General features: G+C 42.4%; 1 protein-coding gene and 1 long non-coding RNA gene across 3 annotated transcripts; one reads left to right on the forward strand and one right to left on the reverse strand.

Annotated features, from left to right (window-relative positions):
• Positions 1–1344: 1344 nt before the first annotated feature.
• LOC131834459 (uncharacterized) lies at positions 1345–5330 on the reverse strand. The gene is made up of 3 exons (XR_009354887.1): positions 5097–5330; positions 4551–4743; positions 1345–2214 (listed from the first exon to the last, which is right to left on the reverse strand). It is a non-coding gene; the product is annotated as an uncharacterized LOC131834459 (long non-coding RNA).
• A 107-nt stretch (positions 5331–5437) lies between these two features.
• On the forward strand, positions 5438–23612 carry NQO2 (N-ribosyldihydronicotinamide:quinone dehydrogenase 2). 2 transcript variants are annotated; one of them, XM_059179128.1, is made up of 7 exons: positions 5438–5633; positions 10175–10320; positions 12339–12503; positions 18088–18218; positions 20626–20739; positions 21623–21724; positions 23360–23612. In XM_059179128.1, the coding sequence occupies exons 2-7, from the start codon at positions 10314–10316 to the stop codon at positions 23534–23536; spliced, it is 696 nt and encodes a 231-aa protein (XP_059035111.1). In that variant the 5' UTR covers positions 5438–5633; positions 10175–10313; the 3' UTR covers positions 23537–23612. The 2 variants fall into 2 exon arrangements, with proteins under 2 accessions (XP_059035111.1, XP_059035112.1); XM_059179129.1 differs by lacking the exon at positions 5438–5633 and adding an exon at positions 5707–5825.
• Positions 23613–71941: the final 48329 nt, after the last annotated feature.

Consider the following 71941-nt stretch of genomic DNA (forward strand, 5'->3'; position numbering starts at 1 on the left):
CTCCATTGTTTTGTTTAGATGCTATCCACTTAATACTGATTAATGCAAAAATTTAATTCATACCATGTTGCCTTTGAATTCTACCCACAACTTTTGGGATATCAAGACCGATTATTCTTGACAACAGCAGACCTTTCCAAAGTACCACAGGGTGAGAAACTTCTCAGAAACCAGGGTTCTATAAGGAGACAGACATAATAGCTCATTTCCCAATGAAACTAGCAGGGGGTCAGTGTCTTCCAGTTAAGCTTTGAGGAAAAAGCCATTAGATTTCTTCATGACATTTCAGAGTTTGGATGACCTTCAATTAGAAACAAAGAACACCCTGAAAATAGATAACATCTGCTCACCCTGAAATATTAAAAAAAAAAAAAACCTAAAAATATTCAGAACTACCAGTATGTTCATTGAATGAAGATTGTGCCTCCAACCCACCTCCAAAATCTATTTACTGAGAACTCAGCAGCAAGATAGAAAAAACAATAAAAGGGAATTAAGAAAAAGAATAATGGTCAATTGCTCACAGAGGAATAGGATCCCCCCAAAGTGAAAGACAATATAAAGAATGGGAGAAAATGTTCGCAAATTATTTACCTGATAATATACAGAATATATCAAGAACTCTTACAACTCAACAAAAAATAGACAACATACTTAAATGATGAGCAAAGGACATGCATAGACATTTCCCCAAAGAAGATCTACAGATGGCCAATAAGCACATGAAAATATGTTCACCTTTATTAGCCATTAAGGAAATACAAATCAAAACGGGAGATACCACTTCACACCTATTAGGATGTGTGAAAATTAATAAAGGGAAATCCCACTAAAGTAGAGTCCTGAGGCTAGTAAGGCGAGCCATACAGAGGCAGTACAGGGAAAATGAGAGAGATTTAATTCTTGCAAAGTTTCCATATGCTTAGAGATAAATACCTCCTTCTCAGAAAGAGAACGGAGAGAGAACAATTCTTCAGGGAGTAAGGGTTGTTTGAGCAAAAACAGAAGAAACAGTTCACCCAGAAATAACAATTTTAAGCCTGCCTGCACAACTATTTCTGTATTTCAGGTGCCCTAAAATAGGTCAGCCACTAAAGAGTGACGACCACAAAGTAATGACATTGTTCTGGTCAGCTTCCTTGTATATAAGCTGTCTCTAATAAACTCCACCTGTTTTCTTTCTCTTGAATTCAAAGTTCATTTCTATGACATTGAGACTCAAGAACCTGGTTTCAGGGGTCCCATAACAATACCACTCAATGCCAATTACAGCAGAATTGTCAATTATGGACCCCAAAAGAATTGTCAGTTATAGACCCCATCAATTATAGGGTCCCAAAGGGAACAGATGTATGCGGCATCTCCTCCAGGAAATTCACCACCGCCCCCCCCACCCGCAACTCAGCCAATGAGAAATCATCCTCACCCTGAACTCTAGCTCTTCAAAAGTCTTTCCCTCAAAATAATCCCTCCTAATTTTCTCCCTCCTCTTCATAAAATAACATTCCTCTCCTTTGTTTATTGGACTTGCCAATGGCTTTGCCATAGCTTGCATGTCCCAATTTGTAATTCTCTGTTATTCCTAAATAAACCCATTTTTACTGGTAAAATAATTATATTTCATTGTTAACATTATGGTTATAATCATTTTTCAAAGGAACATAAACAGTTAGGATGTAGAAAAATCGGAACCCTTGTATAGAGCTGGTGGGAATGTGAAATGGTATAGTCACTACAGAAAAAAGTTGGCCAGCTCTTTAAAAAGCCACACAGAATTACCCCAAGACCCAACAATTTCACTCCTAGGTATATACGCAGAGGAATTGAAAACAGGGGTTCAGACACTTGTAGAGCAATATTTTCAGCAGGATGATTCACAACAGCCAGGCGGCCCAAGTATCGAACAGATGATTGGATAAACAGAATGTGTTCTGGTATGGGTCATGGCATATGATTCAGCCATAAAATGTAATGAAGTTCTGGTTGGAGCTGAGACTTGCAGACAGAGGGTCAGGAGGCCACACCTGTCATGCCTGTTTGTCCTCAGCTGGCTTCTTGCTTGGGAACTCATCCTAAGACTCATTTCTGCCCCAAGGACTGCCTTAGTGCCTGCTGGCGTCCAGGAATCCCCGTTCAGCAAGCTCCACACACTTTCCAAGGAAGCAGCGTCCTCTGAATGCCACTTCTTACCACAGCAGTGAGGGGCAGGCATCCCTTTAAAAAAAGAAATAATACAGTTCTGGCATATGCTATGATATGGATGAACCTTGAAGATGAGATAGGGAAGCTGAGGGGACTCTGTTTTTAGAAAGGCTCTATCTCTGCTGCTTTTCTGTTGGGCCCCATTTCCTCATGTTCTGTATTTTGCATCTGTGTAACCCAAAGGAGTTATGTTCCCACTCCAAGGGGGAAGCACATCAGTTAGTCATTCTCTGAGTTTTTCCCAGGTCCCCAAACACCTGATAATATCTAAGAAGAACCGGAACCCAAACATGTACCAGGACATTAGATTCAAACAAACCTCAGCTAACGCTAGCATCGATACCCTCTACCATTGATGATTTATGAACTAAGACCTCTGGTTCACCTTTCGCTTGCCTTTGATCAGACCCTACCCTGGATTCCTGAAGGAACATGTACTCTGGACCCCTCCCCCCTAACTCCAAGTAACAACAAGAATTGTTCTCTTTTCCTTCCCTAGGCTACTGGACATTCTGCCTCCCACAATTAATCACTATTCAGTAACCTCTGCTTCTACTTTCTCCAGCTCAAGTTTGATTTTGGTTTTTTCCTATGCAAAACCAAGGACACTCTTGGAGGGACCTGTGGGGACCTCCCTCTAGGTCCTCAGACCCAACTTTCTTGCATCAAAAACATTATGCTAAGTGAAAGTAAGCCAGACACAAAGAGCCAGATACTATATGACTCCACTTGCACAAAATTTGTAGAATAGGCAAATTGATAAAGGTGGAAAGTAAATGGGTTACTAGGACTTTTGGGAGCGGGGGTAGGGAGTAATTGCTTAATGCTTACTGAGTTACTCTTTGGGAAAATTAAAAATTTGGCGATATATATAACGGTTTTGTTTGCACAACACTGTGAATATAATTAACACCACTGAACTGTGTGCTTACAAGGCTTAAAATGGCAAAACTTATACACAGTTTACTATAAAAAATATGTTATTAGGAAGAATTTGTTTCTCAAACGAAGGGGACGCTGTTAGCAGAGTAAAAGTCATTAAATAAAACCCGAACTATCTCGTCTAGGAGATAGTTTAAACTGCTTATATTAGCCTTAATGTAGCCCTCGCTATTCATTTTCATCGGAAACAAGTATAGGGAGCTGGGGAGAAGAGAAAGCGTGTAACTAGCTTAACTGCCTCTTTGCCTAGAATGCTTAATTCAGTTCTTGCATTTCTTCATAGCAAGGGGGGTAAATGAAAATGGAAATCTCAGAACCCCCTGCAAGTGATTTGCATTGTTGCTGTCAATTGAATTTATTGGGATTTAAAAGCGCCGCCTTCTTATTAAACTCAGAATACAAACATGGTCATATCTTATTTGTTTGCGGTAAATACTCAGCTTTCAAAACCAGATTAGCAGGAGATTCTGTTATTTTCTCTTGCCAGATGGGCTCCTGCTGAACTGTCCTAGAAGCAAGCATGGGGGTCCACGGGTCTCACAAAGCCAAGGGAAGACCAGCTTCCATTCTCAAGGGAGTAACTAGCTCAGTCCACATGTGTGATTGCTCCTCATCACCACAAGATGGCGCTGTCAGATCACACAGAAGCATAATAAAAGCGGCGTTCCAATTTTCTCTTTACTTCTTGTTTTTCAGAGAGTGAGCCTTGGTTTCCCTTACTCCCCGGTTCTTTCAGTTCTCATACCAAGACTAAGATGCACCCAAGACTGGTTCTGGAATTTGCTATTCCACAGTTCCCTGGTCTTCCCACGGCACCCACATCACCCAGAGGTCTTAGAAGTCCACACAATACAAGAGACCGGACAATAGGGTTACTTGCCCTCCTCCTAAGGAAGCTTCCCTTCAGTTATGCCAGAGGGCCTGCACCTTCCTTTTAGGATGAATCGTTTCCTTCCGTGACACAGAGATGATGTGAGGACATCCCCTCAGTGAGTCAACAGAAAGGGGGCTAAGACAAAGCAAACTTCATCTTTGGGGACAATCTAGTCCATCAGAAAGTGCCTCAAGCACTTTTTCCTCTGACAAAGGTCATTCTAAAATGAAAGCTGCCTCGGGGATCTCCTGGGCTCACAAGACTAGGCAGCCCTGTTCCCTGCCTGCATGAGGGCATCTCAGAGAGGCCGTATTCTCTTTGCTGAAACCATCTGAGGACACCAGAAATCAAAGCATAGAGTTTGGGGAGGGTCCTTGAGAAGGTCACAAAGGAAGGCGGGCTATGCTACAAAGGAAGGTAGCATAAACTAGAAAGAGCTGGGAAAAAAGGAAAAGATAATTAGCCCAAACTGCTCACCAGCACCTATCTTTCTCACACATGCACACACACACACAGGCTCTGGTTCATGTACCTCTCTGCCTTCTAGGGGATATCCTTGGCCTTGAACATTCCTCTTCTTTGATTAAGCTTTTTCTTTTCAGAAAATTGTAGACTCCCATGTCGTTTAAGAAACAACCCAAGGGGCAAGTGGGTGGCCAACTGGTTGAGCTGGTTGAGTCATACTCTTGATCTCAGCTCTGGGCTTGATCTCAGGGTCCTGGAGCCTACGAAAGAGAAAAACAAACAAACAACATGAAACAAAAAGAAAATAGAAGAAGAGGAGAGGAGAAAAGAGAAGAGAAGAGAAGGAGAGGAGAGGAGAGAAAAGGAAAGAAAAAGAGGGAGGGAAAGAAGGGAGGGAGGAAGGGGGAGAGAAAGAGAAAGAAAGAGCACAGAGACAGCCCAGCCCCTCTGCCCTTTATTCAGAATCCTGCACTGGGAACATTCTGCCAAACTACAGTGCAGTATCGCAGCCAGGATACTGACATTGACACGGTCCCATACAGAACATTTCCATCACCACAAGGGTCCCTGCTGTTCCCACTTACCCCCTTCCTAAACCCTGGCAACCACTAACCTGTGCTCCATTTCTGTAATTTGTCATTTCAAGAATGTCACATAAAGTTAGTCCTACAGCGTGGAACCTCTTGAGATTAGCTCTTTTCACTCAGCATAATTTTCTGGAGAGTCTCACAGGCTGTACTTTTCATTGCTAAATACTGCGCCCTGGACCCGCCTTTTTTAACCTGGATACCTAACCAGGGATGGAGAAGGGAAGAAGCACACAGAAGGAGGGGTCCAGAGCCACTGCTAGAGGTGTGGGGCGGGGCATAGGTCAGGACCGCCCAGGCGGGGGGCGGTGCGGGGGCGGTGCAGGGGCGGTGCGGGGGGCGGTGCTGGGACGAGGGAGTGTCGGGGCTGGGAGGACCCGCCAGGCAGCTCCAGTGCACGCGGCCTGGCAGTGCAGAGCGCAGCCGCAGCTGGTCGCCCAGCGGACGTGCGAGAGTGCGGGGCCCCGGGGGCTGGAAGCTAGCTCGGACGCCGGGAGCTTCGCTCCTGAAGGCGGAGGTCTGAGACCTGCAGCTGCTTCTCTGGGTCCTGCGCTGCCCTCAAGGTGAGGGCCTTCCCTCGCCAGGGTGCGGGGCGTTGGCGCGGGTTGGGGTTGGGAGGCACTCTCCGGGACGTGCGGTCCGCGCCGCGGGCCATTCACCCTTGGACCCTGCGGCTGTACTTACTTCTTACCGCGTGCTAGGTCCGGTTGTGTTTAGCAGAATCGTCTCCTTTAACGGGCCCTCTGCCCTAGGAGGTACGTGGTGTGATTACCCTCGTGTTAAAAATGAAACAGGGCAGCCCAGGTCGGTGTGGACAGGGCGTGCCATCATTTAGGCCCGCGGAGCACCGGCTAGGGCTACGCTGTGCGCGGGGAGCCGCCTCTGTTTTGGCTCCTGGCTGTCTGTAGCAGATCCTGGAAAAATAGTCTTCAGCCTTTTGTCTTCCTGAGAATATTAGCTAAAGGAATGAAAAGGAATATGTACTAAAGGAGACATCGGCTAGCAGTGCTGTTTATAGCTGGGAGGGGAGCCAAATAACTTGGGTGCTCAGTAAGAGAAATGCGCACATTTGGGCATGCATACATGTTTAAAAAAATTCTTAACCTTAAAAATAAAAGTGACAGTTATTTTACCAGCCAAAAAAAAAAAAAAAGGTTTATTTGGGAACTGCGGAGATTTGCCATCTGGAGCAAGCAAGCTCAGGTAAAGCCACAGGCAAGTGCCCAGAAGGAACGGGAGCAATGCTGGGAGAAGGGAGTTGGGGAAGGCTGTTAGAACCAGAGAGTCCACTGGAGCAACGCCGGAGTTCCAAGTATACTGGCTTCTCATTGGCTGAGTACGACCGCCTCCCATTGGCTGGACTGTTGCGGGGCCAAGAGGAAACCTTTCTTCTTCTTGCTGGGACACTTAGGTAGCATCTCTCTGCAAAGTGCATCTGTCTCTTCTGCTTGGATCTGCGGTTGACCAAGCGGCATGCAAGGGCTGCTCCTGCTGGCCCCCGAATCTACTCTAAATGACCCTTCCATTAATTTTCTCAGAAATCAAATGAAAATATTATAAAATAGTTTCTGGGTACTCTGCGGATTAAGATGAAATAATATGCATAAAAATATCAGAGCCCATTTGGTATGGTATATATAGTTTAATAATCTGTTGACCTAAAAAACAAACAAACAAAACAGTTATTTTATTTTTTTAGATTTTTTATTTATTTGATAGAGATCACAAGAAGGCAGAGAGGCAGGCAGAGAAAGGAGGAAGCAGGCTCCCCGCTGAGCAGAGGGCCCGAGGTGGGGCTCTATCCCAAGACCCTGGGATCATGACCTGAGCCGAAGGCAGAGGCTTTAATCCACTGAGCCACCCAGGCGACCAACAAAACAGTTATTTTACTAGCAAAATGAGTGTATTCAGGAATTGCAGAGGAATTCAATGTGGGACCTACAGGCTATGGTAAACCATAGGTCAGTCTGGAGAACAAAAGAGAGGAACAGAGGAACATTACTTTAGAGGAAAAGGAGGAATTTGGGAAGAACTGCTTTGAACAAAGGTTTGTTGAGCCTCTTGGAGGAAGGGAAGAGTTCAGGGTGGTGATCCTTTCTGGTGGGCTGAGTTGTGTCAGTTTCTTACTAACTGGGCTGTTGCTGGGCAAGGAGAAAAAAAAAATCTTTCTTCCTCCCGCTGGGGCTGTAAAATGAATGTCTTCCTGTTCAGGAATGTAAGGTTAGCTGTGAGGGGAAGTGTATGGGTGAGAGGCCCCCCCTATGGGGTGTCCTGACTCCACTTCAAATGATATTTCCCTTTATTAACTTTCGCACACCACATGTTCCTTTTTCTTATTGAGCTGGGTAAGTGCCTTCTTCCTAACAAAGGAAACTGCCTCTGTGCAGGAGGGTGTTAAGGAAGGTGAGTGCGGAGAGAGGTGAAGAGCACTGGACAGCTAGTAAGGAGCCTGGCTTGGAGTCTTTTCTCTGATTTTGGACAAGTCGTTCACTTCCTGGGTCTGTGTCTTACCCTCTACAAATAGAAAAATGGTCGATGGGGAGTCATGAACTCAAATGCCTCAGGCGGCCAGGTGTGTGATGTGAATATGGAAACTGGGCCAAGCAAAACAGCAGTGAATGGTGAGGCCTGGGGATGCAAAAGAATGCATGCCTTGTTATGGGCATTAATATTAAAGCATTTTATCCAAACCCAAATAGAATCTCAGGATAAGGTGTTCCCGGAGCCCACGTGACACTGATAACCTTTTAAAAAGTAATCAGATCCTACCATTCTCCTGCTTAAGATGCTCCAGTGGCTTTCTGTTAGGCTGAGTAAGCTCCTTTCCCCATCCTACAGACCCCACCTCACCTCTCTGACCACGTCTCCCACCATCCAAACTTTTTTTCTTTTTAAGCTGCAGGCCAGTCAAACAGGCTTTCTTGAACACTCCAGGCCAATTCTTACCTCAGGCCTCTTTCTTGCCATTCCCTCTGCCTAAACCTCTGATATTTGCATGACTGGGTCCCTAACATCATTCACATCCTTATACCCAGAGATACTTTCCTGGAGCTCCTATCTAAAATAGCAAATGTACCCCTGGCCATTTTAGTCACAAAAGCACTTTGTTTTCTTATCCCTATCGCTGTTACTTAGCATTATGATTAACACTTACCACTATCTTGAATATTATGGTTGCCTTCTTTGCCTGCTCGTTTGGTTTGCCCAGCTTCCCCCTCCCCCAGCTGAGAGTATAAAGTTCCATTCTTGCCTGTCTTGTTCACTGCTGTGGCCTCCCCAACCGGGCCCAGTACTTAGCCAGAGTCCTCCTATGAGTCGGTAACCCAGCTGAATGAATGCATAGATTGGAATTGTGTTCCATTCACTGCTGTTGGTGGATAGTCAGCTCCACAGGCAGCTTAATCACGATTCCACGTGTGCTCTCCCATATGAAGAAGTCTGAAGGACCCTCTCACAGCCCCAAGGAAGCATCAGGAATCCAGGTTCCTTTCGTATCTCTGCGCTGCCGTCCTTAGTCCACAGCGTCTACCCTCATGACAGCAAATGAATGACAGAGCCCTAGCTGTCATTCCACAGTGCGGCTCAGACGAAGGCCAGCGGCAGGGGCTGAAATGGTGCCCCCACCCTCCCCGTCCCCTAGGTTAGCCCCTTTAAGGATATGTCCTTGGAGCCACATGTAATGGCTTCCGCTTCACTTCTTTGGCCACCCCTGAGTGGAAGACTGGGAAATGGAGGGATTCGCTGGACACACTGACATCTGAATAAATTCAGGGACTGTTGGTGAAAAACAGGAGGGGATGTTGGGTAGCCAAAGATGCAGATTCCCAACTGTTCAGTCAGTAGTCAACTTGAGCAAATGGGCAGGATTTAAACTCCCCTTTGAGGTATGATGGTGTTGGTGTTCCCACCTCTGTCTCGCCAGAGCTCTTTGCTCCCGCTCCAGTTAAGCATCCTGCCTGCCCTTGACTTAGTTCCGGCCACTGTTATTTAAATCTCTTTTTCTTTCTGTCCCTGGGACGCCCAACCTGAGCCAGAGCCCATTCCCTCTCCCGGACAGCTGGGGATGTGGAGGGCCCAGGAAGAGGCTAATTCAGGCCCTGTTCCAGATTCCAGTCGTGACCATGGATAAGCCTGTTTTCCATCTCTCTGTTCTTGTTACCCGATAAAGATGCACCGATATGCTCAAATTGTGATTTGATGGGGCGCCTGGGTGGCTCAGTTGGTCAAGCAGCTGCGTTCGGCTCAGGTCATGATGCCAGGGTTCTGGGATCGAGCCCCAAGTAGGGCTCCCTGCTCCATAGGGAGTCTGCTTCTCCCTCTCCTTCTGCTTGCTGCTCTGCCTGCTTGTATTCTCTCTCTTTGTATCAAATAAATAAATAAAATCTTTTTTAAAAAATTGTCATTTGATACAGCATGCATCCCACAGCGTCTGCACACTGACCCTGAGCCACAGGCTCTGTGTGGGCTGTTTCTTCTGGCAGAGGGAGCAGGTTTGTTGGAAGGGTCTTATCTTTCCCAGAATGAAGCTGATTATTTAAGAGCTGGCTAGCCTTGGAGTAAGGATTCAGGCTTCTTTTGTGCCTTTGAGGCCTTCTCGGGAGAACTGGTATTTTTCCAGAGCCTTATTACATGCAGGCCACCATATGTCTGTCTTGTCTGTCTTGCTCTTCTCAGCCTTGCTGGGACCTTGCTCTTCTCAGCCTTGCTGGGACCTTGCAGACCGCAGTAGACGTGGTAACTGAATTTCTGACCAAAACCCCCGACCTTCGTCGGTTCCGCTGTGTTGATTACTGGTGGGTGGGGACATGGAAATGTGGGAGAGGGAGGAAGGACCCAGAAACATGTCTCCTGCTTCTTATCATATCTCATTTTCTAGGACCTACCTTCGTGGAAGGTTCAAAGTCCTCAAAAAAAAAAAAAAAAGGCCTTGGTTTTGGCACCCTGCATGATTTGTCCTTTGAGGCTGAAATCGCCAAGTGGTTCCTTGCCCCTCTTGAGAAAGGTTTTTTCAGACATATCTGCATGTCCTTCCTAAGGCCTGCCGTTGGTACACTGACCTCACCTCATCTGTCCCCTTCGCTCACGTGTTTGCGTTCTCTTCCAGATTGCTGGTGTTGCTGAGCAGAGTGACCGACCGCAGCTGAACGCCTGCACCTTGCCCTCTGAATCCTTCCCTGCCTAGGATTAACAGCAGACACTCCCTTTTGTAGTAGTCAGAGCGGAAGAATTCATCATCTTAGAACATGGCAGGTGACTATAACCTATGGGGGAGATAAGCTTTTCTTAAAAAAAAAAAAAAAAAAAAACTTTAATTAGAAATTAAATATGTTATAAAAACCCAAAAAACACTGAAATGTTTTGTTTTTAACATGAATCACTATTTGGAATTATCTTGTTTTGTATTTTGTTGTTTTATTGTGCATTTCAAACCCCACCAGACTATAAGTTCCTCAAAAATGAGAGCCATGCTTATCTTGTTTCTGCTCTGCTTCTAGTCTCTGAAATGATACCCAGGCTATGGAAGTGCTCATAAATATTTATACTGAGTGAATGAACCTTAGGAGTAACCATGGTTTAAAATGTAGCATGACTCAATTTTTATTCTTGTCCTTGCTCACACACACACATACACGTGCACATACACACACACACACACCCCATTCTGCAGCTTATTGTTCCTCTCAACCATATGGCATAAAAATTCTTAATTTTAAGGAACACTAGGTTCAGTTGGTTAAGCCTCTGCCTTCGGCTCAGGTCACGATCCCAGGGTCCTGGGATCGAGCCCCATATTGGGCTCCCTGCTCAGCGGAAAGCCTGCTTCTCCCTCTCCCTCTGCCTGCTGCTTCCCCTAATTGTGCTTTCTCTTTCTCTGTCAAAAATTCTTCATTTTAGAATGTAAGGATCCACCTTACTTGACACAGTCTGGTGTAGACTCGGGCTTCTGACCCTGAGCACTACTGACATCCTGGGCCAGTGACCCTTTGGTGTGGTGTGTCCTGTCCATTGTAGGATGTCTAGCAGTTCTCCCGTATCTATCCACCAGATGCCAGCTGCACTCTCCCTAGCGGTGACAACTCAGAGTGTCTCCAGACATTGTGACTGTCCCCCTGGGAGGGGATACAGCCCCCACCTGAGAACCACTGATGTGGATGTTTCATTTGTATCCATTGGTCGAGTTCCTGTGTCACCAGTGAGTTTGAGAAGTTAAAATAAAAATGTTAACGATTAACCTAAGCCCTTGAATCCAACCTTTACACCCAGTTGAGTGCCTGAAACTGCTGCAAACTAACATTGGTTATTTCCTCCTTAGGGGCCTAAAATGAAAAATTTAAATCAAGAGTTCTAACATTTTAGTCTTTGACATTATCGAGGACAAATTTAAGCAGATGACCAAAGCTGCCTCCCAGAATAAATCAGTACATGACCTCCCAGAATCTTCTAAACGAGGGAGATGTTGCTTCAGAGGCTGTTGGTGTTAATGACACAGGCAGGACCTGTAAAGCTGAGACTCTTCATAGAGCCTTCACATCAGCCTTGTCACTCAAAGCGGGCTTCGTCTAGACCCTGCCTCCCTCCAGGGTTAGGGGTCTGATTTTTCCTGCCTGGTTTACTTGTCCCATTTCTGTGGGCCTGAAGGAGAAGGAAACAGAGCTGTCCGTAGCCGATGCCTGCCAAAGTCGGTTTAGCTGGAGAAATTAGTCATGGTAGCTTTCACTTTTGGTGTTCGTCAACAGGGAGGAAACTTCTGATAGAAGATAACTGCTATAGCTCGGGCCTTTCAAGAAATTCATGATGCTATTTTTGAGGAATCCTAATTTGACCCATTTTATATTTGTGCATTAGTAAACTCAGGCAACCATGAGCTATGTTATAACTGGACTTTTTCTAAAAACTATTCATTACTGGGGCGCTTGGGTGGCTCAATGGGTTAAGCCGCCGCCTTCGGCTCAGGTCATGATCTCAGGGTCCTGGGATCGAGTCCCGCATCATGCTCTCTGCTCAGCAGGGAGCCTGCTTCCCCTCTCTCTCTCTCTCTCTCTGCCTGCCTCTCCGTCTACTTGTGATTTCTGTCAAATAAATAAATAAAATCTTAAAAAAAAAAAAAAAACTATTCATTACATTAAAACTGTTACCTGTGACAGAGGTTGGTATTTCCTAACTTGAACCTGTAATCCAACTACACATTTTGTTGTTATCTTAGTCTTCTTGGAATTTTGACCAAGAGGAATTGTTCTTCAGAAGAAATCATTTCTTTTCCGATACAGGCAAGAAAGTGCTCATTGTCTATGCCCACCAAGAACCCAGGTCTTTAAATGGCTCCTTGAAGAAAGTGGCAGTAGAGGAACTCAGCAAGCAGGGCTGCACCGTCACCGTCTCCGATCTGTACGCCATGGACTTCGAGCCGCGGACCACCAGGAAGGATGTCATCGGTGAGTCATGGGCTGAATGGTGTTTGTTCCTTGAATTTTGGGGTGAGATTTTATTTATTTATTTATTTATTTACTTATTTATTTGAGAGAGAAACAGAGCACGAGCAGGGTGAAGGGCAGAGAGAAAAGCAGACTCCCTGCTGAGCAGGGAGCCCGATGCGGGGCTCAATCCCAACCACCTGAGCTGAAGGCAGACGCTTAACCCCCTGAGCCACCCTGGCACCCCTGTTTCTTTTAACTTTGTTTTTTTCTAATTTTTTTAATGGAAAAAATATTTTGACAAAACTAACCACTGCACACGGTACCCAGTTCTCAAGTCGGGAGAGTCTACATGGCAGATCTTTTTCCCATCCCTGTCCCACCAGGGCGATGATCATTCGTCTCTCTGTCCCTCCAGAGTGATCTGTGCTATGGAATGCAATTACACGGGTAGTCTCCATTTTCTCTCCACTTTGTTTCAAAACGGTGGCATATTTTACCGGTGTTGCACATTGCATGTGTTTTTACTGCCCAGAGTATTCACTGTGTGGAGGTGTCATAGTTCAAGTAGTCCCTACTGCCCGGGCATTTCAGATCATTCCTGATTTTTCCTGTTACACACAGAGCTACAAGGAGGAATCATAGCCATGTGTGTTTTTCTACATATCCAGGTGTATCTAGAGGTAGAATTGCTGGTCAGAGGGAAGGTGCAGTCTTGATTTTCGTAGATAATATCAGATGGTAAATGGACCAGTTTACAGTCACACCAACATGTTTGCAAGTGCTCATTTCCTCTGCTTGACCAATTTTGATAAATTCCAGTCTGTCAGGTGAAGAATGGCCTCCTAGTATAGTTCTGATTTGCCTTTCTCTCATTGTAAGTAAGCTTTACTGCCCGTGTTTATGTAAGAAGCATTTTTTTCTTTTTTGCAGCTGCATTGAGACATAATTGACAAAAGTTATATATATTTAAGGTATACAGCATGAGGGGGTTTGGGGGGGAGTTTCCTAGCATTTTTTAAATTATTAGTTTCAGAGGTAGCGTTTAGTGATTCATCAGTTGCATCTAACGCCCCGCGCTCATTACACCAAGGGCCCTCCCTCATGCCCATCCCCCAGTTACCCCATCCCCCTACCCACCTGCCCTCCAGCAACCCTCAGTTTGTTTCCTGTAGTTGAGAGTCTCTTGTGGTTTGTTTCCCTCTCTATTTTCATCTTACTTAAATTTTCCTTTCTTTCCCCTGTGTTCATCTGTTTTGTCTCTTAAATTCCACCTCTGAGGGAAATCATATGGTATTTGTCTTTTTCTGTCTGACTTATTTCCCTTAGCATAATATCCTCTAGTTCCATTCATTATGTTGCAAATGGCAAGATTTCTTTTTGATAGCTGAGTGGTATTCCATTGTATGTACGGACCCCATCTTCTTTATCCAATCCTCTGTCGATGGACATCTCAGCTCTTCCCATAGTTTGGCTATCGTGGACTTTGCTGCTGCATACATTGGGGTGCAGGTGCCCCTCCAAATCACTGTGTTTGTATCCTCTGGAAAAATATCAAGTAGTGCAGTTGCTGAGTCCTAGGGTAGCTCTATTTTTACTTTTTGAGAAACCTTTATACTGTTTTCGAAAGTGGCTGCACCAGCTTGCATTCCCACCAACAGTGGAAGAGGGTTCCCCTTTCTCCACATCCTCTCCAGTACTTGTTGTTTGCTGTCTTGTTAATTTTAGCCATTCTGACTGGTACAAAATGGTCTTCATTGTGGTTTCAATTTGTATTTCCCTGATGCCGAGTGATGTGGAGCATTTTTTCATGTGTCTGTTGGCCATTTATATGTCTTCTATGGATGAATGTCTGGTCATGTCTTCTGCCCATTTCTTTTTTTTTTTAAAGATTTTATTTATTTATTTGACAGACAGAGATCACAAGTAGGCAGAGAGGCAGGCAGAGAGAGAGAGAGAGAGAGAGAGAAGCAGGCTTCCCGCGAAGCAGAGAGCCCCATGCGGGGCTCGATCCCAGGACCCTGAGATCATGACCTGAGCCAAAGGCAGCAGCCCAAACCACTGAGCCACCCAGGCGCCCCCTTCTGCCCATTTCTTGACTGGATTTTTTTTTTTTTTTTTTTAACAACATGATGTTTTGAATGCATTTTCTAAAATACTCTTTTTGAAAAGTGAGATACTTTTAGCTTTATATTAGTATGTTATATTTATAAATGTTTATATTATATTAATAAAATTTAAATATTTTATATTCCTTACTCATTTTTCTGTAGACAATTTTTACTTAATATGTGTTTTGTTTTGACTTTGCTTCTGTTGGTTTTTTTTTTCCATGCAGGATTTTATTTTCCTAGTTGGCTTTTGCTCAGTCTTTTTCTTCCATGACTTCTAGATTTTGTGTCACGCTTATATAAACTCTAAGATTTTTTTAAAAATTTACAGTCTTGGGGCGCCTGGGTGGCTCAGTGGTTTGGGCTGCTGCCTTCGGCTCGGGTCATGATCTCAGGGTCCTGGGATCGAGCCCCGCATCGGGCTCTCTGCTCCACAGGAAGCATGCTTCCCTCTCTCTCTCTCTCTCTCTCTCTCTCTCTCTGCCTGCCTCTCTGCCTACTTGTGATCTCTGTCTGTCAAATAAATAAATAAAATCTTAAAAAAAAAAAAATTTACAGTCTTGTCTAGTGTTTGACATATTTCACTTAAAAAAATATTTTATCTACTTGAAATTTATTTTGGTATGGGTCCAGTATTTTTTCTAAGAACGCACTGGTTGTCTCATAATCATTTATTGCATGGTCCAGCCCCTAATTTAAAATGCCACCTTTACTGTGATTTTACTTCTCATGTACCTTTGATTCTGTTATACACTTTGTATTCTGTTGGGTTTTTTTTTTTTTTCCTGTCTGTTCATGGATTTAGTACAGCATGGCTTTAATTATTTTGGAAAGTGATACAGTATCTGATAGGATTAGGTTTCCATGTTTGCCTTATTTTCTATTTTTCTAGCTAGTTTTACTTTACTTTCCTATAAAATCTTTTGAATTAACTTTCCAGATTCAGAAAGTAACCTGATGATATCTTTATTGAGATTCCATTAAACTTACTGATGAACTTCCATTATCTGATCCTACCCAGGAGAAGGTATGACTTTTCCTTTGCTTCCGTCTCCTGAACAACCCTGCAGCTCTTCATACAGATCTTACATAATACTTGAATTGGTTTTCATTTCTCTATGTGAAGAGGGATAGTAATCTCTGTGTGCCTGTTCGTGTGCCTGCGAGTGTGTGTGTACCCAGCCACGACTAATTTTCTTACTGTTTGTAGTAGATTTTTAGCTCATTGTCTGGGGCTTTCCGGATATACCATCAGATCATCTGCAAATAATGATAATTTGACCTCAGCCTTTCCAGTATTCAATACCTTTAATTTCTTCCTGTTTATAATTGTGTTAGTGATAATCCCAAGGTTTAATTTTAATATTGATGTTAATAGCTGACATCCTGTATATTCTTGCCTTTCTTCCGTTTTAATAAATCAGTCATTCATTTTCACTTAAGGAACAACAGAGCAGGGACTGAGAAAACAGACTCTTTTTCTTTTTCTTTTTTTTTAAGACTCTTATGTTTTTAAGTGGATAAAGTAACACAAGCTTATTTTTAAAAAATATTTTAAAATACAGTGAGTAAGGTGAACATATAGGGTAAGAAGTGCAGCCCCTTTTCATATATACTCCATAGTCCGACCCTGTCCATGGAGACAAATTAGTTTAACTTTTTGGTGTAGATCATTGTGGATCTTACTTTAAATATCAACAAGGGTACATATCCATGTAAATTATAGTTTCAAACTCTATGGATACAGATGTAAATGGTGCCACGTCATAGGACTTACTTTTTATTCACTTAGATCTTGGGAAGTCTTAAGTTTTAAATGATTGCATAGCACTCCATCGGACGTAATATAACTTAGTCACCAGTTCCCCTGCTGATTTATATCTATGTTGTTCCTACCTTTTATTTCCAGCTCTGTGCCAGTCCTTGTTTTATGCCTCTGGGTTTTCTGCCTTGCTTAGGAAGGCCTCCCTATACCCACACTTAGAAAAATATTCTTATTTTCCAGTGATACTTAGATACCTTTACTTTGATATTTACTTTTGAAATTTACCTGGAATATATTTGGCCTACGGACCTCTTCTCATCTCTGTTCTCCATCATCAGAACCACCCCAGGCCTGCTGTAGGTTCCACACATGGTGACTGGCCAAAACCCTACCTAGAACCTGCCTGAGAGAACGTGACTCCATGCCTGTAGCAGTTACCCTCTGGGTTTTCCTGTCAGTACAGAACCTCATACTCAGGAAACACTCAGTAGGTGTTTTTTGGATGAAAATCAAATACAGGTAGATTAAAAGAGGAAGCAAGGAACATTGACCTATTTCTAAAGTATGAGTCTATTTAAAGAGCTTGGATTTAGTCTTCCTTTTGGTTCCTCTCCACATGGCTGGGGGTGTGTCTGCTCCTTTCCAGACCCCATGTGGTGGAGTGGACCTGGCCTGGTCGACCCACCTCTGCTGCCACCAAAACCTCTGTGGTATGGAACTAGGCACTGAGCCTCTCTAAAGTCTCCGTTTCCTCTTTGGTAGACTGGGGCTTACGCTTTCCAGTTGTTATAAAGACGGAAAGGGCAATGTGTGTAGAGTGCAGCACCTGATAGGTGGGGGGTCCTCAGTGAATGGTAAGCTGGGATTGATGCTGATCAGTGCCTTGGATGAATCCTTTTTGTTGACAAGGTCCCAGTTAAAAGCATAGATCAAAATAACTTCTTTTTCATTTTGGTTGCCATGGGCAGTGCTGTAAGTTCTACCCGTAGCCCCCTCCTCCCACCCCCCACTGCTGCAGCCTAACTGGGCCTCCCCCACCTGGCTCTCACCCGGCTCACTCTTGCATCCCTGCGGCTACACTGAGCTCCTGCACACCCACTTCAGAGCATTCATGTATTTCCCGCCTACGCCACAGGGCTCCCCACAGGCAGGAGAAGTTCAAGCTCCACGAAAATCCTCAAAAGACCTGGCCCATCTCTCTGCTCACATCACCTGCAGCCCCCCTGGCCTTTCACCCATTGCTTTGGAGGTTGCCTCCTGGTGGCCCTTTCCTGGACAGGCCCGGTTGCCCGACACCCTGCCTTCTCTGTGTCTGATGCCCATACTGTCCTGTCTCTTTCCTCCAGGGCACCTGGTGAACTCTTGCCCATCTTCCAAGCCTGGTTTACAAAGCTCATCACTAGTGCAAGCAAGCAGAGCAACTTTATTGTAAGATGGGAGGCTTCTCTGGAAGTAACATTAGACTGAGCTAGCTTGACTGTTGTCTTGTGTATTCATCATGTGGTTATTATCTACTCTTACTGGACTTTGAGTCCCAGGTGAGGACAGTAGCTTCTTCTCTTTTTATTTCCATAGTCTGACCCCCAGGACCCAGCACCTGGTGGGGTCTCAGTCAATGTCCGGCCACTTGCTTTAGGGAGTCCAGGTAATGGGGATACCAGTGGGATAGGCCAGGATGGGCTGTGGGTGCGCATATGAGAGTGAGAACATTTGGCCTTTTCTTCTCCAGGTGCCCTCTCTAATCCTGAGTTTTTCAACTATGGGGTAGAAGCATATGAAGCCTTTAAGAGGAGGTGTCTGGCCAGTGACATAACTGACGAACAGAAAAAGGTTCAGGAAGCTGATCTAGTGATATTTCAGGTTTGTTTTGTCTCCAATTATTATAACAAATTAGATTCATTCCATATACAAGCTCTTTCCAAATATTGAGTCACACGCTTCTAAGAAATGGTATTAATGTTGTTAGCACATTTGCACACTTACTTATGTCTAATTAAGTAAGGAGATCTGTGTAGTCAATATTCATTCAAAATCCTGACTTCCAAGTAAGTAGTAAGGAATTCCCCTGTAGCCCAGCACTCTGGGAAGCATCTGCATCATGCAGGGGGAACTGCCTTCATTCCTTCTGCTCCCCACCCCACACAGGCAGAGGCTGAGTGAAAACCAGATTTGTTGACGCAAGGTAGTTTTGTCCAAATGCAACTCCTGCCCTAAATATCTCAATTATTAAGAGGAAAGTCTTTTGTTTTCTTCCTGTCACTGGTTTCCTCACCAGCCCACCTGTGCACTCATTCACAAATTGCCCCAGGCTGGGACTCCCCGCAGAGAGAACTGGGCCTGATCCTGCTTCTGTGGTCTCATCTAGGCCACGCACGCTCCCTTCCCCAGCTAGACAGGCGTGTGTACCCACAGAGGGAACAGTAAGCCTGGCAGCAAAGTAAACATGCTTTGGGGGAGCTGTTGGGTTGACAGAAGTCCAAGTCAACTAAAAAAAAAGGAATTTATTTTCAGGGCCCTGATCCCTTGGGTCTCGTGGAAGCCAAGGACAGGCTAGCTGGGCTTGAGGAATCCTTCTGCCCTCTCCCTCTGATTCTCCTCTGCTGCTCCCCACATGCGGGCTCTGTCCTCTTGTTGCACACCACGGACTGGGGGCTCTAGGTCCGGAATCTCCAAGATGGATCTGATGGGCCCCAGTTGTCTCTGTTTCCAACACAGAGGAAAGGCGAGGAGTGGGTGAGAGAACAAGACCCCCACATGCGGGGGAGGGGTGGAGATGCAACCAGTTTCCAGGTGAAACAACATGTCCAGAAGGCAAAGTTCACATACCCTTGGTAAAATAACCAGACCCGCTTGGGAGAAGGGAATGCTTCAGCCTCCTCTTCTGCCCCACCCAGGCTAGCTCTGTCTAGACACCCTCTCCTGGCCCCTTCCCTTTCTTTCCCAGGCAGCCTGGAGTGGCTAACCTGATCAGAGTGCGAATTGTGCTTCCATCCTGATTCCACGTGGATGGATCACGGTGCCACTGAGCGTGCTTGCCCCATGCTTTGTCATCACAGAACAGTAGCCACACCGGGACAGTGAAGCTGTATCACAGCTGGCCCAGCAGTCTGGGCCCATGGTCCAAGCAGAACCATACTGAGCTCTCTGACTCTTCTTTCCTGTCCCCTGGGGTCAGGTGACCACGTGGAGCCCATCTCTCCTTTCTGCCCGCTCCTGCACTCCTGGATAGCTAAAGCAAGCCAAGGCCTGTCCTTTCTGTACTCATCTTTTTTTTGCTACTCCAACTCACAGCTCCTTTCCTTCTGCCTTTCCTCTTTTCCTGATGCTTTGCCCAGAGGGCCTGCATTGTAAGTGTGCTGTTTTTCATTCAACATTAGTAAGAACTTCATTCCTCATTACTACTTAGTAGTGATCACTCCTCCCCATCACTCACTGAGCATTTACTCTGTTCTAAGCACTGTTTCGTGTCATGGAATCCTCCTCAGGATGCTGTGGCCTAGTAACGTGTACCAGCCCTGTTGCCAGATAAGGAAAAGGAGGCACAGGGAGGAGAAGTAACTTGTCAGCATCACACAGCAGGGGGCCGTGGAGTTTAAATTTCAGTGCCAAATCCTGTCTTAGATTTATAGCAAAGGCACATGAAACACAGGTTTCCCTCTGCCTTTGGTATCAGATCATTATCTGCTCATCTCCTGTCATTGATGATGATTCTGGATATAGTGTAGGGGTTCTGTGGAGACCAGGATGGACTTCAGGTCGATCTTATTGCTGGTGTGTAGAATCTGAGGTTATAAGGCTTTCGTTTGTGTCAAAACCCAGAGCTTCTCAGAACTTCACTCAGCCTGACTTCCAGAGGGCAGCAACTGGAAAGGGCCAGATTCTTCTCCATACCTTTCTCTGGTGCCCCTTGATTGGATGAGTCACAGGGACTGCTGCCACTGAGCTAGCGTCCAGACCAGAACTTCCTAGCACCACCCTATCTGCTCAAGGACCAGCCGATGGAGCTGTCCTGGTCAGGGGACACAGAGCCACCTGTAACAGCAACCAGGACCATGGTCAGCTCTGCCCCCCTGCCCACCATCATCCTGTCCACGCTGCATGCCCCCAAGCAAAAGGGAAGAAAGTCTCCCGGTCGTGCTGCCCTCTGGTTATACTTACCTGCCCAACCCCCTGGGAAGAGGAAGACCGTGGGATTCCTTCCAGATCAGCAAACCTGCCATGTCAGGCAGCCTGCAGCATCCATTTCTCCTTGGTGTTGTGTCCATAGTTCCCGCTGTACTGGTTCGGCATGCCGGCTATCCTGAAGGGATGGATGGACAGGGTCCTGTGCCAGGGCTTTGCCTTTGACATCCCAGGATTCTACGACGCTGGTTTTCTCAAGGTACGTGCCCCAGGATCCGGATCTATGCATACTGGTGGGGGGAGTCTCCTCAAGTCCTGTTTCTAGTTTGCTTTTTTCTCAACAAACACTGATTGAGCACCAGCTGTGTGAAAAGCCTTGTGTGTTGTACTTGGGCAAGGAAAGCGTCATTTCTGAGGTCATGGGGCGTTTGTCTAGAGAGGGATATAGATGCATCCGCCGCGAACTGCATGGCGGGGCCAAGGAAGGCCCAGAGTTGGTATCGCAGAGTTGGGCCCCACGGTGTGAACTCTGGCTCAGGAGAGGGCGTCTGCGCTGTGATGCAGAGCTGACCGGGGCCTCCCATCTCTTCACCTCACAGCTTCACGTTCCTCTTTGAAAAACAGGATAATATGACGTGTGTGGCAGGGAGAGCATTGCATGGAACCCAGCGCGTGCGCAATGCAGTAGCAGTGAATTTGCTACTAAGTTCACTCATTACCGAAATAAATAATGTCTTAATTCCGGAAGCCTCAGAAAATAAGGGCATGTAAGGAAGCCATAAGCCATGAGGTCCGTCGTGGATGGTGAAGTAATTCTGCCATTCCATGAGTGGTCCTGGCCAGGGGCCGTGCTGCCTCATTGGCCCTCACAGCAGCCCAGGCTGTCAGCATCTGGGCCTCACTGTCCGCACCCGGCATCACACCCTGCTGTCTGCCAGAAGTCGGGGTGCAGAGGAGCCCCGTGTTCACTCGGTCTGGTCCCTCCCCTGTCCCCAGCGGCTGTGGTTGCTGCCTATAGCTGGGTGTGTTTGTGGGGAATGTTACCATTTGTCCATTCCTGGAGGGACTGACCTCAGACTGTCCCTTCTGGTCCTTCTGCACCTTGCTGCCGGAGTCACATGGATTCGTTTTCTCCTCCGCAGAATAAATTGGCTCTTCTCTCTTTAACCACGGGGGGCACAGCCGAGATGTACACGAAAACCGGAGTCAGTGGAGATTTCCGATACTTCCTGTGGCCCCTCCAGGTACCCGCTGCACCCCTCACCCCCTCCGCTTCCCCTGCAGCCCACCCCCCCAGGAGTCAGAGATGTGATGGAGCCCGGAATCCAGACCATTTTGACTCCACCTAAATACAAGAAGTTAAAACATTTTGCCCTTTCAAATGCCTTACTTAGCACTGAAAAAGTGGGCCAGTAGGGAAACACCTATTTATTATAATGACAGCCTTTGACTTTGTTGGGTGGAAGCTAAGCTGAACTTGGTTAGCTGCTATCTGCCCCGTGAGTGTGTGTGGAGCACCGGGGCACCATCTACGCTGACGGGCGGTTCTTTGTGAAGGTGGCAACCCACTCAGACCCTGGCAAGAGGGGCCCTAGGGCCAGCAGCCCAGACAGCCTCCCACCGCCCACAGGTGATGGTCCATGGAGCCGGGGTCATGCCCCATGCCCAGAGCCCACACCCCTCCCCGGGTTCCCGGGACTCTGGGCCTGCTCTCAGGTGGATACCCAGCTGCCTTTGTGCACCCCTGGACTGTCTGTGAAGGGGACAGCAGGGGACAGCACATATGCAGGCAGGCTGGGATATCCCCATGGGAGGCACCCCTTGCTGAGGGACCTAGCTGGGGGTCGGGGCAGAGGGAGCAAGCTCTGGGTCAGGCGGCCACATCCTGGCTCCGAGCTCCCAGGAAACCCAGAAGCCCAGAGGCAAACCATTCTTCCAGGATGTTATAAAGGGACATTTGTCCAGCAGTAGGAGATCACATAGTCAACAGCTTGTGAGCTTTCTTTAAAGATACGGACAGTGACCTGTGGGCCTCTTGTCCCCTGACTTACCCCTGGTAGGGCAAGCCTGGGTTTTAAGGCAAGGAGTGCAGAGAGGGGAGAGTGATATTTTCTAGTAAGAGCTGTCTTTGAAAAGATAGTGATTCATTTTGTGATGCTCTGTGGTTATCACTTACAGGCCTGAACTTCCTCCTCCACAGGTCAACTCGTCTCTTAGGGGTCATGAGCCAAGCTGAAGTTCTTCTGGTTTTTAAAAAGTCTTTATTTATTCTTTTCATTTTTCAAAAATACATGTTAAGAAAAAAGAGTGAGGGTATAAAATATAAAAATAGAAAGCCCTCTTAATCCCCCCTAAAAATAATTACCTTCAATAATTTGATGTATTTCCTTATGGCCCATACATATTTTTACATGTGTATTTTTTATTATTAGCGTTATTATGTTTATGTTTTTACATAAATGGTATGCCACAAATACTGCTTCAGATTTCTTATTATTTTTCCTTGACACATCTTGAACAACCATACGTGGATATACACCATAGCTAGAATAATGTCACATCATTCTAGAATAATCCACTGTATGAATGAACCATAATTTGCCTAATCAATCAAAACCATAAGGTTTACTGTCTGAGTCAGAAGCGAAGATTACAGATGAATCTCAATTAGGATCGGAAGTTTCCAGCTGCCAGGAGTACCTCACTTGCCCACATCCTAAGGGTATAGGGCAGTTTGGTTGTCTTTGCTTACCTAGAAGCTGTTGTTCTTTTCTTCCTTGAAGGCTTATTTCAGGTCCTTTCCCCCCTTTCGTTGTTTACCTGAATGACACGAAGGGATGCCGCTTCTGATCAGCTCTCTGCTTTCCTTGTGGCCGCAGCACGGGGCGTTGCACTTCTGTGGATTTAAAGTCCTCGCCCCGCAGATCAGCTTTGCTCCCGAGATTGCCTCTGAAGAAGAGAGGAAGGCCATGGTGGCGTCCTGGGCCCAGCGGCTGAAAACCATCTGGGAGGAAGAGCCCATCGACTGCACGCCTCCTTGGTACTTCGGGCAGTGACGCTTCACGCCACATCCACGTCTGCCCAAGCGTGCAGAGAGAAGATGCTCCGATAATAAAACGAAGTTCTGACAGAGTGAGCTGGCGGTATTTGTGTTGGGCAGGGCCGGGTGTCCTACAGCTGGCTACCCTGAATTCTCTTCCAGCTGAGCCCATTATTCATCCGGGCTTGCTTTTCTCTTCTGAGGTCTTTTCCTCTCCCTGTGATCAACCTTCGCGGGTATTCTTGTTTTCAAACAGTTCTCCTGTCATGGCAGTTTTTTTCTTTTTCTTTATTTCATAACTCAACTTGGCAGTTTCTGCTTTTTCATAGAAAGTCTGAATCTTTGATAGCTAGTGTTTCAGTGCTATGTGTGGACCTTTTTCTTCCATCTCTTGCTCTCTCTTTTCTTTTTGTACACGCATGCATGATGGCTTTGACGTTTTCAGTTAAACAGCTGTTTAACCCGTATGTAGTGTCATTGCATGGGGATTACCGTGAACGTCTCCCAGCATCGCTCTGATCACGTCCTCTCCTCTCCCTGCACATGTGTTCCCTTGACATTACTGGTAATTACTCTGTGTAGAGGCTCCTGTAGCAGCAGGGATCTCCCTAAAAGCAGGTCTAAAGGGTTAAATCTCCTCCTCCTCCTCAAGGATAGAGCCATGGCCTGTGCACAGAGGCCGTCCTTCCTCAAGGTCCCCAGGGCCACCTGTCATACCCTCGTCAGACTTGCCACCCAGCTTGTCCCTAGACTCCCCTTGTCATACTCCTTCAGGCTGATATCCTCATCCTGAGTAGCCTGTCCCCTGCTTCACTTGTCCCCTGCTGCCTTCCTCTTTCTCAGCATCTCCAGACCCTTTTCCATCTGCCTTCTCTTCCTCCTGTTTTCCCTCTGGTGAATCATCACGCTTCTCTGTGTGCGTCTCCTTCCTCCTCATCTGCATCCCCACAGCCTGCCTCCGCCTCCCCGCCCCAGACACTCCCTCAGAGCTGCCATCCCCAGATGCTCTGCTTTCAGGACGGTTCCTTCCTAACTTTTTTTCAACACCGTTTTCTTCTAGCTATTTTTTTAAAGCCCTCTTCAAACTCCTTTTCAGAACAATCTTCAGATTCTCCTTCCAAGACATCTTTCTCCTCAGATTTTCAGGGTCAACTTCAGACTTTTTTCAAAGTCTTTTTCTTCAGAATTGTTTTTGAGGTACTCTTTCGAGACTGTTCTCATCACTTTTTGGAACTGCCTTCTTCAGATTCTTTAGGGACTGCATTCTTCAGCATCTTTTTCAGAAATATCCTCAAAATCTCCCCATCTTCTCATTTTCCAAGTATCTCTCCATGTCTAGATTCTTTCCGTGCCAGGTTAGTTGTGGCTTCTTGAGCATTCGTCCTGGATGTGCTCGAGTGCTCTGGAAATGCCTTACTTTTTAAAAGCCTCGCCTTTGGGAGCAAAGAAGGAAGTTGAACACGAAAGGCCTGCACTGGCCTCAGGATACTAAAGAAAGACTTCCCTTCTCGCGGCTGTTCCCCTCTCCGCTTGGGGTCTTCTCAGCCTGGCCATCAGTAGTCCCACCCCATGTTTAGACAGGGATTCGATGGCCACCAAGCCACCTTCCATGGAAGGTTTGAGTACACAGATAGTTTCCTCAGGACATCTGGATGTCTCTCCAAGAGAAGGAGTTTCCTGGCTGGCCCCAGCTTGAACAGTGTCCAAGGTTTTCTCTGACCTTGATCAGCACCAGTGGACCATCCTCGAAGTCCACAGGGTGCAGCATTGTGATGATGAGCACTCCCAGGTGGGGCCTCCCACGAGCCTCCCACCAGCCCTGCTGCCATCATTCCGGAGCCAGCTCCTTCCTGTGGTGCTCGCACCTCTTCCTTTCTAATGCCCTCTCATCCGCTTCTGTTGAAGCTGAGCTACCTCAGTATGTGATTTCTAGCTTCTATTTTCATCTCCATCCAAAAGCATTAATGTGCAATCCAGATACCCTCTTCAAGTAACTGTAGTGCCATCTGCTTCAAGATTCCCTTGGTTTATCATCGTAAAACTTGACCATAAGTTCTGTCTGAGGATCTCATAATCATGCCAAGTTAAGACAGAAGTTGTACAAAGGCCTCTACTGTGATGTCGGCAGGCAGAGCAGTTGCATTTACATTTGTAGTTCTTTCTTCAAATGTAGTTCTTTCTTTTTTTTTTTCTAAAGATTTTATTTATTTATTTGACAGACAGAAATCACCAATAGGCAGAGAGGCAAGCAAAGAGAGAGGGGGAAGTAGGATCCCCGCTGAGCAGAGAGCCCAATGTGGGGCTCGATCCCAGGACCCTGGGATCATGACCTGAGCCGAAGGCAGAGGCTTTAACCCACTGAGCCACCCAGGCGCCCCGAAACCTTTATTTTTTCTCCTCCTTCCGAGATCAGTGGGTTTGAGGCTATTTTCTGCAGAGGTCTCTTAGCCTTGCTGAAACATCCCATACATTGGCCCCGGAGCTAGATGTGCTGGCACCGAGAAGCCATAATCAGCCTGATGCACAGAAATAAAGTCTCCAGTGATCCCACACCAGCTGCCTTGCCCAGGTGTCAGCCTGCTGCTGCCCAAGAGATTGATTTTCTCCACTAGGATTCTTGGTGTCTCTGTATAGTTCTCCATTCACAATTGCTCATATGCAAATTCCTCAGCCAAGTACACTTGACCCGTGAATGACATGGGCTTGAACTATAGTCCACTTACATGTGGATTTTATTTTTCATAAATACACGGGAAAATTTTTGAGGGATTTACAAAATTTGCAGAAACTCACAGGTGACCCAAGTAGCCTGGAAACCCTGAAAATTTTAAGAAAAATGTATTGTTGTAAGAATATAGTAAATGCCTATAGAAAATATGTGTTAATGGGCTTTATATGTTATGAGTAAGGCTTCCGGTCAGTACTGGCTTATTAGTAGATAACTCTGGGGTCAGGAGTTACACATAGACTTTCTGGGGGCATGCCCAGCACCTCTAGCCCTGCATTATTCAGCTGTACTTGCTGCCTTAGTTTCCCTGCCTAACCCAGAGCAGGCTCCAAGTGAGCAAGAAGGGGCTGGCTTGCTCTGGCCTGCCTCAGTACTGCGGTCCAGGCTCGAGATCTGGTACCCGTGTTGTTTTCCCTGGGTCTGGCTTTCTTTTGTGGCACTATTTCCCTATTAGACACTGCCTCTGGATCCTCTCAAAGTTGCTGATCATTGGAGAATTTACTTGACTGTTTTCCAGGCACCTCCGATCCAACACCTCATCACCTGAGTTCGTCCCCCTACCCACAGCCCCCTCACCACCCCTTATCTCAGTAAACGGCAGGAACATTCCTCCAATGTCAGGCCCTGAACCCGGGCCTCACCTGGACTACCCACAATCAAGATTCATGCCTTGCTGACTCCACCTTCTCCCTTTGTTTCATTTGCCCGTTATTTCCATCCACAGTTCTACCACGCTCATCCAGGACACCGCCTTCTCTCGCCTAGATTATTGCAGCAACTACCTAGATAATTTCGCTTATGTGTGCCAGTCCTTAAGACCCATTTTCTATAGATTGCTTAGAGCACTCTTTAAGTGTGTGCGTGCATGCTTGCGCACACACACACACACACACACAAACACACACCTCATGCCATTCTTGAGACCTATTCATCTATTTTGGGTTTTTTTAAGATTTTATTTATTTCTTAGGCAGAGACAGATCACAAGTTGGCAGAGAGGCAGGCAGAGAGAGAGGAGGAAGCGGGCTCCCTGCCGAGTAGAGAGCCTGATGCGGAGCTCGATCCCAGGACCCTGAGATTATGACCTGAGCCGAAGGTCCCTCAAAGACCCATGAGGGGGTTCATAGTGGGAAAAGGAGAAGTCTGAACTGAGGCATCCCGCTCAACAAAGACCTAATTTTGCAGGGGTTGAGGATTCTTTTGCCAAATTTCTGTTTGAGGTTCAAAACCCGACCTAGACTTTCATTTCCCGCTCTGTGGCAGATAAGATTTCTGAAGAGCTCTCCTACAGCAAAACTTCTAGAAGCCAGAAAAATCATAACAAACACACTTTTTAAAAAATTTAAATTCAATTAATTAATATATAATGTATTATTGGTTTCAGGGGTGCAGGTCTGTGATTCATTAGTTTTATATAACACCTAGTGCTCATCATAGCACATACCCTCCCCAAGGTCCATCACCCAGTCCCCCCCACAACAGCAACTCTCAGGTTTTTTTCCCTAGATTAGGGGTCTCTCTCATGGTTTGTCTCCCTCTCTCGTTTCGTCTGGTTTCATTTTTTCCTCTCTTCCCCTATAATCCTCTGCCTTGTGTCTTAAATTCCCCATATCAGTGAGATCATATGATATGTTTTTCTCTGATTGACTTGTTTCACTTAGCATAATACCCTCTTAGTTCCAACCACATCATTGCAAACAGCAAGATTTCATGTTTTGGTGGCTGAGTAATATTTCATTATATATATATATATATATATAATGAAATATATACACACACACACCACATCTTTATCCAGTTGTTGATGGACATCTGGGCTCTTCCCATAGTTTGGCTATTGTGGACATTGCTGCTATAAACATTTAGGTTCAGGTGTCCCTTCTTTTCACTGCATCTGTATCTTTGGGGAAAATATCCAGAGTACAATTGCTGGGTCATAGGGTAGCTCTATTTTCAACTTTTTGAGGAACTTCCATGCTGTTTTCCAGAGTGGCTGCACCAGCTTGCATTCCCACCGACAGTGTAAGAGGGTTTCTCTGAACCTTCGCCAAAATCTGTCATTTCCTGATTTGTTAATTTTAGCCATTCTGACTGGTGTGAGGTGGTATCTCATTGTGGTTTTGATTTGTATTTCCCTGATACTTAGTGATAACAACAAACACACTTTTAAATGCATTACTGAGATTGTCAGAGACTAAGGAAAATGTGCAAATGTTGTCCTTTCTCTCCCAACTCCACCAAACAACCTTGCCCTACAGCAACAAAAAACCCAACTAGCTGCTGATAGCAGAATGGTGAGCAAATGCAGAGTCTTATGCTTCCTCAGGGTCAAATGCTGATATTGATATTCTAGAAGGATCTAGAGACCAGATTTGGGTCCATGCAACCTGGGCTACTGAGCTGAGACCTTACATAAATGGGGTCACTTGTGAGAAGGTGAATAGAAGATGACATCTGCCTTCAACAGGAGACAGGAAGCTAACCTATCTATCTCCCTCTCATCTCTGGGCAGAAGAAAACAACAACTCTCCAGTACTGTAGGATTTGGGAATGGAGTTTAGTCTACCCACACTTACAGAGTAGGGGAAAGCTATATATAGTGGCCCAAAATGATGAGAACCCTCAATGCAGGAAGAAGTAAACATAAATTTGCCATGGAGGAAAAAAAAAAAAATCATCTCATTCCTGTCAGAATTCTCCCTGATTACAATCAGCCTAATATAAGCCCCTCCAAACTGCGAGACTTATGAGGAAACAAAACATCATGGCTGAGAACAAGCAGAAACACCAAGCAATAGATCTTATCGCCCATAGATTCAAATGTCAGCATTATGAGATACATAATACAAAATAACAAAGTGTAAAATCTTTTTTTTTTTATTTTTAAAATATTTTATTTATTTGTCAGGGAGTGCACTCACAAGAAGGGGGAGCAGCAGGCAGAGAGAGAAGCAGGCTCCCTGCTGAGCAAGGATCCCAAGACCCACCTGTCTCAAACAAGCTACATAAAACCTATGCACAGAAAAACATGAAACTGCTTAACACAAAAGAAAAATGGAAAGAATAGATATATCACCTATAAAGGAATAACAACTGACAACTGATTTCTCAATAACAGTAACATAAACCAGAAAATGATGAAATCATGTCATCAACACATTGCAAAAAAAGATAACTACAAATTGAAACCTCTATTTCAACTCTTAGAGTAAAATAAAGACATTTCTCACACACACACACACACACACAGAGTTTGCTGTGAACAGAGATTACTAAAAGGAATTTCCAAAAGTTGCATTTCTTTTAGAAGGGCAATGACTCCAGAAGGAAGGAAGGCCTGAAATGCAATAGGAAATGGGGAGCAACGAAAATGGTAAACTTTGACCAATGAGACAATGACTATATAAAACAATAACAATAACAATAACCATCCTGTCTGACTCATAGGGTTAAAAAGCATGCTCGACAAAAACAAGAGAGAGAGTGGAATGTAAATTAAAGCAGCCGACTTTAGAAAATGTACTGTGTAAAACTGTGCATTTACACACTTTACTACCCATTAAAAAATAGTTAACTATAGGTACCCAATAAGATATATACATTTCATAATCAGAAGTTGAGGGAGAGGAAAAAGGTCACAGAATATCACTCAACCTAAGTATAAAAACATGCCAAGTAAAAATTATTTGGGGACACATACTGAAGTGGTTGAATTACAGTGGAATATTCAGAATAGTCATATGATGGGAAGGGACACACAGGTCTTTAAAGGTGTAATAATGTTTGTTAAGTTAGATGGCAAGGGGGGCACCTGGGTGGCTCAGTGGGTTAAGCCTCTGCCTTCGGCTCAGGTCATGGTTTTGGGGTCCTAGGATGGAGCGCTGCATGAGGCTCTCTGCTCGGCCGGGAGCCTGCTTCCCCCTCTCTCTGCCTGCCTCTCTGTCTGATTGTGATCTCTGTCTGTCAAATAAATAAAATCTTTTAAAAAAAGTTAGATGGTAAGTACTTGCTTATTCATTTTACTGTCCTATAAGTCATATTTATATAACATTTACTTTTACATATGTGAAATTGTTGGGTTTTTTTAAAGTAATGATAATAAAGTAATCTAAGTCGTTGTAGGTGCCAGCTGTCGAGGTGGGAGGCTCTGCGCGGGGGACAGTGGCCCAGGGAATGTAAACTGAGAGAGTTGCCCCTTAGTTGCCCACTGCGGGGAACCTGAGGGCCGTGAATGCGCTGAACCATCTAGGGCATGTCCATCCCAGCGAACAAACGTCGGTGAGGCCCTGTATGTCGTTGGTAAACTCGGCAGTGACCCCAAAATGTTAGGGTCAGGAGCACCGGTGGTGGCGGAGGGAGACAACTTTCCAAGTCTTAAGGTTTGGAAGCAAAAATCCTAAGAAAACCCCTCAGGTTCTTGTGTAATTTAACGGTAGTCGGGGAGGGGCGGATTTTAACTAATAAAGGCATTTAGGAACCCACGAGTTAACTGGAAGAAAATGAAGGCTTCCTGGCCAAGCTGGTGCAGGCTGATGTCTCCAGCCAGGCGCCTTTGAGGTAGGGCGGGCTGGCTCTCTACAGCGCCCTCGCGCGGGCTCGGGCCGCAGCTGCAGGACGGCCGACCTTTCTTGGTCCCTCCTTGGCTGGGGAGGGCCATGTCAGGAATGCGGGGTTAGGGCCAGCAGATCATTCAGAGCTCTCAGAGGCTCCTCCTTTTTGCAATATCCAAATTGCAGCCATAAAATCTTCCCCCCGGGGAAAAAATAAATAAATAAAGACAAATTCCTATTCTTGGGAGAATGTCCTGAAGCTGATAATTTTAGCATTATGTATATATTCGCTTTTTAGGGCCTGAACAAATCCTACAAAAATCGAGGATCTGTCATTTTAATTTTAAGTTGCTCTGGTTTGCACTTAAGCATTTGGATTTTGTTGTAACCCATCCGGCACAGAGGGCGCCTGCCATTTTTGCCTTGCAGAAGGTTGAAGAGTCTCACAGGGACTTCGGAAATGTTAGCCCTCTCTACCAGGGGTGGCGAGGGTCGGGACATAAGCAAAGCCTGTGAGCCTTCACCAGTTTGGATTTCTCATGGCTGCCTGTATCACCACCAAAAGCCGAATGGGAGTGGGGCTTGCTGAATCTTAGGTCAGTTATTTGCACAGTGGGCCTGGAGAAGAAGACATAACTCCGTTCTTACAATCAGATGGATATTTATCAGGGTGTGACCATGGCTGAAGGCAAAATGTCAGAGCCCCAGTCATTCAGCACAGAGCATGAACTATATTTCCCCAAGAACAGGGTTAAAATCTCTCATCCCAAAATAACCAAAGCATAAGAAACTTTTAATAAAGTCTGCTTGTTTCATCCTGAAAAGACATGATTTATTCCACTCTATTTTCTAATTGTAAAAGCCAGTGAAAGTGACCTTGCAAATTACCACTTAAAACAATATAAAATGATCACACTTTTTAAGAAGTATAACTAAAAATCTTATTTCTCTGCTTTGAACTGGTAATGCACTTAAATACAGTACTTGCTAATGGTTTTCTTCTTCCCTGAATCATGGCGAAGAATTTTTTTTCCCCAAAAAGTTTTCTTTATTTTCTTCTTCAGATTTAGGTGAGAAAGTGCTCACCTGGGGAATTAATCACAGGGATGAAAGGTGCAGCCCAGGGAACAGAGAACATGACAGTGTAATGGCGAGGTATGGTGATGTGGTCGCTACACTGGTGAGCATAGCATGACCTAGAGAGTTGGGAATCACTATGCTGTACATCTGAAACTAACATAACATGGTGTGACAACTATACTTCAAAAAAGGTAGGAAAAAAGGAAAGTGCTCACCATCTATGCACACCAAGAAAGAACCCAGGTCTTTCAATGGAGCCTTGAAAAACTCTGTGGATAAACTCAAAAAGCAGGGCTACGTCATTGCTGTTTCTGATCCCTGTTTAAATGTTTCCTTTCTTTCTTCATAAGAAATCAACTATGACCATAATATTCAATGGAAAAATAAGGACCAGGAATGGGGTTTGAGGAAAGGAACTAATGGTACCCCATTAACATGTCAAAGTTATAAACAGACACCCACAGTCCAAGTACAGATAAACGAGCCTTTTGAGCCACTGCCCAAGAGATAATCAGATGAGCTTGTGAGCCTGAGCAAAGTCTTCAACATTCCTAGACTCTACCAGTCCCCCTTTGCCCCAAAGCTTGTAATGTTGTTTCTTAGAATATGAGACCCTCAGGTTTCATGAGGCTGGGCCATATGGTGCCCTGGTATTTTTTTAATCATTATATAGTCATCTCTGAAATGGTTGCCAGACCTCCCACCCTGCCCTTTTCTACATTGCTACTGAAGGATGGGTCTAAAACACAAATCTGAACATGACCTAAGTTAACCTTCCAGCTTAAACACCTTCCATTGCTGCTCTTTGCTTCCAGAAGAAAGCACAAGACTTCACTGATACAGCCCTACCAATCCCTAGTCTGCTTTCTCGTCAAGGCTCCCTATCCCTCCTGTGGCTGCCACAAACTCAGCCATAGCCCAACCCTGACACGCACAGACCTTACACTCCAGCAGAGAGCCCTCAACACAATCAAATGCTTTGCCCACAACAATCTTATTTTGGCATCTTTTGGGCTCTTCTCTCTGGAAATTCCTAGGTGTCCTTCAAAATTCCATTCAAAACGTCCTGTCTGGGAAGTCTTCCTGACCCACTCTAAGTGGAGCTAATCTCTCCCCACTCCTAGACTTGCTGTACTATTTAAATAGACTTCTTTTCTTTTTTTTTTTTTTTTAAGATTTTATTTATTTGACAGACAAAGCACAAGTAGGCAGAGTGGCAGGCAGAAGGAGAGGTAGAAGCAGACTCCCTGCTGAGCAGAGAGCCCGATGCGGGGCTCGATCCCAGGACCCTGGGATCATGATCTGAGCCCAAGGCAGACACTCAACCGAATGAGCCACCCAGGCGCCGCTTAAATAGACCATTTATTGCCTGGGGGTTTGAATATTAACTCTGAGTGATTCTGGCTGAAATCTCTGTTTTCCAGGGTTGATTCGACCAATACAGCTGGCTGAACAGGTAGCTTCCCCCCACATTGCTCCACATATTTTAGTTCCTTTTATCCATCTGTTCCCCCAATGCACTGTGCACTTCAGGAAAATGGGAACCCATGGTGCCCAGCACATACTAGAACGTACTAGTCCATACCAGAACTCCAATGAATGAATGCATGTACAATCAAAAAGAAGCAGGAATATCCTAACACTGTCTGCTGGGGATGATCTCAAATTTGCATGAGCTGCCCGCTGAGCTCAAGAGTGAAAAGATCTAGGTGTCACGTATTTCTCCCCAAGATCTCTCCTCAGCCCCAGGGCCTTCAAGTATGAGTTGAAGCAGATGGAGGCTATAAGAAGAGGTCTCTGGTCAGAGATAGGATAGAGGAGCAAGAGAAGATTCCAGAAGCCAGTCTGGTGATATTTCAAGTTTGTTTTTTCTCCTATTTAATATTTAATATCGGGCGCCTGGGTGGCTCAGTGGGTTAAGCTGCTGCCTTCAGCTCGGGTCCTGATCTCAGGGTCCTGGGATCGAGTCCCGCATCGGGCTCTCTGCTCAGCAGGGAGCCTGCTTCCTCCTCTCTCTGCCTGCCTCTCTGCCTACTTGTGATCTCTCTCTGTCAAATAAATAAATAAAATCTTTAAAAAAAAAAAAAAAAAAGAAACATTTAATATCACATAAGCCAGGTGTCTGCAGAATGCAGTGTAAGTGCCACGCGTAGACTTAGTAAAGGGCATCAGGGAACAGCACTCACATCACACATCTGACCGCTGTAGCCAGAACCACAAGGAGCCCAAATGGTAAATCCCGAGGCTTCAGGCTAAATATGGCTCAAAGGCTCTTTGTCCCGGTGGTGGCTCCAGAAGTTCTCCTGTCATCCCTGTTCCTTCCACGGGCCAGGCTGCCTGCCAGCTTGGACTTGCCATCGCTAAGACGGGATGATCAAGGTCACTTAGGTTCACAACAAGCATTCCACCTAAGTCTGAAGTATTGAAGGAAAATCCTCATTGTCTTTGTTTACTCTGATGAATGTCACATGCTCTTTTTTTGTTTGGTTTTAACAGGTTCACAAATTGATCAGTGACCTGAGTCAAAACTTTCCCAAAATATTGATTCTAATCACATGGCTTGGCCAGTTCTGCATGGTGAAGCCGCTACCTGCATACTGTGGGGTCCTCAAGCATTGTGCACCTACATCTGCAGAAGTTGACTGGGGCTCCCAAGACCATCTGGATCCACACAGACACAGAGCGAACCCCCTTCACCCAACCCTATGATGCACCCAAGTAATGTGGTTGCCCCTGGAGCAGGCAGAGACGTAGGCTGCGTATTTGCTTCCCTCTAGTGGCAAGTCCTGGATTAAGCCTCGGGACTCTGTCCTCCATGGAATGAGCCAGTGCCTTCCAGCTTCACTCCCAGACCATTCCCAGACAGCCAGCCCAGAAGCTAAGTTCATTTTTTTCACTGAACACTGACCAGAACCATGGCTAAAGTTTATAGAATGCTTACTCAGTGTCGCACACTGGGCAACAGACTTTATAGAAGTGTGTCATTTAATCCACACAATGAGGAGGTACCATTTAGTAGTAGTCCTGTAGAAGATGGTGCGGGGAGGAGAGCCATGCTGGAGAGAACGGAAACGGCTCAGCTAAGGAGTTCTGGAGCTCGGATCACACCCCAGGTCCTCGACCAAAGAGTGCAGGCTCTTAACCTCTGTGCACACTGCGTCCCTCAATGCCCACGAACTTAGCTACATTCAGATCTACGGCTCACACCTGCATGGCCCACTCCCAGTACGGAAGCTGTAGGCTGGGCAGTGTGAAGGTAGGCCATCTGTGGACATAGGAAAACGTCTCATGCATGTATACAAACCCAGTACAGGAATATAGCCTTTAGTATGGATTGACACCATAAGGCTTTAGAACCTTACTCAGGTCAAGTCCAGGATGGCTAGCAACATATTAATCCAGACCTGGAAAGGGAAAGACTGTTTCCCTCTGTCTGTCATGGGCTCTCCCTTGGTGGGACCCTTTTGCCTGAGGAGAGAACAGACTCCACAGGGCCAGTGCCCGGCATAGCTACCAACTGTCTTCCTTGAACATCCCCTTCCTTTTGCTAGGGGATCGCGTTACTACGAACACACCAGACACAGCCCCCACAGGACAGGAGGAAGGAAACAGCCCAGTTTATGTCAAACCTGTCTGATCTGCTTGATGAAAGAGGATGGCTGGATTGATTCTGAGTCATTATCAGTTCAAGTTTATTTATTTATTTTTTTTATTTTTTTAAAGATTTTATTTATCTATGTGACAGAGAGAGATCACAAGTAGGCAGAGAGGCAGGCAGAGAGAGAGAGGAGGAAGCAGGCTCCCCGCCGAGCAGAGAGCCCGATGCGGGACTCGATCCCAGGACCCTGAGATCACGACCTGAGCCGAAGGCAGCGGCTCAACCCACTGAGCCACCCAGGTGCCCCTATCAGTTCAAGTTTAGATAGAAGAAAGATGAGCTGTGTACAGGGTCTCCCGCCAAAACCCAAGTGTTCATATCTGTTTGGCTAACTGCGTCTCTTTGGTGTTGCCATGGCCAGGGCCCTCGGTGCTGGCTCAGCACGCCACCTGTCCTCAAGGGCTGGTTGGCCGGATGCGTGTGAAAGATTTTCTTTCAAGCCACCAAAATGCTGTGAATCTGGCTTCCTTCAGGTTTGTGCTCAGTAATACTTGGGTTAGAAGTTCCGTAAAACCTTCAATGATGTTCATAAAGTTTTCTTTTTTATTATCCCATCAAGTTAAACCTCCAATCTATTAGATATGTTTATTTTTTTATTCCATAAATGTTTTTCAAGCAATTATGTGCAGTGCTGTACCTTAAGTGCCTACAGATGGGGACAGCATAAGCCACATTCTAAGTGGATTGTTAAACTACAGGGGGCACAGACTCGTACACAAATACCTATGACATGTGGCAGGGAATGTGCCTGGAGGACACTGATTTGGATTTGCCTCCAGCGATGTTATCGACACTTCATGTTGGATGTCACTTTTGTTCTTCACCCAATTGTTAACTTTTTCCCAGAATAAATTAGCCTTCTGTTCTTTCACCACGAAAGGAGCCGCATGTCCACCCAAGTGGGACCTGGGGGGAGACGAGCATTGCTTCCTGTGGTCCCCACAGGGATTTAAGCCCTGGGACTCTCTGGTACAGCGGTGCCTCATTGCATCCCTCCCTCCTCCCCCTCCTGCCCCACCCCTGAGCAAAGCAGCAGCCACTGGGTCCTTAATGATCCATCATTAGTTATTAAGAGCCAATTGTGAACAGAGAGATAAAGCCAGGCTTGGGGGATGATGGGCTGCCCTAATTGTTCCCGGAGTGTGTGAAGAAGCTTGATGTTGACTGACCATGCTTTCTCACAAGGCCCCTTGAGAGCTGATTCATTGAACCCTTCTGGATGGAGTCGAAGTCCCATGTCTCAGGGTGTCCAAAGCAAAGTGCGTGCATCCAAGAACTGCTTTCATGGATGGTCTTACAGAACACAGGGCAGAAGAGAGGCGTTAATGGTGGGTTAGAGGTGGGTTAATGGTTCTAGGACGGAGGCTCCTGCAGAGTGAGGGGCTTTGGGCTTTTCACCGCAGGAACTGGCTGATGATGACAAACACCAGGATTTGTGTCTGACTGATGCAGAGTGAGGGGTTTTGAGCTTTTCACCGCAGGAACTGGCTGATGATGACTAACACCAGGATTTGTGTCTGACTGATGCTGACGCCAGGATTTGTCCCTGTCACAGTCAGAGATCAAAATTGCCTTAACAGGAAAGTTGCCTTACAGAAATCAAAATTGCTTACTGCTTACTTACAAAATTGCTTACATTTCTTACAGAAATCAAAATTGCCTCACTTACAGGTACCTGACTTATAGGAAAAGTTGTGTATCCAATGTTTTCTGCCCTTACACTGAGGGGGACTTTGCTTTTAGCTAACTGCCATTTAACCCTTCTGGAAAGGCTTCGGAGTGTTTGGTTCTCAGAGGAATTGTGAGGGATGGCTTCTAACCAGTTCTTTTTTCTTTTCTTCTCTTCCCTTTCCTTTTTCTTTTTTTCCTTCTATCTTTCTCAGATTTTATTTATTTATTTATTTACTTACTTACTTATTTTCGAGAGAGAGAGCATGCAAGCAGGGGGAGGAGCAGAGGGAGAGAGAGAATCTCAAGCGGACTCCTCACTGCACAGAACCTGACACAGGGCTCGATCTCAAGACCCTGAGATCATGTCCTGGGCCAAAACCAAGAGTCAGATGCTTCAACGACCGAGGCCCCCAGGCACTCCCAGTTATTTTCAGACTGACTTCAGGACTGTGTGCTACACTTCCAAGGAGCTGAGGTCCTCTCCCCTCAGAGGAGTGTTGCTCCTGAGGCTGTATCAGGCAAAGGAAGGCAACAGCAGGGGCTCTGGGGGCCCGGACGCTGGCAGGCTGTGGGAAGGAAGAGCTCGCCCACTGCCCGCCTCCTTCATACCCCGGAAAATAACATGCAGCCCACTCAGCCCACTGAGGAGTGGTCAGATGTGACTGTAGTTAAATAAAACTACAGAAAAGTTGGCCGAGTAGACTTAACGTGTCCACCATTAAGTTATTGCCTCTTGGCCCCAAATGCCACCTCTAATATTTGCTGCATGATGAGCACAATTCCCTTCAGTGTTTCTCCTCCGGAGCAAGCAAGATGTTAAGTTTCCTTGGTGGAGGGCCCTGGGAAGACAGGCCAGCACAGAGGAAGAGGTTCTGGGGCACTTAATCTTGAGGGCCAGGATCTGTGGTGTGGCATCACGACTCCCAGTGGAGGGACTCATCGGGATACAGTCTGCTTTCATGGAAACTATTCTCTACTTATAGTTATTTAATAAATTTAATCATTTAATTATTAATTATTTAATCATGGAGCTGAATTTTCCACTTCTTCCTCTTTTTCTTTTTTTGAAATCATACCAAGTATATTTTCCAACCACAACGGTACCAAAAGTAAGGAATAACAATAAAACAAAGCTGGAAAATCTATAATTTAAATACTTAATGTGTAAATATTAAACATCACACCCCTGCACAAGCAATAGCCCAAATAAGAAATCAAACAGCAAATCAAAATATGTCTCAGAACATGAGAAAAGAAAGCACAGTATTCCAAAACCTGTGGGAGGCAGCAAAAGCAGATGTTATAATGAAATTTATGCTATAAATGCTTGTATTAAGAAAAAAAGTTCAAATAATTAACATGACACCACAAGGAACTAGAAAAAGAAGAAACTTAGCTGAAATTTAGTGGAGGAAGAAAATAACAAATAAATAACAGAAATAAATAAAATCAAGACCAGAACAAACAATGACATATCACTGAAAGTAGTGACAAGTTTTTCATCCCAAATAAACAAAACTGGCAATGCTTTAACTAAACTAAGAAAAAAAAGAGAGAAGACTCAAAACCAAATTGAGATATGAATTCTCCAAAACCACCTGTGCAGTAGATGATGACAAACATATTTGATATTATTTTATGTCCAAATAAAATTGTCTTTGATATTAAACTTCTATCTTTTACATTAAAAAAAAACAACAACAAAATGAGAAATGGAAAACAATACAAAAGATATCACAGAAATACATAGTATGATAACAGATTATTATAAACAATTATATACTAACAATTCAGGTAAAAAACAGATAATTCCTAAAAACACACAAGTTACCAAGTTTAAATCGTGGATCTTGAATCCAGGAAGCAGGAAATCTTCTTAAGCCAATACCAAACAATTCAGTAACAGTCTTGAATTAGGAATCAAAAATCTCCCTGCACAGAAAAGCCCAAGGCTGCACGGTTTCACTGGTGAATTCTACCACACTGAAAAAAATAATTAACGATAATCTTCATCGAAATCAAAATCATACAAATAAGGGAACAGAGGGGACACATTCAGAATCATTCCATGAGGCCAGTACTACCCTGATACCAAAGCAGAATGAAAACAAAAACGAAAACAAAAATGTCCAGTTTGTCTGATAGAAGTGTGCTACTCCAACTTTCTTTTAACATCTATTTGCATGACAGATGTTTCTCCAACCCTTCACTTCCCAATCTGCCAGTGTCTTTAGGTCGGAAATGAGTCTTTTGTAGGCATATTTTCTTCTATTACTAATTTTTTCTTTCAGGAAGTAATGGGACAATTTATGAAGAAATTATTCATTACATTCAATACTTTAACTTCATTCTTGAGAATTTATCCTAAGAAATTATTTTAAAAATCACTAAGTTATAAATTTTTTTAAATGAAAAGAACTATAAATATAAGTGTGATGAAGCAAATTATATTGTGTCACTTTGATGTAACGTTATATACTTAAAAGAAAAATTATGCGTTCTTATGCACAACTTATAAAACCTGGTCATGGATAGTGTTGCACACAAGAAATAAGTACACTGGGACTACATAATTTTCAAGTGCTGTGCAGGTTCTAGGATTTTACCCTACTTACAAGCTAACAAGTTAGTCTATTACATCCTATTTCACAGATGCGGACAGAAGACATGAGACTTCTGGGTCAGAGACAAAGAACTTCATTTATTACTCACAGAGAAAGTGACAGGTAGAGCTTACCATGTTCTTTTGTGTTGGTTCCCCATGCCACCCAAATCCCATGAAGGCAATGCAAAAGGCCCTTCATGGATGCCTTCACAAGCAGAGGATTGCAATTCTCGGGAGAGGAACATGGAGCTTGGGAGATACCCCGGTTTTTCAAAAAGCAGAAACAAGCTTGCTCTTTCTTGGGGAGGGATGTTAACTCATCTACTGAGGCTGCGCACTGCAAGTATAACCCTGAGAAATAGCCCAGGCAAAGAGCAATTCAAGCATTCTTGGCATACTTGGCAGGAACCTGCAGGGAGCTCAGCACCCTTGCTGGATTGCCTTTCCCAACAACAAAGTAAAAACTCGGCACAAGGCATGAAGACTGAAAAAGGCACGAAAAAATAAGTATAATTTTGTTAGTGTGGTAATATTTTCTTTAGGATTGTTCTGTGCTCTTGTCATATATATATATATATGTATATATATATACATATATATATATATATGTATATATTCATTCATTCAGATACAAGCACTGGGCAGAAAACACAGTCCGATGTCAGTTTTCAGAAAACTAAGGAAGAGAATTCTCCACTCTTCCTGCTGCTATCATCTCTGTTTCTTTCCTTTGTCAGAGAGGCCTCCCAAATTCTCCCTGTCCTTCGGAGAGGGATATTAGGCGTCACTCATCTGTGAGTTATGATAATTTGTGTCTTCATTTTTAATTCTTGTACCATTTTTGCCTTTTTTTTTTTTTAATATTTAGGGACACCTCCTGAACAGTAGATAGGTACCCTTATCTTGTTTCTGACCTTAATGTGAAAGCTTTTGAGGACTCACTTTAGTATGATCAATAGTTGTTGAATTTATCAAATATTTGTATGCATAGAGTGAGATAATCATGTTTTTCATCTTTATCTGTTGATGTGGTAGATTTTAGTGATTGTTTTCCTAATTTCCTTTCCTTTGGCCATTATGTATTATCATTCTTACATCTTGATGGATTCTGTTTGCTACTAGTTGGTTTTAAAGTTTACCTTTATGTTGATGAGTTAGATTAGCTTCTCATTTTCTTTCTCTTCCTGTGTGTGCCAGATTTTAATATAAGCTTAATCTCAAAAAAAGTGAGTTGGGGAGTGTATTAACTTGATTAAGAATGAAATAATTTGCTCCTTGAATGAAATCATTTGCTTGATAAAACTCTCCAGTGAAACAACCTGGACATGAAATTTAGTTTGGTTTGGTGGTTCTGGATTGGATAAAATAAGTACATTCCACCCCATCTCTCCCACTGAATGTAGTATAAAGCCTGGAAACATGCTTAAAGCAACTACTTCAGGAGTCTAAAAAGTAAATAGTAGCAGGTGGGATGGGAAAGACCAGAATTCATAGTACTGCCGACATGTACGATTTTGCCCTCTTCTCTCCCCTACAATATCCCTCAGCCTGAACTCAATACAGCCCAACATTCTGAAGTAGGCATAAGTTGAAGACAGAAATCTCCAGGAGATGCTCTCTAGCTCTGACTTGACTGGAAGGAATGGGAATTGTTAATGTTCAGGGAAAGTGGGAGATGCCCCATTTTTTTTCTTTTCTTTTTTCTCTGACAACCCAGCCTGCAAGCAATCTTGAAATGGAAACAAATGGAGCCTGTAACGGCCAAAACCCCAAAGAAATAAAACATCCCTGTCCAAGCAGTGACACTATGATCCCAAGAAATTGGGCCCCAATTCTGTTGCTTTCTTTTTCTCTCTGTTCTGTTTCCTTGCTCCAGACAGGGGTACACTTGGAGAAGCGTGTGGCAGAATGGGGCAATTAAAGCCCCCAGCTTCCTGTCTGCAGACTGGAAATGGAAGTGTCATAGAAACAGAAAGTACTGGGGAGATCCTGGAGAAGGAGAGGGAAGCACAGGGAAACCATGTCTTAATGTTGTGTTTGAACTCCTAAGCTCACCTTCAAGTGGCAGATGTGTGGATCTGATCTCAATCAGCATACTAAATGCTTTGGGAACTGAACTAAGACAGACTACTGCTCAGATCACAGACTAGACCCTGGATGGCATCCACATGAAACAGATCCAAACAGCGTGGCAAAGGACTTGAGAACTGAAACGACACAGGAACCACAACCCACTGAAAGCATGTTGAAACTAGTGGCCTGAACCTAACTGTGTTGATTACCTGCCAAAACAAAAGTAATAACATTCTTTGTGAAATTTCGATAAGACCCAGAGTTTCATAGCATGATCTTCAAAGTTGCCAGAAAACAATCCAAAATTAGTTGGTGTTCAAAGAACCCAAAAAGTCTCAACTTGCATGGGAAAAGAAAATCAAATGATGCTACCTCAAGATGAGATGTCAGGATGAATTGACAAAGATTTTACAGAAGCTGGTATAAAATTGTTCCAGTGATCAATCACAGTTACTCTAGAAACCAATAGAAAAGTAAAAAGTCTTAGTAAATAAATGAAAGATACAAAAAAGAAACAAATGGGTATTTTAGATCTGAAAAATACAATAACCAAAATACTATCTCAGTAGCAGACTGGAAAGACAAGGAGAAAAGTCAATGACTTTGAAGGGAGATCAATATAAAGTATCCAGTCTGAATGACAGAGAAAAAAATGATTAAAAAAAAAAATGACCATAGCCTCAGGGACACAACCTGTGGCACAATAACAAAAGGTCTAAGATTGGTGTCATTAGAGTCCAAGAAGAAGAGGAAAAGGAGTATACTGCTAAAAAGCATCTGAAGAAAAATTGACTAAAAACTTCCCCAATTTAATGTGAAAGATACAATGCAACTAATTCAAATCTGAACAGCATAGACTGCAATTCATACTCACATAAATCATAATGAAACTATTGAAAATTAAAAACAAACAAAAAGCCCCAAACCCAAAAACCAAAAAACAAACAAACAAAAAATCTCTTGAAAGCAGCCACAGAAAAAATGTATTACCTATAGGGGAACAACATTTCAAATGACTGTGGATTTCTCACCAGAAACCCTTTATCTCACTAATAGAACTAGAGATTGAAAATCAGGAAGGAGATAATAGAAAAAATATCATTGATCAATTGGATCTAATCAACACATGTAACACTCCATCCAACAACATCAGAATATACATTCTTTTCAAGTATATATGGGACATTAACTAAAATAGACCATATCCCGAGTCATAAAAAGGTTGAAATAAATCATAGTAAGTATAATTTCTAGATATAATGGAATTAAACTAGAAATTAATAGAGGAAAGATTAAAAAAAACCCTACACACTTGGAAATTAAGCAACATACTTATAAATGATCCTTTGGTCAAGGAAGGACTTGAGAGAAATTAGAAACTATTTTGAATTGGGTGATAATGAAAATGCTACATATAAAAACATGAGACACAGCTAAAAAATAGTGCTTAGAAGGAAGTTTTTAGCATTCAATTCTTATATTAAACATAAATAAAAGTCTTGAATCAATAATCTAAGCTTCCATCTTAAGAAATAAAAGAAGAAGAGCAAAGTACACCCAACAGAGCAAAAGGAAGGAAATAATAAAGATAGGAGTAGAAACCTATGAAACCAAAAACAGAAAACAATGAAAAAAAATCACTTAAACTCAAAGCTGGTCCTCTGAAATGTCAATAAAATTGATAATTCTTAGACTGATGAAGCAGAAAAGGAGAAGACAAATTATTGATGTAATTACAAACCTGCAGACATTAAAAACTAATAAGCCAATAATATAAGCATCTCTATGCAAATAAACTTTAGATGAAATGGACCAATCCTTTGAAAATGCAAACTACTAAATTGTGCCCAAACTGAAATAGATAATTTGAATAAAGTTGATTTATAGTTAAAAGCCTTCTGGAAAAGAAATCTCTAGGCCCATGTGGTTTTACTAATAAGTTCTTCAAAACATCTCTATGATAAAAAACATCAATTCTACACAATCCCTTCCAGAAAATAGAAAAGGGAGCACTTCCCACTTTATGAAGCTAGTGCTATTGTGATAGCAAAAACAAAGACAGTATAAAAAAAGAAAATCTTAAGCCGCTATATCTATAGAGCATGATACCACTTTTTTTTTAACATAAATGCAAAAATCCTCAACAAGAAATTAACAACTCATAGAATAAAAAAGACAAGAAATAACAAGTGTTCCAAGGGTGTGGAGATAAAGGAAACCTCACCCACTGCTGGTGGGAATGTAAATTGGTGCAGCCGCTGTGGGAAAGAGTATGGAGGTTCCTCAAAAACTTAAAAATAGAAATACCGTATGATTCCCAGTAATTTTATGCTACTAGGTAGTTAGCCAGAGAAAACAAAAACCCTTCCGGCTCCTGGGTGGCACAGTCAGTTGAGTGTTCAACTCTTGATTTTGGCTCAGGCCGTGATCTCAGGGTTGTGAGATCAAGTCCTGTGTCAGGCTCTGCCCTGAGTATGAGACATGCTTAAGAATCTCTCTCTCCCTCTGCCCCTCCCCTGATTGTGCTCTCTCTCTGTCTAAAAAAGAAAAAAGAAAAAGAAAACAAAAACACTAATTTGAAAAAGTATATGCTCCCCTATGTTTATTGCAGTATTATATATGACAGCCAAGATGTGAAAGCAATCTAAGTGTTCATCCATAGATAAATGGATAAAGAAGATGTGGTATTAGATAGATAGAGATAGAGATAGAGATAGATAGAGATATAATGGAATATTACTCAGCCAGAAAAAAGAATAAGATCATGTCATTTGTGACAACTCTAGGTCAATGGATGGCCTAGAGAGTACTATACTAAGTGAAATTTCAGATGGAGAAAGACAAATACCATATGATTTCACTTTTATGTGGAATCTAAATGGGTGAAGAGGAGTGGGAACTACAGGCTTCCACTTATAGAATGAATAAGTCATGGGGATGAAAGGTATAGCACAGGGAATGTAGTCAATGGTACTGTAAGAGCATTGTATGGTGAGAGATGGTAACTATACTTTGTGAGCATAGCATGACATATAGAGTTTTGGAATCACTATGTTGTACACATGAAACTAATGTAATATTGTGTGTCAGCTATAATTCAATTAAAAAATCAAAATATTAGCAACTCAGAAACAGTAAGTATAAATAACATGACAAAGTGGGATTTCTCCTGGGCATGCAAGTGTGGTTTAACATTTGAAAATCAATGAAAGTAATCCAATATGAAGAAAAACACATGATCACTATGTATTGATGCAGAGAAGTATTTGACAAAATTTAATGTCTATTCACCAAAATAAATAAATAAATAAATAAAAACATAGACCTCTCAGCAAGCTTGGAATAGAAAGAAATTGCTTTAATCTGACAAAGAGTATCTGGAAACCTCTAGCTAACATTATACTTTCCCCATAAAATCAGGAATGAGGCAAGGATATTTACCACTCCTATTCAACATCATACTGGAAGACCTACTGAGAACAAGAAGACAAGGAAAAAAAGCTATACACATGGGAAAGGAAGAAATAAAACTGTCCCTATTTATAGGTTATATGATTGTCTAAATAAAATATTTCAAAGATTCTACCAGAAACATCCTCTAAAACTAATAAAAGTTTGGCAAATTCACAATATCAACAAGCAAAGACAAATTTTATTTTTATATACTAGCAATGTACAATTATAAACCAAAATTAAAATAAAATTTGTGATAGGTATAAAAATGGAGTAATCTTACAAAACACATATACAATATCTGTTGCAAACTATGAATGGCGGGTAAAAAATTAAAATAATTCTAAATATATAGAGAAATACACCATATTCATGAATAAGGAGAACCAATATTGTAAGATCAGTTCTTCCCAAATGCATACAAAAGCTTGATATAATTCCAATCAAAATCTCCAAAAAATTTTGTTAAATATAGACAAGTCAATTCTAAAATTTCTAGAGAAAAGCAAAGTAGCTAGAATAGTTAAAACTTTTGAACAAATAGTTGGATCCATACCACTCAATTTTAAGACATATTCTGACATTACAGTAATAAAGTGTGGTATAGTGAAGGGTACATACAAGATCAGTGAAAGAGTAGAGAGGAATAGACCCACAAAAGTACAGCTAACTGAATTTTTTGGCTTTTAAAAATTAGTAGACTACAGGTTAGATGTATAGAAAAGCTGAACACATAGTTCAGTTTCCATATACTCCATGGACAGTTTCTCCTATTATTATCTTACATCAGTATGGTATATTTGTTACAATTTATGGACCAATACTGATACATTATTATTAACTAACATCCATAGTTTATTCAGGTTTGATTTTTACCCAATAGTCTCTTTTCATTCCAGGATTCCATCTACAATATCAGGTTACATTTAGTTGTCATGTCTTCTTAGGCTCCTCTTATCTGTGATAGTTTCTCAGATTCTTACTTTTAATGACTTTGACTGTTTAAAGAATACTTGTCAGGTACACAGTAGGATGTCCCTCTAATGGAATGTGCCTGATTTTTAAAATTATGATTAGGGACAGCTGGATGGCTCAGTCAATTGAGCACCTGACTCTTGGTTTCGGCTCAGGTCGTGATCTCAGGGTCATGAGATCAAGCCCTATGTGGGGCTCTAGGCTGGATGTGGAACCTGCTTAAGATTCTCTCTTTCTCTCCCTCTGCCCCTCCCCTCCAAACAAATAAATAAAATTTTTAAAATCATGATTAGATTGGAGTTATGGGTTTGAGGTGGAAGATCACAGAGGGAAAGTGCCATTTTCATCACATCATATCAAGGACACAGTGTAAATATGACAGTTGATGTTGACCTTGATCAACTGGATTAAGTAACTGAATTCTACTTTTTCCCTTTTTATGCTGTATTGTTTGGGAAGAAGCCATTTTGTGGAGCTCACATTTAATGAGTGGGAGTTATGCTTCCCTTCCTTTAGAGTGGAATGTCTACATATTTATTTGGAATTTTCTGCGTAAGACATTTGTCTCTTCCTATTTATTTACTCAGTCATTTATTTGTATTAATATGGACTCATGGGTATTATCTTATAATTTTTTTATCATCCAATTATGTTATAATCCGATTTATTAATTTTCTTGCTCAAAGTATTCTAGCTTTGACCATTGGTAACTCTTACTAACCAAGGTCTGGGCATTATGTGTGTTTGCTGCTACTGCATAGTGTGATTTCTTTCAGACTGTCAATCAGAAGAGCAAAGAAATATATGTGTGTATACCAACCCCTATATATACATAAAATCTATAAATATTTCTGTATGTAGCCCTCTGTATGTATATCATGTTCTGTCTTCAATTCTATTCCTCCCACATCGAGTACTCTAGTCTCCTCTTCATATCTATGAATTCCTACTCCAGTGATAAGAAACCTGGCTCCCACCATCCTCTATCCATTTACAAAATTGTTCAATTCCAGTACACATGTATAGCAGTATTAAAATTGTTCATTAGTACACCATGAGAATTTACTTTGCCAGCTCCATCCACATTGTTGCAAATGACAAAGTTTCATTCTTTTTAAGCCTGAGTAATATTCCATTATCTATCTAAATATATATGTATTTAGATATATAAATATATTTTTATATATATCACTTCTTCTTTATCCATTCACAAGATGATGGGCATTTGGGTTCTTTCCATAATTTGGCTATTGTCGATAATGCTGTTATAAACATTGGGACACAATGTATCCCTTTGAATCAGTATTTGTATCAGTGTTTTGTATCCTTCCAATAGCATGCAATTGCTGGATCATAGGGTAGTACTATTTTTAACTTTGTGAGGAATCTCCAACTGTTTTCTACACTGGTTGCACCAATTGCATTCCTACCTCAGTGCAAGAGGGTTCTCCTTTCTCTACATCCTTGCCAACAACTGTTGTTTTCTGTGTTAAATTTAGCCCTTCTGAAAGGTGTAAGGTGATATCTCATTGTAGTTCGATTTGTATTTCCTTGATGATAAGTGATGTTGAGCATCTTTTCATGCATCTTAGCCATCTGTAGTGTCTTCTTTGGAAAAATGTCTATGTCTTCTGCCCATTTTTAAATTGGATTTCTTGGTTTGGGATTGTTGAGTTTTATAAGTTCATTATGTATTTAGATACTAACTCTTACCAGGTATGTCATTTATAAAAATCTTCTCCCGTTCTGTAGCCTTTTAGTTTTGTTGTTTCCTTCACTGTGCAGAAGTTTTTTATCTGATGAAGTCCCAATAGTTCATTTTTGCTTTTGTTTCTCTTCCTCGGGAGGCATATCTAGTAGGAAGTTTCTATGGCCAATGTCACAGAGACCATTGCTTGTATTCTTGTTCAGGATTTTGATAGTTTCCTGTCTCATGTTTAGGTCTTTTATCCATTTTGAATTTATTTTGTGTATGGTGTAAAAAAGTGGTCTATTTTCATTATTTGGCCTGTTACTGTTCAGTTTTCACAACACCATCTGTTGAATAAGCTGCCTTTTTTCCATGTTTTGTTGAAGATTAGTTGACTATATAGTTGTTGGTTTGTTTCTGGGTTCTCTATTCTGTTCCATTGATTTATGTGTTTGTTTTTGCACCAGCACCACACTATCTTGATGACTATAGCTTTGTAATACAGCTTGAAGTCCAGAATTGTGATGCCTCCAGGTTTCCTTTTCTTTTTCAAGATTGCTTTGGGTATTTGGGGTCTTTTGTGGTCCAGCAAATTTTAGTATTGTTTGTTTTAGCTCTGTTAAAAATTCTGGTCTTATTTTGACACAGACTCCATTAAATGTGTAGATTGCTTTGGGTGGTATACATATTTTAGAAATATTTGTTCTTCCAATCCATGAGCACGAAATGTTTTTCCATTTTTGTGTCATCTTCAATTTATTTCATTAGGGTTTTATAGTTTACAGAATACAGACAGATATTTTACTTCTTTGGTTAGGTTTATTCCTACATATCTTATGGGTTTTAGTGCAATGATAAATGGAATTGATTCCTTGCTTTCTCTTTCTGCTTCTTTATTATTGGTGTGTAGAAATGCCACAGGTTTCTGTACATTGGTTTTTTGTATCCTGTGACTATACGGAATTTCTTTATCAGTTCTAGCAACTTTTTGGTGGAGTCTTTTGGGTTTTCTATATAGAGTATCATGCCATTTGCAAATAGTATGTTTGACTTCTTACTACTGAATTTGGGTGCCTTATATTTCTTTTTCTTGTCTGATTGCTAAGGGTAGGACTTCCAGTACTATGTTAAATAACAGTGGTGAGAGTGGACATCTGAGTTGTGTTCCTTACCATAGAGGAAAAGCTCTCAGTTTATCCACATTGAGGATGATATTAGCTGTAGGGCTTTTTGTATATGGCCTTTATTATGTTGAGATATGTTCTCTCTGGCCTTTTGTTGAGGGCTTTAATCATGATTGGACATGGTATTGTGTCAAATGCTTTTTCTGCATCTACTGAGAGGATAATGTGGTTCTTACCCTTCTTTTTTTATTATTATTAATGTGGTGTATCATCTTGACTGATTTGCAATATTCAACCACCCTTGCAGCCCCGTAATAAATCCCACCTCATGGTAAAGGACTTTTAATATATAGTTGGATTCAATTTGTTAATATTTTGTCAAGAATTTTTGTATCCATGTTCCTCAGGGATATTGGCCTGTAATTCTCTTTTTTAGTGGTATCTTTGGTTTTGGAACCAAGGTAATACTAGTGTCATAGAATGAGTTTGGAAGTTTTCCTTTGAGTTCTATTTCTTGGAATAGTTGGAGAAGAACTGGTATTAACTCTTCATTAAATGTCTGGTATAATTCCCCTGGGAAGCCATGTGGCCCTGGAATTTTGTTTGATGTGATATTTTTTAATTACTGATTCAATTTCTTTGTTGGTTATCAGTCTGTTCAAGTTTTTATTTCTTCCTGTTTCAGTTTTGGTAGTTCATATGTTTCTAGGAATTGATCCATTATTTCCAGATACTCCAATTTGTTAGCATTTAAGTTTCATAATACTCTCTTATAATTGTTTGTATTTCTGTGGTATTGGTTGTTATTTCTTCTCTCTCGTTTGTGATTTTGTTTGTTCAGATCTTTCTATTTTGATAAATTTGACTAGGGGCTTATCAATTTAAAAAATTTTTCAAAGAACCAGCTCTTAATCTTAATTCCACTGATGCTTTTTTTTTTTTTTTTTAGTTTCAACATCAATTCTTTTTTTTCTTTTTAAGATTTTATTTATTTATTTGAGAGAGAGAGAAGGGAAGCATAAGCAGGAGAGGCAGAGGGAGAAGAGAGAGAAAATCTCAAGCAGACTCCATGCTGAATGTGGAGTCCAATGTAAGATTCAATCCCAGGATCCTGAGATCACAACTTGAGCTGAAACCAAAAGTCAGACACTTAACCAACTGCACCACCCAGGTGCTCCTATATCATTTATTTCTGTTCTGATCTTTATTATTTCCCTTCTTCTACTGGCTTTAGGCTTTGTTTGTTGTTCTTTTTCTAACTTCTTTAGGTTTAAGGTTAGGTTTTTTTATTTGTTAGAGATTTTTCTTGCTTCTTGAGATATGCCTGTATTGCTATCTACTTTCCTCTTGGGACTGCTTTTGCTGCATTCCAAAGGTTTGGACCATTGTGTTTTCGTTTTCATTTGTTCGGTGTATATTTTTAATTCCTTCATTGATTTCCTGATTGACCCCTTCATTCTTTAGTAGCATATTGTTTAGCCTCCATGTATTTGTGATCTTTCCAATATTTTTCTTGTGGTTGACCTCCAGTTTCATGGCATGGCGGTCTGAATATATGCATGATATGATTTCAATCTTTTTGTGCTTGTCGAGGCCTGATTTGTGACCTAGTATGTGATCTGTTCTGGAGAATGTCCTATGTGCACTTGAGAAGAGTGTATATTCTGGTGGTTTAGGAAGAAATGTTGTGAATATATCTGTTGAGTCCATCTGATTCAGTATGTCATTCAAAGCCACTGTTTCCTTGCTGATTTTCTTAGATGGTCTGTACATTGATTGACATAAGTGGGGTGTTAAAGTCTTTTACTACTATTACTGTATTATTAATGAATTTCCTTATGTTTGTTATTAATCATTTTCTATATTTGGGTGCTCCCAAATTGTAGGCATAAATATTTACAATTGTTAAATCCTTTTGTTGGATAAACTCTTTAATTATGATCTTCATCTCTTATTACAGTTTTGGTTTAAATCTAACTTATCTAATATAAAGATTGCCACCCCTGGCTTTCTTCTGATGGCCATTAGCAGGATAAGTCACTTCTCACCCTCACACTTTCAATCTGGAGATGTCTTTGGATCTAAAATGAGTCTCTTGCAAAGAGGAACCCTTGCTCTATTCTTTAGGCCAGTCCTTCAGAGGCTCTCCTTGCCTGCAGTGGACAGGGTTTGGCCCTTGGCTAGAGTGTGGGGAGTTTTAAGTACGTGTGCTCTAGTCTGCATGTTAATTGAGACCTGGTGCTATTTCCACTAGAACTGAAGCCTTGCAGAACTCTATAGGAGATAGATGTGGTGTGTGCGAGGGGTTTTGCTTGTCTTCTGGGGAAAAGATCCACTGTCCTGGGCCTTAAGTACACCTTCCCAGAAAAAGCAGTACCAATAGAGTGCAGAGAGGTGGGACTTGGTGTAAGCAGGTTAGGCAGCTAGTGTTGGTGCTGTGTTGTTTATTGATGTTGGTTTATGTTGAGAGGTTGGGGAGGGAAATGGTGCCAGCCAACGTCCTTCTCCCCAGAGAGGGAACTCTGTGCTTGCTGCTCTCAGGGAAGCACCCTCAAAGAGCCAATAATTTCCCCTTTATATATCCCAGGCATTTTTCACATCACTGTTTCCATGCTGCCTGTGTTTGGGTTCGTTGGTTGCTTTCCTGGAGCACTGCAGTGCACTTCAAGCTCTATCCCATCCAAGTCTGCTGACTTACAAAGCTCCAAAATTTAGGTACCTGGTGTGGCAGGGATCTGCACTGGTATTCAGGGGGAGGGTCTCACTATCGTGAGACTGATGAAGGTTTGACCCAAAAGGGCAGTTGAGCCAGAGTTCAGGCTTGTGGGATTTGGAACAAAGCTAAACTGCCAGTGTCCTGGTTAGCCGCACTCAGTATGTGTCTCTGCACCTATGCTGAGAGGTGGGGAAGGGAAATGGCACCCACCAGCCCTTTTGTCCCCGGAGATGCAACTCTCCAAATGCCATTTATCACAGATGTGCTCCAAGAAGAGCAGTCTCTTCCCACACACATTAGTAAATTGTCAGAGGGCGTTGTCTGCCATGGGGTTGCTTGCGTGTCTTCTCTCCAGGACAGGACAACACCTCAGGCATCTATCTCAGCCAAGCCCACTGACCTATAAAACACCAGTGTTTCAGTCCAACTGGTTGCAAAAACTCATGAAAATCAGCCCCTCTCATTTTCCTAGCCAATGGCTTCGTGTAAGTATTCTCACTGTGTGTATTCCTATGTACTCCATTCTCTCTCACCTTTCTCCATATCCAGGGCTTCCTCCCCACTACATCACCCATGATTTGTTTCTTCCCCAAACCACATCCTGTCTGCACACTTCCTTCTTTCTTCAATATGGCCTCTTCTCTCCCTCTAGTTGTGTGGGTTTTTTCTGTCAGTCCTTAGGTCTATTTCTTTGGTATTTAAAATTTGAGTTATGTAGCTGTGTTTGAAGGATGAGGCAAGCCTAGTGTCTTCCTACTTCATGGCCATCTTAGCTCCCTCTCATTAATCTTTTTTTTTTCTTTTTAGTCTCTATTTCATTTATTTTTGCTCTGCTCTTGATTATTTTGTTCCTGGTACTAACCTTGGGTTTTGTTTGTTCTTTTTTCCCCCTAGTTTCTTTAGTTATAAACTTAGATTTGAAATTTTTCTTATTTCTTGAGGGAAGCATGTATTGCTATACATTTCCCCCTTAGAAATGTTTTTGCTTTGTCCCAAAGAGTTTGGACCATTGTGTTTTCATTTACAATTGTCTCCATTTATTTTTTTGCTGTTGTTTCCACTTCAATTTCTTTATTGACCCTTTGGTAGCATGTTCTTTAGCCTCCACAAGTTGTGGCGTTTTTTAAAAGATTTTATTTATTTATTTGAGAAAGAGGGAACGCAAGAGAGATCATAGAGGGAAAGGGAGGAGCAGGCTCTCAGCTGAGCAGAGAGCCCAATGCAAGGCTTGATCCCAGGACCTGGAGATCATGATCTGAGCTGAGGGCAGACACATAACTGACTGAGCCACCCAAGCATAACTGCCAGTTTTTTTTCCTTGTGATTGACTTCTACTATCATACCATTGTGGTAAAAGGGGCATGATATGATTTCAATCTTCTCATCAAAACTTTCTTTGTGGCCTCACATGTGATCTACCCTGAAGAATGTTTTATGTGCACTTGAGAAGAAGGTGTATTCTGGTTTTGGATGGGATGCTCTGTATATATCTCTCAAGTCCATCCAGTATAATGTATCATTCAAAGACATTCTTTCCTTATTGATTTTCTGTCTGGATGATTTATCCACTGGTGTGAATGGGGTGTTAAAGTCCCCTACTAATATTGTGTTGCCGTCAATTTCTCCCTTTAGGTATGTTAATATTTGCTTTATATATAAGCGCTCTAATGTTGGGCACATAGGTATTTGTAATTCTTACATATATTGTTGCATTTATTCCTTTATCATTATGTAATTTCCTTCTTTGTCTCTTGTTTGAATGCCTATTTTATCAAAATATTTGTTACTACTAGGGCTCCCTCCCACTTTCATTTACATGGAATATCTTTTCCCATCTTTTCACTTTTAGTCTACGTGTGTTTAGCTCTGAAGTGAGTGTCTTATAGGTAGCATAGATGGTCTTGTTTTTTCACCTATTTTGCAACTCTGTCTTTTGATTGGAGCATTTAGGCCACTTATACTGAAAGTAATTATTGATGGATATTTACTCATTCACATTTTGTTAATTGTTTTCTGGTTGTTTTGGTTGTTCTCCATTCCTTTCTTCTTCTCTTCCTTCTTGTGATTGATGATTTTCTGTAGTGTTATGCTTGGCCTTCTTTCTCGTTTTTTTTTTTTTTTTTAATGCATCTATTATAGGTTTGGGGTGGTAGGTTACCATGAGATTCATATATAATATCAGAAGTATATAGCACTTTATATTTAAAGTTGATGGGTATTTAAGCTTGAACACTGTGGGGAGCCAGTACAGGAGGCCTACTATAAGAGCTGTAAGGGACTGAATATGATTGGCTGTTCATTTAGGTCCACTCATGCGGGAGGTGCATGAGCACTGCGGTGATTGGCTAGGCGGGCTAAGCTGCGGGTGTATATATGCTTGAATGTACTTGTAGAGGGGCGGGTCCGCCAGGAGCCAGGCCGCGCAGGGCCGGAGGGGCCCCAGCCGTGGTGGTGGCGGCGGCAGCAGTGGCGGGCGCCGAGGGGCGGCGCACCGCCCTGGAGGCGGCGGCGACGCCCGAGCGGGGCGGCGGGACCTGCGTGCTGTGCTGCGCCAGAGGGGGAAGAAGATAAAAAGAAGCCATTAAAGAAGTTTGCCTCCACGCGTGTCTCCGTGTCGTTCTTGCGGGCCGAGAGCGACAAGTGGTGCCGAAACCCGGGAACTCGTGCAGAAGAGACGCGCGGAGTTAGGCAACGATCAGGTATAGAGTGCACCTATTTCTGTCTAGTGACAGGGAAAGTTCCTCAAGTTGAGGACGAGCATAGAAAGCTTTCCGGGATGGGAAACGAGATGGCTGCAAAGTTCCTAGGATAAGGACGAGAGTAAAGCTTTCCGGGATGGGAAACGAGATGGCCACATATAAAATGCTGGGGCCGCTTTCTGATATCCTTAAAGCAATTGGTACTCCTTTAAAAAATAAAACAGCTTGTTTGTTTTTGAGAGAAGTGGGACAAATGGCTCCCTGGTTTTTGGAAAGGAGCAGAGGAGGGAAATCGCCCAAAAGCCAAAAGGTGAGCAAGATGCAAAAGGAGCTTGCAAAAAAGGAGGAAAAGCTAAAGAAGGCTATGGCGCAGCTCAAAATGCAGGGGAAAGTTATGGCGCAGCTGAATTAAAAGTGAAAGAAGGAGCTATGGCGCAGTTACAAACAGAGACGGAAGTGGTAGATAACTTAGATCCTGTGCCCACGCGCCCAGCCCCAACAGCGCCACCTTACGAGGGGCCTCCTCCGTGTAAACCTTGCTGCACCAAGGCCTGCTATTGTGCGAGCTGCACCACAGGAGTGGCTGCCATAGTAGCCTCTCAGGAGTTTGGGTGGGAACAGGATTCTCATTCAGTCCTAAAATCTCCACTTACTCTAACTCCACCTTTTTTGGCTATAATTATACCTACCAAGACCCGGCGCAAGGCGCGTCAGCTCACCTTCTAGATACGTGGCTGCTCTGCAACGCTGCACAGGCATGTACAGGCTTGGAAAGCCTTCACTTTATTAATGGGTCTACATGGCGTAACTGTACGTACAACTATCACATATGCTCTCGATTTGAAAAAATTGGATTCCACTTTAGGTAAGGCTGGGCCCTTCTTCAGGTTCACGAGAGACTTCATTACGACTTCACATTTTTTTGTTTAGTTTAAACTTTAGTGATAACGTACCTTTAATACGGATTCCATTTGTTTTTAAAACCTTGTAAATATAAAAGTTTGAATTAAAACAACTGTTATTATTGCAAGGGTAATTCAAGTTTACATGGTTTTTACATTTTCAATGATGTGATGACTTTTTTGATTCTGTGTACTCCAAGGTACTGGAAAAGTTTTTCTTTTACCAAATTTTTTCAACTTCTACTAAGTATAATTTAATGTAAATTGATGAAAACTTGTGCTAATTAATGTATTCTAATATGTGATATAGTTTACAAGTTATAATTATTAAATGTCCATAATTTGGAATGCTGTTATTTATCAGTAAATGTAAATTATTTGAGGCATTTAGCCATACACATCAGAACTTTTTAACCTGTCTGCGTTCTGTAGTATAATTATATTATAAACTGATGACTGATACCGTCATACTTGATTCTTCATGGCATCAAGTCACTGAAATGAAAATATGGGAGTATTTATTTACTTTTTGTAACTAAGTTGGAAACAAAAAATGATAAAAGGAAGTATGTAAGGGAAAAATGATTCTCGTTAAATCCTGCATTTTCAGTCTCCATTGTGTCATGTGTATCAACATATTACATACTCCATGTAAAAATTTGCTTAAAGTATACAGCATTTAGCATGTAGTATATATGCCGTAGGTATTAGGTTGAAACACTAAAGTCTGCCAGAAACTTTAGACAGTAGCAAGAAAATTGTTTTGTTTTTTCTTGGAGAGTATCAGTTTTGCAAACTTCAGTTGTAAATTCAAAGGGCTGACTTTAGTTCTTCCATGGTAATGGCTTGAATAACATCATCTTTGGGATATTGCACCTCAGCTAAGCACATAAGTTACTCACCAACGCCCGTCTGTGTTAGAGCTCCCTTTCTCTTCATAGTTTTTAATGCTTCTACTATTAACAAGTCATCTAGTCTCTCTTGTGAGTCCCAGAATTATCTGCTATCAGAATGTTGGAACGCCACGGTGGGAGACTCGGCAGTAATAGCCAAGATACCGACGTATATCCCGATGCCAGTACAGGTGAACCCCGACAACCTGCTGGTGCTGCTTCGACATACACGAGACTTTGGAATAACAGCAGCCATTATTGCAGCTATCGCAGCATCCGCCGCCGCTGCTACTGCTGCCACGGTAGCGTTGGCAACCTCGGTACAGACAGCAGCTGCGCTCAACAACGTCACAGGAATGGTCGCTGAAGCATTGGCTACGCAAGAACAAATTAACGGACATTTGCATGCTGGGATCCTTATTGTAAATCAAAGGGTTGATCTTGTACAGGAACAACTTGATATCCTAGAGTCAATTGTGTCGATAGGATGCATACATAATATGGCCAGACTTTGTATCACCCCTATAGCTCATAACAACTTATCCTTAGCAGCTAACCTCTCAAGACAGTTAGGAAATATGCTTAATGGTACCTGGAACCATCAATGTCAAAATTTAACTAGGCAATTACGAGCTCAAATTATATCCATAAATTCTACCAAAGTAACTATTGCACCTGTTAGTGAGTGGAAAAAAATGTTACAGCAATCTGTTTCGTTCCTCAAACAGTGGGCCGGACTTGGTGCCATGGCTGTTCTCTTAATCACAGCTAACATACTAATGTTACGTTGGGTGTGTGGCCATGTCCGTCGCAATCAACGACAATAACACCTCATGGTTCAAGCCATGATGGCTCTTGAAGCTGGTACCTCCCCTCAGATATGGCTAAACATGCTAGATCGGTAGTCAAAGATGGGTAAGACTGATCCCACACCATAGCAACCTAAGACAGGGGCTCTTCGACCAGGGAGAGTACCCGATGACGGGTAAGCATGTGTGCTGAGGATTGGCAACCTAAGACAGGCACGATCTCAGCCATTATAAATAAATAAAAAAGGGGGAGATGTCGGGAGCCAGTACAGGAGGCCTACTATAAGAGCTGTAAGGGACTGAATATGATTGGCTGTTCATTTAGGTCCACTCACGCGGGAGGTGCATGAGCACTGCGTGATTGGCTAGGCGGGCTAAGCTGCGAGTGTATATATGCTTGAATGTACTTGTAGAGGGGCGGGTCTGCCGGGAGCCAGGCCCCGCTGCGCCTGGCCGGAGGGGGCCGCAGCCTGGACCATGGCGGCGGCGGCCGCGGTGGTGGCGGCGGCAGCGGTGGCGGGCGCCGAGGGGCGGCGCACCGCCCTGGAGGCGGCGGGACCTGCGTGCTGTGCTGCGCCAGAGGGGGAAGAAGATAAAAAGAAGCCATTAAATAAGTTTGCCTCCACGCGTGTCTCCGTGTCGTTCTTGCGGGCCGAGAGCGACAGAACACATCTTTAAACACCTTCTTTTTAACCACACCTCCACATTTTATGTATATGTTGTCATATTTTACATCTTTTTATTAATAATTTTCTTACTTCTAATTTTGGCTCTTTTTTCTCACTTAAAGACGTCACTTTAACATTTCTTATAAGGCTGGTTCAGTGGTGATGAACTCATTTGATTTTTTTTTTTTTTTTTTTTTGTCTGAGAAACTCATTATTTCTCCTTCAATTCTGAATGATAGCCCTGCAAGGTAGAGTATTCCTGGGTGTAGAGTTTTTTTATTCCAGTACTTTGAATCTATCATTCCTCTCCTTTCTGGTCTGTAAAGTTAGGCTGAAAAATCAATGGATAACTTTATGGTGTTTCCTTTGTATGTAACTATTTGCTTCTCTCTTACTGCTATTTAAATTTTCTCTTTCTTTTTAATCTTTGACATTTTAATTATTATGTATCATCTCGTCTGGAACTCTCTGTGATTCCTGAATCTGGATGTCTGTTTCTTTTCTTAGGTTAGGGAAGTTTTTAGTTATTATTTATTCAGGTAAGTTTTCTGACCCTTTCTCTTTCTTTCCTTTTTCTGGGAACTCTATAGTATGAAGGTTCACTTGATATTTTTCAAGATATTCCTTAAACTCTCCTTATTTTTTTAAAATTCTGTTTTCTTCTTGCTTTCAGTTTGGGCCTTTCCCTTACCATGTTTCCTAGGCTGCTGACTCATTCTACTGTATCTGGTAATCTACTATTGATTCCCTCTCATGTACTTTTCATTTCGATTACTGAATTCTTCAAAGCTAATTGGTCTTTTTTAAAATTTTCACCACCTGGTGACTGAAATGAAAGCAGAGCATGGGCCAGGTGGTGACAGTATCCCCCATCCAGGGGACAAAGGGCCCTCTTCTTGATTCTGTGTTCACTTGGATGCTATAAATCTTTGACAGTTCTTATAAAATTGTTTCAGATAATTTCTACCTGTTTTTTAAATGATGTGTGTGTGTGTGTGTGTGTGTGTGTGTGTGTGTGTACAAGAACCTAGACCTTCCTACTCTGTCATTTTCGTGGTTACATTCCAGACGGAATTCTTACGCTTGTTTCTCTATCATTGCAAATATTCCTCCTGATTTTTTTCTCTTTTCTTTCTGGTATTCCAATTACATGTTTATTGCAACTTTTATAGCAGTTCCACTGTTTTTTTCTTAGATGCTTTGTTCTGTTTTTATCATCTTCTTTTTTCCTCTTTGCATTTCAGTTTGGAAAGTTTCTACTGATACGTCTTGAAGCTCACTTTCCTTGGTCATGTTCATTCTACTGATGAACCCATCAAAGGCATTCTTCATTTGTTAGTGCTATGAATTCTAATATTTCTTTCATTTCTTTCATAAAGTTTTTGTCTCTCCACTTAAGTTCTTGCAAGTTATCTACTTTGCTCACTAGATCCTGCAGCATATTAATCATAGTTGTTTTAAATGCCCTGGCTTAGAATTCCAAAACATTTTCACATCTGAGTCTGGTTTTGATGTTTGGTTTATCTATTTGGACTCTTTTTATTCTTGACTTGTAGTGTGCCTTATAATTTTTTTGTTGACAGTAGACATATGGACAAGGTGTAAATTATGGACAATATTAAATTATGTAACTAGGTCATTAGTACGAGGCTTTATGTTAATCTATGAATTAGGCCATATTTAATGTTTGCTATAGCTGTAGGTTCCAGAGGCTTCAGCTTTCTCTAGTTCCCTTATCTCCCTTCTCCTCTATTGTTTTTGGATTTTCCTAAGTACTCTATTTCAAATAGAGTTGGTATTTTCTAGTTCTGTCCATTTTAATCCACTGGTATTATCATGAAACCCTTTTGATGTGGTAATGTGTGAAGGAGAGGAAGCATTCAATAATCTTATGATTAAATCTTAGTTTTTTAGTTCTCAGTGGCTTGATTTTTCTTCCCCCATATATATTAGGTTCTGGCAAAGTTTTTTCCTTTGGAGAAATAAAATACACTCCTTCTGTGTATTTCAAAATAGTTTCTTTCCTCCTCCCCATAATAAAAACGGGAGCAAATTCTTGTTTTGTGTTGGTTCTTCTGCTGTGAACCTAGTGGAGTTCCTGGTGGTAAAACTGATGAAAGTATCCTCTAACACTGGGTCTTCAATAGTTCCTTACTCTCAAGCTAATGCCCATTTATCCCCTAGCAATTCACCAAAATCACCATTTAATGGTTCTACTAGTTTATCTCCCTGGTGGTTTCTACTCCAGTTATGGTAATATTGTGATTCTTTGTATTTTTTCCCCCGACAGATATCAGGGTAAAGGTTTGCCTTTTGACCTTGATTCTCTGTTGGGTCTAAAGAAGGTATTGATTTTCAGGTTGTTCACATTTCTTTTTTCTTACTATAATGATGGGAGTAGTGACTTACACACTCTTTACATGTGGAACTGACAATGGACAAACCAAGCGAATTTTGATTAATGTGCCCAAGCAATTCAGAGGATAGTCTTTACAACAAATCATGCTGAACTACTGGACATCCATGTTCAAAGAGAGGGAGAAAAGTGAAGAGATTTGATCTAAATCAAGCATCATACCTATATAAATATTAACTGAAATAAATACTTTTTAAAAAGATTTTTATTTATTTATTTGATAGACAGAGATCACAAGTAAGGCAGAGAGGCAGGCAGAGAGAGAGGGGGAAGCAGTCTCCCCGCTGAGCAGAGAGCCCAATGTGGGGCTCGATCCCAGGACCCTGAGATCATGACCTGAGCTGAAGGCAGAGGCTTAAACCACTGAGCCACCCAGGCACCCCTGAAATAAATACTTCTAAACGTAAAACATAAAGCTACAAAACTTCTAGATAGAAAATATAGGAAAATACCTTCATGACCTAGGCTTAGAAACAGAGTTCTTAGACTTGATATCAAAACTACAATTCATAAAATTTGAAAAAAGTGATTTAAGGGGAATTAGCATCTTTTTTTTTTTTTTAATTTTTATTTATTTATTTATTTATTTATTTATTTATTTTTTATAAACATATATTTTTATCCCCAGGGGTACAGGTCTGTGAATCACCAGGTTTACACACTTCACAGCACTCACCAAATCACATGCCCTCCCCAATGTCCATAATCCCAACCCCTTCTCCCAAACCCCCTCCCCCCGGCAACCCTCAGTTTGTTTTGTGAGATTAAGAGTCACTTATGGTTTGTCTCCCTCCCAATTCCATTTTGTTTCATTGATTGATTCTTCTTCTGCCCACTTAAGCCCCCATGTTGCATCACCACTTCCTCATATCAGGGAGATCATATGATAGTTGTCTTTCTCTGCTTGACTTATTTCGCTAAGCATGATACGCTCTAGTTCCATCCATGTTGTTGCAAATGGCAAGATTTCATTTCTTTTGATGGCTGCATAGTATTCCATTGTGTATATATACCACATCATCTTGATCCATTCATCTGTTGATGGACATCTAGGTTCTTTCCATAGTTTGGCTATTGTGGACATTGCTGCTATAAACATTCGGGTGCATGTGCCCCTTTGGATCACTACATTTGTATCTTTAGGGTAAATACCCAATAGTGCAATTGCTGGGTCATAGGGCAGTTCTATTTTCAACATTTTGAGGAACCTCCATGCTGTTTTCCAGAGTGGCTGCACCAGCTTGCATTCCCACCAACAGTGTAGGAGGGTTCCCCTTTCTCCGCATCCTCGCCAGCATCTGTCATTTCCTGACTTGTTGATTTTAGCCATTCTGACTGGTGTGAGGTGATATCTCATTGTGGTTTTGATTTGTATTTCCCTGATGCCGAGTGATATGGAGCACTTTTTCATGTGTCTGTTCGCCATCTGGATGTCTTCTTTGCAGAAATGTCTGTTCATGTCCTCTGCCCATTTCTTGATTGGATTATTTGTTCTTTGGGTGTTGAGTTTGCTAAGTTCTTTATAGATTCTGGACACTAGTCCTTTATCTGATATGTCGTTTGCAAATATCTTCTCCCATTCTGTCAGTTGTCTTTTGATTTTGTTAACTGTTTCCTTTGCTGTGCAAAAGCTTTTGATCTTGATGAAATCCCAGTAGTTCATTTTTTCCCTTGCTTCCCTTGCCTTTTGCGTTGTTCCTAGGAAGATGTTGCTGCGGCAGAGGTCGAAGAGGTTGCTGCCCGTGTTCTCCTCAAGGATTTTGATGGATTCCTTTCGTACATTGAGGTCCTTCATCCATTTTGAGTCTATTTTTGTGTGTGGTGTAAGGAAATGGTCCAATTTCATTTTTCTGCATGTGGCTGTCCAATTTTCCCAGCACCATTTATTGAAAAGGCTGTCTTTTTTCCATTGGACATTCTTTCCTGCTTTGTCGAAGATTAGTTGACCATAGATTTGAGGGTCTATTTCTGGGCTCTCTATTCTGTTCCATTGATCTATGTGTCTGTTTTTGTGCCAGTACCATGCTGTCTTGATGATGACAGCTTTGTAATAGAGCTTGAAGTCCGGAATTGTGATGCCACCAACGTTGGCTTTCTTTTTCAATATCCCTTTGGCTATTCGAGGTCTTTTCTGGTTCCATATAAATTTTAGCATTATTTGTTCCATTTCTTTGAAAAAGATGGATGGTACTTTGATAGGAATTGCATTAAATGTGTAGATTGCTTTAGGTAGCATAGACATTTTCACAATATTTATTCTTCCAATCCAGGAGCATGGAACATTTTTCCATTTCTTTGTGTCTTCCTCAATTTCTTTCATGAGTACTTTATAGTTTTCTGAGTATAGATTCTGTGTCTCTTTGGTTAGGTTTATTCCTAGGTATCTTATGGTTTTGGATGCAATTGTAAATGGGATTGACTCCTTAATATCTCTTTCTTCTGTCTTGCTGTTGGTGTAGAGAAATGCAACTGATTTCTGTGCATTGATTTTATATCCTGACACTTTACTGAATTCCTGTATAAGTTCTAGCAGTTTTGGAGTGGAGTCTTTTGGGTTTTCCACATATAGTATCATATCATCTGCGAAGAGTGATAATTTGACTTCTTCTTTGCCGATTTGGATGCCTTTAATTTCCTTTTGTTGTCTGATTGCTGAGGCTAGAACCTCTAGTACGATGTTGAATAGCAGTGGTGATAATGGACATCCCTGCCGTGTTCCTGACCTTAGCGGAAAAGCTTTCAGTTTTTCTCCATTGAGAATGATATTTGCGGTGGGTTTTTCATAGATGGCTTTGATGATATTGAGGTATGTGCCCTCTATCCCTACACTTTGAAGAGTTTTGATCAGGAAGGTATGTTGTACTTTGTCAAATGCTTTTTCAGCATCTATTGAGAGTATCATATGGTTCTTGTTCTTTCTTTTATTGATGTGTTGTATCACATTGACTGATTTGCGGATGTTGAACCAACCTTGCAGCCCTGGAATAAATCCCACTTGGTCGTGGTGAATAATCTTTTTAATGTACTGTTGAATCCTATTGGCTAGTATTTTGTTGAGTATTTTCGCATCTGTGTTCATCAAGGATATCGGTCTATAGCTCTCTTTTTTGGTGGGATCCTTGTCTGGTTTTGGGATCAAGGTGATGCTGGCTTCATAAAATGAGTTTGGAAGTTTTCCTTCCATTTCTATTTTTTGGAAGAGTTTCAGGAGAATAGGAATTAGTTCTTCTTTAAATGTTTGGTAGAATTCCCCCGGGAAGCCGTCTGGCCCTGGGCTTTTGTTTGTTTGGAGATTTTTAATGACTGTTTCAATCTCCTTACTGGTTATGGGTCTGTTCAGGCTTTCTATTTCTTCCTGGTTCAGTTGTGGTAGTTTATATGTTTCTAGGAATGCATCCATTTCTTCTAGATTGTCAAATTTATTGCCATAGAGTTGCTCATAGTATGTTCTTATAATAGTTTGTATTTCTTTGGTGTTAGTTGTGATCTCTCCTCTTTCATTCATGATTTTATTTATTTGGGTCCTTTCTCTTTTCTTTTTGATAAGTCGGGCCAGGGGTTTATCAATTTTATTAATTCTTTCAAAGAACCAGCTCCTAGTTTCGTTGATTTGTTCTATTGTTTTTTTGGTTTCTATTTCATTGATTTCTGCTCTGATCTTTATGATTTCTCTTCTCCTGCTGGGCTTAGGGTTTCTTTCTTGTTCTTTCTCCAGCTCCTTTAGGTGTAGGGTTAGGTTGTGTACCTGAGACCTTTCTTGTTTCTTGAGAAAGGCTTGTACCGCTATATATTTTCCTCTCAGGACTGCCTTTGTTGTGTCCCACAGATTTTGAACCGTTGTATTTTCATTATCATTTGTTTCCATGATTTTTTTCAATTCTTCTTTAATTTCCCGGTTGACCCATTCATTCTTTAGAAGGATACTGTTTAGTCTCCATGTATTTGGGTTCTTTCCAAACTTCCTTTTGTGGTTGAGTTCTAGCTTTAGAGCATTGTGGTCTGAAAATATGCAGGGAATGATCCCAATCTTTTGATACCGGTTGAGTCCTGATTTAGGACCGAGGATGTGATCTATTCTGGAGAATGTTCCATGTGCACTAGAGAAGAATGTGTATTCTGTTGCTTTGGGATGAAATGCTCTGAATATATCTGTGATGTCCATCTGGTCCAGTGTGTCGTTTAAGGCCTTTATTTCCTTGCTGATCTTTTGCTTGGATGACCTGTCTATTTCAGTGAGGGGAGTGTTAAAGTCCCCTACTATTATTGTATTATTGTTGATGTGTTTCTTTGATTTTGTTATTAATTGGTTTATATAGTTGGCTGCTCCCACATTGGGGGCATAGATATTTAAAATTGTTAAATATTCTTGTTGGACAGACCCTTTGAGTATGATATAGTGTCCTTCCTCATCTCTTATTATAGTCTTTGGCTTAAAATCTAATTGATCTGATATAAGGATTGCCACTCCTGCTTTCTTCTGATGTCCATTAGCATGGTAAATTCTTTTCCACCCCCTCACTTTAAATCTGGAGGTGTCTTCGGGCTTAAAATGTGTTTCTTGGAGGCAACATATAGATGGGTTTTGTTTTTTAATCCATTCTGATACCCTGTGTCTTTTGACAGGGGCATTTAGCCCATTCACATTCAGGGTAAGTATTGAGAGATATGAATTTAGTGCCATTGTATTGCCTGTAAGGTGACTGTTACTGTATATGGTCTCTGTTCCTTTCTGATCTACCACTTGTAGGCTCTCTCTTTGCTTAGAGGACCCCTTTCAATATTTCCTGTAGAGCTGGTTTGGTATTTGCAAATTCTTTCAGTTGTTGTTTGTCCTGGAAGCTTTTAATCTCTCCTTCTATTTTCAATGATAGCCTAGCTGGGTATAGTATTCTTGGCTGCATGTTTTTCTCGTTTAGTGCTCTGAAAATATCATGCCAGCTCTTTCTGGCCTGCCAGGTCTCTGTGGATAAGTCAGCTGCCAATCTAATATTTTTACCATTGTATGTTACAGACTTCTTTTCCCGGGCTGCTTTCAGGATTTTCTCTTTGTCACTGAGACTTGTAAATTTTACTATTAGGTGACGGGGTGTGGGCCTATTCTTATTGATTTTGAGGGGCGTTCTCTGAACCTCCTGAATTTTGATGCTCGTTCCCTTTGCCATATTGGGGAAATTCTCCCCAATAATTCTCTCCAGTATACCTTCTGCTCCCCTCTCTCTTTCTTCTTCTTCTGGAATCCCAATTATTCTAATGTTGTTTCGTCTTATGGTGTCACTTATCTCTCGAATTCTCCCCTCGTGGTCCAGTAGCTGTTTGTCCCTCTTTTGCTCAGCTTCTTTATTCTCTGTCATTTGGTCTTCTATATCACTAATTCTTTCTTCTGCCTCATTTATCCTAGCAGTTAGAGCCTCCATTTTTGATTGCACCTCATTAATAGCTTTTTTGATTTCACCTTGGTTAGATTTTAGTTCTTTTATTTCTCCAGAAAGGGCTTTTATATCTCTCGAGAGGGTTTCTCTAATATCTTCCATGCCTTTTTCGAGCCCGGCTAGAACCTTGAGAATTGTCATTCTGAACTCTAGATCTGACATATTACCGATGTCTGTATTGATTAGGTCCCTAGCCTTCGGTACTGCCTCTTGTTCTTTTTTTTGTGTTGAATTTTTATGTCTTGTCATTTTGTCCAGATAAGAGTAAATGAAGGGGCAAGTAAAATGCTAAAAGGGTGGCAACAACCCCAGGAAAATATGCTTTAACCAAATTAGAAGAGATCCAAAATCGTGAGTGGGGAGAAAGGGGATAAAAAGAGGTTCAAAAAGGAAGAAAGAAAAAAAAAAAAAAAAAAGAAAAGAAAAAAAAAAAGAAAAGAAAAGAAAAGAATTTTTAAAAAAAGAAAACACCTAAGAAAAATGTAAAAAAGAAAAAATATATATATTAGATAAACTAGTAAAAAATCGTTAAAAAAGAAAAAGGTAACAGTTAAAAAAAAATTTTACCCGAAGGCGAGAAAAAAAAAAAAATGAAAAAGAAAAAATTAAATTAACTGCAAGACTAAAAAAAATCACAGGAAAAAAGCCATGAGTTCCGTGTTTGGCTTTCTCCTCCTCTGGAATTCTGCTGCTCTCCTTGGTATTGAAACCGCACTCCTTGGTAGGTGAACTTGGTCTCGGCTGGATTTCTTGTTGATCTTCTGGGGGAGGGGCCTGGTGTAGTGATTCTCAAGTGTCTTTGCCCCAGGCGGAATTACACCGCCCTTACCCAGGGCCGGGGTGAGTAATCGGCTCGGGTTTGCTTTCAGGAGCTTTTGTTCCCTGAGCGCTTCCCGTAGAGTTCCAGAGGACGGGAATACAAATGGCGGCCTCCTGGTCTCCGGCCCGGAGGAGCCGAGAGCCCAGGGCCGCACTCCTCAGTGCACCCTCAGAGAACAGCGCCCAGTTACTCCCGTCTGCCTGACCTCCGGCCGTGCTCCGAGCTCACCGAGCCTGCGACCGGTTCAAGGTAACACGGAGCTGCGAGCTTACTGTCGGCTCTGCCTCTGTAGCCGGCTTTCCCGTTCCAATACCCGCAAGCTCTGCGACACTCAGACACCCCGGATCCTTCTGTGACCCTGCGGGACCTGAGGCCACGCTGACCCCGCGTGGGCTTCGCCCCGGTTTAGCCTCTGGAGCGATGTCCCTCAGCGGAACAGACTTTTAAAAGTCCTGATTTTGTGCACGGTTGCTCCGCCGCTTGCCGGGAGCCGGCCCCTCCCCCCGGGGTCTATCTTCCCGTCGCTTTGGATTCACTTCTCTGCCGGTCCTACCTTTCAGAAAGTGGTTATTTTTCTGTTTCCAGAATTGCTGTTCTTCTTCTCTTCGATCTGCCGATGGATTTTCAGGTGTTTGCAATCTTTAGATAAGCTATCTAGCTGATCTCCGGCTAGCTGAAGCAGTCTCAGCTTGCTACTTCTCCGCCATCTTGACTCAGTACCCGGTAATAGACTTTTATTAACAATGGTTACTTCTATTGAAGATTTTCCAAATTTTTTGGGGACCGAAGGCTCAGCCGGACGCCCGCTTCGGACTCGGCAGGTGTCTGGCACCGCGGGCCCAGGCGGAAGGCGCTGGCGCAGCTCCGAGCTGAGCTCCACTTGAGCGAGGACGGAAACTCCCCTTGCTACCCGGCCCCGCGCCGCGCTCCTCGCTGTCACGGCACCGAGCGACGCAGGCACGCTCCCCACTGCCGCCTCTGTCCTGGCGGGTCTCTCTGCCCTCCTCTCCCGGTCCGGCTGCTCCCCCACAGACCACACCCTGTCACCTCAGCAGCCCTCCACTCCTTCCTCTTTGACACTTCCACCGGTTACTCCTCCGTCTGCGTCCCCCCACCCTCCTCAGCCCACGTGCTTCTGCCGCTCCCTCGGCTCTAAACTTCCCCTGCCAAAGCCCCCACCACTGCTCGGAAAACCTAAGGTCTCCCAGCTGAGGAAAGGTCCTGGGGTAGCATACAGCTGACTGACCTTTAGGTCATCACCACAACCACCATACCGCCCCCTCTCCCCGTCGCCGCCCAAGGGGAATTAGCATCTTAATATAAATTCTATGAATTGAGGAACAGGAAACATTCTCTTCTTTATTTAGGTATTTCTTCATGTCTCTTGGCAATGTTTTGTAGTTATTTTTGCAGAGGTCCTACATATTTCTCACTGTATTAATTCCTTTTAAAGCTATTATAATTCAATGCTATTGCTTTTCTATCTTCTAACACATCTTGCTAGATATAATAAAGGTTATTTTTAATATTTATCTTAAATCCACTAACCTTACTAAGTCACTTTATTTTTTTTAAAGATTTTTTTTTAAGGATTTTATTTATTTATTTGACAGAGAGAAATCACAAGTAGACGGAGAGGCAGGCAGAGATCGAGAGAGGGAAACGGGCTCCCTGCTGAGCAGAGAGCCTGATGCGGGACTCAATCCCAGGACCCGGAGATCATGACCTGAGCCGAAGGCAGCGGCTTAACCCACTGAGCTACCCAGGCACCCTTTTTAAAAAGATTTTATTTATTTGACAGACAGAGATCACAAGCAAGCAGAGAAGCAGGCAGAGAGAGAGGAGGAAGCATGCTCCCTGCTGAGCAGAAAGCCCGATGCAGGGCTCAATCCCAGGACCCTGAGATCATGACCTGAGCCGAAGGTAGAGGCTTTAACCCACTGAACCACCCAGACGCCCCACTAATTCACTTTATTTTAATAGTTTGTTTTGTTCCTTTAGAATCTATCCACATAGTAATTTCATCTGAAAATAATGGCAGCTTTATTTCTCTCATTCCAATATTTATAGGTCTTTATTTTCTTTTATTTCTATAGTGCATTGGCCAGAACTTCCAGTATAATTTTGAAAATAAGTGATAGTGGACCTCCTTGCCTTGTTCCTGATCAAGGGAAAGTGTTTGATGTATCACTATTAAGTATGATCTTATCTATAGTTTTTATAAATATTCCTTATCTGATTAAGGCAGTTCTCTTCCATTCCTAGTTTCAAGGGTTTTTTACCATGAACAAGTCTCAAATTTTTATCAACCCTTCCTCTGTACCTTTTGATAGCATATGATTTTTTATTCTTCTGTAATGTGGTAAATTACTCTGATTTTTGAATGTTAAAACATTACATTTATGAAATAAAACCTTTGGTCATAATGTATTATTGTATTAATATATCTCTAAATTCAATTTGATAATATCCAATTTAGGATTGTTTGCACCTACGTTAATGAGATATATTGTAACATGACTTTCTTTTCTAGTGCTGTCCTTGTCAGGTTTGGCTACTATGTTTAAGCTTCCTTAAAAACTTTTGAGAAGTTTCCTTTCCTATTTTCTTTTTCTTTTTTTTTTTTCATTTATTTATTTTCTTTTTTTTTTTTTTTTTTTTTTTTTTTTTTTTTTTTAAAGATTTTATTTATTTATTTGTAAGAGAGAGAGAGAGTGAGAGCGAGCACAGGCAGACAGAGTGGAAGGCAGAGTCAGAGGGAGAAGCAGGCTCCCCGCGGAGCAAGGAGCCCGATGTGGGACTCGATCCCAGGACGCCGGGATCATGACCTGAGCCGAAGGCAGCTGCTTAACCAACTGAGCCACCCAGGCGTCCCTATTTATTTTCAGCATAACAGTATCATTTTTTCACCATATCCAGTGCTCCATGCAATCCGTGCCCTCTATAATACCCACCACCTGGTACCCCGACCCCCCCCCCCACTTCAAACCCCTCAGATTGTTTTTCAGAGTCCATAGTCTCTCATGATTCACCTCCCCTTCCAATTTACCCCAACCCCCTTCTGACTCCCCATGTCCTCCATGCTTTTTGTTATGCTCCACAAATAAGTGAAACCATATGATAATTGACTCTCTCTGCTTGACTTGTTTCACTCAGCATAATCTCTTCCAGTCCTTTCCTATTTTCTAAAAAAAGTTTGTGTAGAATTTGCACTAGTTCATCTTCAACGGTTAGAAAAACCTACCAGTGAAGTCATTTGGGTGTGGTCATTTTTTTCGATTTTTAAAAATGCCTTCAATTTATTCAAGAGATATAGGACAATTATAATGTTCTATTTCTTCTTAGATCAGTTTTAGCAAGTTAAATGTTTCAAGAAATTTATCTATTTCATCAACATTGTCAAATTAATGGCATAAGGTAGTTAATAGTAATCTCTTATTTTCTTTTTAATGCTTTAAAATTCTGTATTGATGTCATCTTTTTCATTAGTAATATCAGTGGGTTCTTTTTCTCAACTGGGTGGGTCTTGTTTAGGGGTTAATTTTAATCTTTATAGAGTATCAACTTTTTCTTGATTCCTTTTTTTATATGTTTGGTTTTTATTTCAATGATTTATTCTCTTATATGTATTAGAACCTTACTGTATTTTCTTTAAGTTTAATTTGCTAGGGAGGAGTCAAGATGGCACAGGAGTAGCAGGCTGAGATGACATCAGGTAGCAGGAGAGCAGCTAGATAGTTTATCAAAACATTCTGAACACCTACATATCCAACAGATCGACGAGAAGAGCAATTGTAGAAACTGAAAATGGACCACTTTCTGAAAGGTAGGACCTGTGGAGAACTGAATCCAAACTGGCCCCAAAGCAATGGGGCCAGCTCCCGGCAAGGGGTGGGGCAACAGAGCACAAAATCAGAACTTTTAGAAGTCTGCTCCACTGAGGGACATTGCTCCAGAGGCTAAGCGGGGGTGGAGCCATCATGGGGACAGTGTGGTCTCAGGTCCCACGGGGTCACAGAAGGATCGGGGGTGTCTGAGTGGAGTAGAGCCTGCTGGTGGGGAAGCTAGCTACAGAGACAGAAGCAAGGAGTGAGCTCTCAGCTCGGGGTTACCTTAAAATGTGATCCACAGCACAGTCAAACCACTGTTCTCTGAACAGGGACCCCATAAGTGGCAGATCCAGGGAGACACCCCTGGAAGATCGGCAGGTATCTGCTGGGTTTGGAGACTCCAAATGAAGCTGTGTTCCGGAGACAGAAATGCTCGGTCACAGGCCAGGTGAGCTCAGAGCATGGCCAGAGACCAGGGAGACGGGAGTGACTGAGTGCTTTTCTCTGAGGGCACCCTAAGGAGTGGGGCCCCAAGCTCTCACCTCCTCCAGGCTGGAGACTGGGAAGCTGCCATTTTCATTCCCGTCCTCTGGAGCTCTATGGAAAGCGTTCAGGGAACAAAAACTCCCAAGACTGAACCTGAGCCGATTACTTAGTCTGGCACCTGGCAAGGGCAGCACAATTCTGCCTCAGGCAAAGACACTTGAGAATCACTACAACAGGCCCTCCCCCAGAAGATCAGCAAGAAATCCAGCCAAGACCAAGTTCATTTATCAAGGAGAACAGCAGAATTCCAGAGGAGGAGAAAGCAAAGCATGGAAGTCATGGCTTTCTCCTCATGATTCTTTAGTCTTACAAAGTTATTTAATTTTTTTTCTTATTCTAATTTTTAAAATTTTACTCTTTCCTCTTTTAATATCTTTTAACTAGTTTATCTTAACAATACCTTTCATTAAAAAAAATATTTTTGAACCTTCATTATTATAGTTATATTTTATCCTTCATTGTATCTAACTTTATTTTTTGTATACACATAAGGTTTTTTCTTCTAAAAAAATTTGGGGATACAACTTCTTCTAATAGATCAAAATATACCCTAAATCTAGCACAGAGCTTTGTTCTAGTCTCCAGCCTGAACAAACTGTCTCCACCTTCCTTTTCTTCTTGTTCCCAACCAACTTATATTATCAACTCCATTTTAGAATTTTTTAAAAATTTGTATCCATATAGTCATATTTCATCCCTTCACCATGTTTACCCTTATTTCTGTGTGTGTGTGTGTATACATATATGTATATGTGTGTGTGTGCATATATATTTTTTTTTTCTTCAAAATTTTGGGAGGTAGTTTCTTCTAAGAGACCAAAATACTCCCCAAATTAAGTGGGTGGCTCTGTTCTACTCACCAGTCTAATATATATTTTTTTCTTTTCCTTTTTATTTAAAAAAATTTTTTGAACTTCTTTTTATCCCCTTCCTTCCCCCCATGATTTGGGGTCTCTTCTGATTTAATTAATGCACATTTTCCTGGGGTCTTTGCCACGCTTTTAGTAGTTTATTCTCTTCTTCATATATTCTTATCTGGATAAAATAACAAGGCAGAAAAACCCACCCCCCCAAAAAAAACAAGAG

This window comes from Mustela lutreola, chromosome 6 (assembly GCF_030435805.1).
Source record: "Mustela lutreola isolate mMusLut2 chromosome 6, mMusLut2.pri, whole genome shotgun sequence".
Lineage (NCBI taxonomy): Eukaryota > Metazoa > Chordata > Mammalia > Carnivora > Mustelidae > Mustela > Mustela lutreola.

Coding starts and splice junctions, on each gene's coding strand:
- NQO2 (XM_059179128.1), top strand. Junction 12,504..18,087: donor CACCAGGAAGGATGTCATCG/GTGAGTCATGGG, acceptor TTTCTTCTCCAG/GTGCCCTCTCTAATCCTGAG. Junction 20,740..21,622: donor ACGACGCTGGTTTTCTCAAG/GTACGTGCCCCA, acceptor TCTCCTCCGCAG/AATAAATTGGCTCTTCTCTC.